Source organism: Lygodium microphyllum, chromosome 19 (assembly GCF_053477565.2).
Source record: "Lygodium microphyllum isolate KBCC chromosome 19, Lygodium_microphyllum_v1.1.10, whole genome shotgun sequence".
Classification (NCBI taxonomy): Eukaryota; Viridiplantae; Streptophyta; class Polypodiopsida; order Schizaeales; family Lygodiaceae; genus Lygodium; species Lygodium microphyllum.
In genome coordinates this window covers 36,286,428-36,342,324 of record NC_141153.1, presented here as the reverse complement: position 1 = coordinate 36,342,324, position 55,897 = coordinate 36,286,428, and the positions used below count along the sequence as shown (strand labels likewise).

Genomic DNA, 55,897 nt, shown 5'->3' with positions numbered 1-55,897 from the left:
CTAAAGGTGTTGTCCTAAAAGTGTCCCAACGCTTAAACGAGGTGACCAACAAGAACATAACCTTAACCAAATCCTTAAAAATGCCATTGGTATTGAACTCATTGAGATGGTTGGTGGACATAGAAGCCCTCTCCTCCATGGAGAGATCAATGATGTTTTTCAACCAATAAACCTATAGAGGAGCACTTCGTTTCTCATACAAGTCACTAAGCTTCTTCCATACATAAAATGCACCACCTATTATGGCTTTTATATTAAAGTAAATGAGAGTTTTAACATGATAATTTTTTTCCCATACATTTGCATCCATACCCTCAAGCTTAATACCATTGCATTTTATTGGCTTTACATATTTTCATAAGTGGATGAAGAAGCCATAATATCTTCAATATGTCCTACACACCAAAATACCCAAAGTACACTCAATCACAAATCAAAAGAGATGAACCATGTCATATATATCTTCAATATGTCCTACACACCAAAATACCCAAAGTATACTCAACCACAAGTCAAAAAGAGATGAGTAGATACAATCTGAGTGCTTGGCAAAGCTAATAAAATAATAATATGGCTAAAGCAATATCAAACCCACTCACAATTGATGCAAAAGGCAATATTTCTGCACTCCTAAATGCATATGAACTTTTTGCAAATTTTTCCAAGTTTTTTGACTATTTTTCAAGCAACAAATAGCCATGCGAGACCAAATGCACGTTTATATATCCAATGCACCCAATAGAGTCGCTATAATATAAGCATGATGTAGCATAAATATCCTCTAAGAATGATGGAACCACACTGCTTGTGTACACATAAAAGCCTTTGAACTAGTTTGGGTCACCTGCATCAAAGTTGAGTTAGACTAGGCCTTAGGACTTAAAGGCTTCAAAGAGCCTTATCTTTAAAAAAGGCTCCATCATAGAGGCACAATGAAGGATTGTAAATAGGTGCTTAATTCAATTAGAAAGCTCAGATTTTAGTTGGGAGGAAATAAAGACTAAATCTTGAGTTTTATTGGGAGGAGACCAATGCTAAAATAGGGAAAGGGGACTTGGCTAAGTTTGAGTCTGTTTTGAATTAACCAAGTCCCAACAAGTGTATGTAGAAATTATTTATTTAGTACAAAATTTGATTAGCTTCTAAGGAGAATTATGAAATAAAGAAGAATGGCATCACCTCAAGGGGTGTGCCTCAAAAAATGTAAGTGTACCACATGCAATCAAAAGAAGGATTGTCCTATTTTATAAAGTTTACAAGATTTTTTGGAGAATGTAGGGCCTAAGGATGAACTAAGAGGCTAGTGATCAATATCAAAGTATTGACACTTTAGGATATTTGAAACATCACAAAGAGGTGCTTATATCACAAAGTTTAGAGTTTAGTTGGAAGGGAATCAAGGCTAAAAAAATAGGAAAAGAGGGCTTGGCTAAGTTTAACTCTCTTTTGAATTAGTCAAATCCCAACAAGTGTTTGTGAAAATTAGTAATTTAATACAATACATCAATTATCTTCTAAGGAGAGTTATGAAATGAAGAAGAATGCCATCACCTCAAGGGGTGTGCCTCAAAAATATATGTGTACCATGTGCAAACAACAAGAGAGTTATCCTATTTCATAAAGTTTACAGGTTTACAATTATAAATTGAGCTTTTTGATTGCGATTTGAAAAAAACATGTAAGTTTCTTAAGAAAAAGGGTTCATTTTATTGCATTATAACATGGAAGGAAATGACAATTTTTAATACACTTTGAATGCACACACTTAAGAAGGCATGGAGATTAATACCTCCTAATAAGCTCAATGTCATGTTGTGGAGGGTGTTACCAAATAAACTTCCCACCCACGATAGGGAGTGCAAGGTCAAGAGGGTGTCTAGTGTATATTTGTTGTGCAAGTCCTATGATGAGAATGTTTAAGCATCTGCTCTAAAAATGTAGTGAGGTTAAGGGTTTGTGAAAAACCATATGCAAAGAATATTGAAAGCTAACTTGCATTGTTTAGTGAGTTGGAAGTAGATGGGTCTTAAGGACAGAGATAATCTAAATGAATAGTCTAACACTAATTAGGTTTTTGCTAAAGCACATCATTTCTTAAGAAGATGGGCATAAATGGCCCTTCTTACAAAAACTTAGTAAAGTGTTCAAGAGATATTTTTGACTTTTTTGTTGCATAAGACTCATACATCTTTATATGGGTGATGTACATATCCATATGTGATATATTACTAAACTTATGTGCACAAAGTGCTCTTTTAATTGTGAAAAAGCCCTTGAACAACTTTTTGGAAATGAACATGATTCAAAAACTTGAAAGCTATTTCAAAGCACATTCTCTGTAATAATAGTAAAAAGCCATTTTAGGCTCCTCAAATGTACTTTTATCCTTCTAATTGTTTTTGAGATAAAAATACAAGTGAATATTTATTTACTATTGAAAAACATGTGCCAAACTCCAAAGTGCTTTCAAAACCTTTGGTACATAACAATAGGATTCAAATGCACTTTTCAACTGCTTGTACAAAGTAAAAATAGTTGTTTGTTTATCAAAATCTCATTTTCTAACCAAAAAGTTCATTGCTTTTTATCACATAATAACAATAGAAAACATTAGCGTACTCCTCAAAAGCAATGACTCAAATGCAAAGTATACTTTCTAAATTGCATTTGGAAGATACCAACAAAAACAACTCTTATGTCCTCCTCGAAATGCACTTTATCAATCTCAAACGTTCTTTTGTGACTAGTCCAACAAGTAACAACAGTTAAAAGCCACTTGTGCGCTCTCCCAAATAACTTTTACAGATGTTGGATGTAACTCACCAAAATCTAATGAGATACTCTGAGTACCATTTTGATATGAAAAGCATTTCTAACCACTTTAGCCAAAAATAATTATGAAAACTTCCAAGGACACTTTGCAATCTATTTTACAACATTCATCAACAATTGATGAATTCAAAGAAGACTAGCTAATTGAACATGGCAAGAAGCTCAAATGTGTCTAACGAGATCTCATTAACATGTCTTATTGCTCTTATTTGCCTCAAGGGGAGCAAAAAACTAACCAAAAACATCATGAACCACATATTAGCAAAGAAAAGTTCTAGCTTTAAGGGTGTTTGTCACAAGCTAATATATTGTAAGGGGTGTGTTGTTATAGAGGTTGCTCCAAGCTTACAAACACTCTAAGCCTTAAATAGGAATGTGTCATTCTTGCGTTTGTTCTTTGTGGGAAATTTAAAGGATATAAGTTAACTAGAGATCTACCAAATAAAGGTATGCCTGGTGAATGAGTGAGCACTTGAATAGTTTGTAATAGCAAATGCAATTCACCTCTTTTATTTATGCATGGACTTCATTAGGGACTGGGAATGGAAGTTGAGTTGATTGATCTCTATGGACATCTCTTCACAAAACTTTAGCTCATTTACATTGATCCCACAACACTTTTCATCTTTGTTAATACATGTCTCCCTGTTCTCATTTCATAAGAAACTTAAGATTTTTTATGATGGAGATAAAGTGGAAAATAGGTAGGATAGTTGATCGTGTACCTGATCCATTGAAACATGAATCAAATAGTCAATTTCATGGTCATTTTATTCTCCTTATATTTCTATTTGCATCCATATTCAAAACTAATCTTGACTCTGTGTGAGGCATATGTGAACCTAGTTGTGGTATGCTTTCTTTTTGCAACTCCATCTATTTTATGGGTTTGTTAACTCTTTCCTTGATTTTTTGTCTAAGCTACCTAACATAATGGGAGAAAGAGATCCCAAACAAGTGTTTTGGAGCATTAGTACCACTTTAGCCTCCACTTAAACATGGATATTTGCAATGGGTGGGTGATGTTAGATCGCCAAATGTGGCTTCTCCAAACCTATAGTGCTCATATTTGACAAGCTCCCATACTCATGAATAAACCAATATATGTGCGCTTAGAATATATATTGCACATATAATGAAACATAGATTTTTGCCAACTCACTAAATAGAAAGTTCTAAGATTAAAATGTGGCATATACATAACCATACAAAAGGTAGATGCCACTCTCCCTCCAAAACAATATAAATTTTGTTGAAAACAATGAGAACCTTTTGACTCTAAAGGATTCATGATGGGAGTAAAAGTCCATTTATTGATAGTCTTGTATATTAACTATGCTTTGCAATTGTTGTATTAAATGATATGACTTTAACATTGTCTTCTATATTTACACTCCCATGCAACTTTTCTAAAGACGAGTATCTTACTTAGGACATCTTGTGTGTTCCCTAGGAGTATATATTTTTCAAACTTGGTTTTGCTAGCATAAGTGGCCATTTGATTGTGTATTCCAAATATCTTATTATTTGCACCTAATTCATCATTAAATTTGCATAAACAACATGAACTTTGAAGAACTTACCAAGAAACCACATCTCAACATGTGGGGTACATGAGATAGAAGGGGATTGTTATTCGTAATAAGGAGGCCAATAATTTTGAACCTAATCTCTAGAATGAGCCTTGGTATAGTCTATCATATGATTTGAATCTCAAATTGCTCCTTTTTAATTTTCCTATGATTTTCACAATGGACAATGTTTAGTGGAAGGTCCTTTCTCTCAATGCGCCTAATATTTATGTATCTTCATGTCACCAAAAAATTTGCCACTCCACACCGAACTTACCAGCATCGATAGCAAATGAGAACTTTTAACTCAATGTTTGTTGTGGCATCACATTTCCAATGTCACAATAGGAAAGGATCCAAAACTAAACCTCATATTTCACCTTTGTAACTTGAATGCAAGACACTATTTGTATTTGTCAAGTTTGCACTACATAGACTTGGCTAACTTTGTTGCACTTGGGATTAATTTTTATCACTCTAATCGTTAATAGAATTGAGTTGACATTGTCCATTTTTTAGCTCCTATGTTCACTCTCATCCATCTACATGAAAATCATTATGCAAATACATATGCAACGTTGTTGTAGTGTATTACAAAAGTCTAGGTATACTTTGAATGACAATTCAACTATCATTTATACCTTGTGGTTGAATGTTGTGAAGTTGGACCATTTGCTCTTACACAAAGAGTAGGTTAAGACTTGGTAGTTTCCTTCTTTAGTTTGAACTTTCTTCATCCCTTGCTATTTGAAAATATGCTCTCTCATATAATGGACAAAATCTCTTAGTTCTCAAACACTAGTTTTAAGCAATAAGACATGAGTCTATCTCATGAAGTAAAAACCTCTCCAAGTGTCCATAAAGGAAGCATTTTTGTGAGCTACATGTGATCAATTTCCATGCATTGTTTCCACTGTTATTGCTTGAATTAGGTAGAAATATAGTTTATTGCTTAATTAAGTGAAATTTTAAAAATATTGCTTTAATTAACAATTACAATATTTCAATTGTGAATTCCATGTTTAAGAATAGAATTGGCAAGTTTCAAGGCTATAAACTTGATTTTGCTTCTCTAGCCAACATTAGCCTATGACTAATATGAGACACACAACCTATTTATTTCTATCACATCAATCAATGGCTTCAAAGAGTTTTACAAGAATAAGAATTTTAATTACCCCTAGAAACCAATTTGCAATACTATTGTTGTAAAAGCCAATTTCGATCAAGGACATATCTAAGAATATGGATGGCTTAACTAGCCTAGCATAGGGTTAATGACTAAGTTTGCTTCTTATGCAAAACTTATTATCTGGTCCAAGTACAAGTATATTAAATCATCAAGTGCATGAAATTTAGATTTGGGCATGCTTTATGCCTTCCCAAAGGGAGATGACGGAGTCTAGGACATATCCTTCTTGCAAGGGTTTTGGCAAAAATGTTGTAAGAAGAGATAAGCTAGGGTAGTCTAAGAGCATTCGTCTCCGTATGTATTCCACCTACACCTTGCATGACCCATCCCTAAAGACCTCAAGTCAACATCTCTATCACTCAATTTAGAGGAACTCGTCTTTTTAGCTCAAGAAATTGAAGGCATGTTTTTTAATGCAAGCTATAAAAAATGTACAAAACAAGGAATAAAACCTTCATGAAGTAAAGGAGGAATTGAGAATGTTGATCGTCAAAATGGTTGAGCTCTAGAATAGGGCTTTGTCCAAATTGCTCAATGTGACATGTTGACCTCTAGATTTCAATCATATACCCACAATAACTAATCTAATGGATAGATTTAATTGTGCAAGGGATGTTTACAACTTCATTGACTATTATGATGGTATTGGGCTATTGCTAATGAGCAACATGGCAATGCATGAGGGTTGCTCCTAATAGTAATGTAATACAATAGATATTGACATTAGACTTGACACCAAGGTTGACCTCAATGTATTGAAGCTACTTTTCATGAAAAGATTTGTCCCATTACTAAAAATCTAGTTTTGTGGTTGAGCTTGTGAGAACAAAGCAAAGTTTAGGGGGATAATCCATGACTAGGTCACACACATGAGCAACATCTCAATGATGAGACACCTTGTTCATATATTTCATTTGAATATTTGTGTTAGGCATCAAGTATACTACCATTTTGCTTTTCATTACTAATCTAGTATAACAATACTAGAATCGCATCATCTATCTTCAAGGAGGCTATATGCCTAGAGAATTATCTACTTTGGAAGAAGTAAAAGGGCTAACAAGAAGACAAGAGCTCAACCTTATAAAAAAATGAATGGGGCAATGAAGATAGTTCAACTTCATTTGCAATTTTTAAAAAAGGAATCCCAAGAGATCATTGGAGCTCTTGTGACCTAAATGACAAAGTTAAATCAATGAGAAAGGTTGCCCACAATTTAATGGAAGGTGCTTCTTATCTTGAATGCAAAAGGAACCATACAAAACATGCCTTGAGGATGTAAGAAAGCCTAGAGTGGCGAGGCAATGACCTTCATCATTAGATACATCATTTTGTAATTGTTGAATTGTAACATAGTACAATTTGTAAGAATCTAAAGTAGCTTGATTTGCAAGGATGTAGGTATTTTATTTTACAATAGTAATCATCTATTTAGACTTAAATGCACAATTTATTCTATCAGTAGTATGGTTTGCAATTTGCATCATAAGGGTAGTGCCCATGACATGTGCAAACTATGCACAAGTTAAAGTGTGCTCATAATGAACTTCATTGTCCACGCAATGAATCCACGTGATCCTTTATGAATTTTTGCTATTTGCAACAAAAAGGCTAGCTATTTCATAGGTTCTAGACATAAAAATGTTTCACCTATAGTTAGATTTTGCAACTAACCAATTTCTTCAATTTACAATCTTGGTTGCATGCAATGCCCCCCCAAAAGAGCATCATTTCATCAAGTAGAATCCTCCTTGAAGCACATGTATAGAGCTACACCTATGATTGTGTACATGGAGTAAGAGCCTTAAAAACAAGCATTTGAGTGGAGTGACACCAACTAGAAGGCGTTTGCTTCATATTTTCTAGTTGATGAGTTGACAACCCTCTTGGGCGTCCTAGGAACATGTGGCTACTTATAGGATTATACCCAATACTTGGACAAATAGATCAACTATGAAATGAGCTATTTGTAGTGTATGTTATTCACATATACTTCATAGACCAAGGCCACTTGAATATCCACAAATACTACTATGTGTAAATAACATTTTCTCCATTATTAATATTAGCACTAGAAGTAGTTAGGAAAGGAATTTATAGTGGCCTCCTACACTAACAAGTTAATATCAAACCAAGTACCTGGCCAAACAATCCAACATGATGGTGTGACTTGACACAAAATATTCGACCCTACATTGAAGGAAAATGAGAATTTATCTATGTTTCCCAAGTATCTTAGAGGCCTTGTATCCACATTAACCACTTGCCAAAATCCCATTTTGACCCTACTTTGTCTTGCTAGTCAACTCATACAAAAACCAGGACTATATTGATTGCTAGATGTCGAAATCCATGGCTTGCAAGCTTCACGTAGAGATCTAGGCAAAGATCCTCCATCCATTTTGTTATTTCTCCCCCCATTAACTCTTTACAAAATGCAAATACCCTCCATTGTAACCATGCAACTATTCAAATCTTACAAGGACAAGTTTTCTATGAGCATCATCAATTTCCGATAACATGAGTGCCCACAAGTACACTAACCAACCTTCACGAACACATGCAAACAAATCTAGTCACTTTGGAAATTTTTTATTTATTGGCTCACAAATGTATGACATCTCTTAAGATAGCTAATCTCATTGCCAATGCCACCCTACATAGCAAAAGCCCTAAGATTTGTTTTTAAGATTGATGATTTTACAACACATCTTGAGACCTCAAGCTCTAAGTGACCTCCTACACCAAGAAGCAACTTTGAATCTATGAGCACACACTTCGATAGTCTAATGTGTCATTTCAAGCTACATATCCATGCCTCTTCCATCACCCAACTAATGTAAGATGCCATGCAAACTAGTACCCACACATGCTGCAAAGCATCCATCCAAGCATCACAACTTGCACTATGGACCAATCTATATTGAATGGGATCAACTTTATATGCCTCTAAATTCCCACAATTTGCCACTATACTTTGAATGGCATTAACATTGCAACCTCTCAATCCTCATAAGAGTGAGGAGACATAGTAGAAAACCAACCCTTGGCTCTTGCAATAGAAACGAATGTTTCTTCCAATGGAAGCACATATAAGCCTCCAAGCACTATCCCATTTCAAGGGAGGTTTTTGATATTGTCTTCGTGAAATGTTGTATTGTCTTCAATGAATCAAACTATTGTATCTAAGTGTTTCTATGCTTTTAACATAATTTAACAATTTTTGGGACTTTAATTTATTGGGCTTTAGTACTTGTATTGAGTATATTACATATTGCCTTAATCATGGCACATAATGAGTACAAAGCCTTTTATAGCAACCTGTAATAAGAAATATAATGATATTAGTTAAACATAAGCTTTGAATCTTTAGATGATTAATATCAATAATAAGCATAGGTGCTTGCTAGACATACATCATATGATGCACATGCTATATTCTAGAGAAATACAATGCATGTCTTCCTTCCCTTAGTAGTTCACACTCCCTTGAATCCTTAGATGTACAATATCTCACCTCTTTGTATTTATGGTCCCCCACACCACCCCCACCTCTCTCTTCGCCCCCCTCCCCCCCCCCCCCCCCCCAAGAACAAAAAAAAGAAAGAAAAAAAGAAAAAACACAATCATTGAATTGTAGTCAAATTTTTGTGTCAATTGTGGGTTAACCTAAACAGGCAAAGTCACACACCTAGTCTCAGATAAGTGATAAGAAAGTATAAGAAAAAATGATGACCTAGAGTCCACTTTTTTATTAGTTTTATTCCCATGGTTGATCACCTAGTGGTGCACAGATCAGATGTTGTATGTGCATGTAGTGAACGTTGAAAAGTCCCCAAGAATAAAGAACTCTACAAAAGCTTCATAAAAAGTAAAAGAGGATTTGCATGACGACATGAGACACAGAATCAATTGGAATCTAATTATTAGCAACTAATTTATTCCAATCAGCTTGAAAACTGGGGGTCATGGTCATATGTATCCTTCATAGGAGTAAGGGAATCAAAAGATAGAATGGAAATATTATGGATACTTGTATTACAACTAACAATTCTTTATCATAGGTGGAATACTTCAACTTAGAAGGTTTAAGTTTGCAACTAGAATAGGCTATGGGATGTAAATCTTGCATGAGGACAGCTCCTATTCCTGATCCACTAGCATCAGGGACTACTAGGAAGAATGGTCAATTAAAATCAAGTAATTGCAAGACAGTGCATGTGTTAATTTCAACAAATCAAAAGACTTTTATTGGTTGACAGACCAATGATACACAACACCTTTCTTTAACAATTTCATCAAAGGCAATGTAAGCAATGAAAAAAATTTCACAAAATTTCTATAAAAACTGGCAAGACCTAAGAAAGAATGTAACTCATGCATATTCTTAGGGATTGACCAATTCAAAATTGCCTCTATCTTTTTAGGATCAACACGAATGCCATCAGAAGAAATAATGTGACCTAAGTATTCAATTTGGGTTTGGAAAATTTCACTCTTGTCAGGGTTAGCATACAATTGATTCTCTTTCAATAATTTGAAAACCAAAGATAGATGTTCACAATGCTCATTCTCATTCTTACTAAAAAACAATATATCATTAAAGAAAACAAACACACAATTTTGATATTTTAAAAATATTTGATTTATTATACAACTGAATGTAGTTGGTGCATTGGTCAAACCGAAAGGCATAACAAGAAATTCATAATGATCAAACTGAGTTCTAAATGCAGTCTTAAAAATGTTTGGTGTATCCAATTGTACTTGATGATATCCAAAATTGAGGTCTATCTTGCTAAAAATAGTGGCTCCTTGTAGTTTATCCATGAGGTCGTCTACCTTAGGAATCGGATATCTATTCTTAACAATGATCTTGTTTAGGGTACAATAGTCAATGCATATCCTATAGGTATTATTTTTTTTCTTAACTAATAGGGTAAGTGCGCCAAAAGGAGAACTACTGGGTCTAATGAGTCCTTAGTTCATCAACAATTATTCAACTTATGCTTGGATTTCTTTTTGTTCAATCTAATTGTATCTATAAGGTGCTTTACATGGTGGTTGAGAACTTGGGATTAAGTCTATTTTATGGTCTTCGGAATGTGTAGGTGGTAAACCAAGTGGTAAGTCGGTAGCAAAACAATCTTTAAATTGTGAAAGAAATTGTGTATGCCTAGGATACATCTGATTTTTCTTAGCTTCAATTTCATTTATCCATACTAAATATGATTTGCTACCTTTTCTCAATGCACTTTTAGCATGTGTGTGAGTAATCATATAAAAATTATCAAAGGTGTGTGATCCATGTAATGTGATTTGTTTTCTGTTAAGATGAATTTTCATGGAAAATGTGGAATAATCTATGTCAGGATTATATTTGTGATGCCAAGGCGTTCCTAAAATAATATCACTAGCTTACAAAGGCACAATCAAGAAATTTCTATGCTCAACATAATCACCAATTTTAGTTTCTAAATCAAGCACTTCTTGTGTACCATTGTATCTAGTGCCTAAGAATGAAGCCTTTATGCGATAACGAGTTAGAACAATAGGTAAACTCAATTCATTTACCAACTTTGTAGAAATAAAATCATGCATGCTTCCATCATCATACAAAACAATCTTTTATTGAGCATGCACAAAATATTTCATTGTTAATAATGAATTAGGATTTGGCATACCTAGTAAAGTATCTAAAGCATCACTGATCTTCAATAAAGCCTGGCATATCTTCATGGTTCTCACCATCAGTTGCTCCCAAGTGATTGATTTGAATAGCTTTCTTCTTGGATTGACAGTTCATTGCTAAGTGTCCAAGTTAATGACACTTGTAGCAAACCATAGGTTTTGCTTTGGAGACATTATTAATAAGGGTTGGAAATTTGGGTATGTTGGGATTTGGTTGGAGAGAAGGCTTAGGGTTTGAATTTGTGTTGGATGGTAAAGTAGGAGGTCAATTCTAGGGTCTACGGAAAGAAGAAGGAACAAAGCGATTTTGATTGAATCTTCGAAAGTTAGAATTAAATTGCTTTGTACCAAAGTTACCATTAATTGAAAATTGTTGCAGTCACTTTTCTCATCCACGAATTTCATCCTCAGCATCATGCACTAAAGAAATCACATCTTCCAAAGTCTTTGCTTGAACACATTCATTTTTGCATAGAAGTGACCAAGCAAACCAGTCATATACTTGCACTTATGGGTCGCCTCATGAACATCTTCAAGCATTCGAAGCTAAAGTAAGGCACTCCAAAAACGCTCAGTGTATTGCGGGATGAATTCACAATCTCATTGTTGTAGAAGATCCCATTGTTTGATAGTTTTTTCATGGAATTGAGGTGGAAGAAAATTCTACAAAAATTTCTTTTGAAAGGCTTCCCAAGTAGATGGACAATCAACACTCTTGCGGACAACAGTCCACCATAATGATGCTCTGTCTACTTGATGGTTAGTGACGCATTTAATTTTATCTTTTTCAACATATTGCTCTTCATGAAAATAGTATTCAAACTGACTGATGAAAGCAAGAACAATATTGTCGTCATGTTGCCAATTAATAGTATAGAATTCGAAATTTATTTTACTTATCTTAGCCTCTTTCTTGAGAGATTGTGCATCGAGTGTCGCATCAATCATACGTCAAATAACATCTTCAAGTTGCGCTCCATCTTGATTGATAGTGGATTGTTGAAGTGTAGCCAATTGTGCTTGCAAATTTTGACATGCCCTTCGCTCTTCTTGAAGTTGCATCATGATTAGATCCAATTTTTGCTCCATAGTTGGCTCTGGAAAATCAGCTTCGCCCATTAAATCATCCGTGTGATGATTAAACATCTTGCAAAAATCTCAAACAACCTTACACACTTGAAATCTCCTTAGAAGGATGAGAGTAGCTCAAATTTGGGTTTACAAGGCTTGCTTTTTTTGAAAAAAATGGCTTTTACGATCTTGCTTTTTCTCGAGTACGACAATTGGTAACGATCTTCTTCCAAGCAAAATAGTCTTCCGTATAGATTGCGTGTGATAGTCCACTTGCTGTGAATAAGCTTTGCCAAGTTGCAAGTGGGACCAGAGGCTTGTTGGAGTTTCGAAATGGATTTAGAAGTAACATAGTGCGAACACCCACTATGGAGGAGATTGTAGATTGAATTTTTAGCCTTTAGTAAAGCTTAAGAAATTTAAGCTTTTTTTAAAAGCTTAAAGAATTTTTGGAATTCATTGAGAATGGCAGCACGTTCTAATCGAAATCAAGGCATTGAGTACATCCTCATGCCGCCAATTGTTGAATTATGGAAGATTAAGTCTTTCTTAAGCTTTTTAAGCTTATGAACTCCAAAGTTAGTTAACTTCTTCTTTGCTTCTCTATTACACAAAATGACTTACAAAGGAGCTTCAAAGGTGGTCCTCTGTCTCCTAGGAGAGGTCCTTCGCGATTTGAGAGTACAGTAGGGGGTTCTTCACCGCTAGAAACATGTCGGTATTGTCCGTTTGTCACGAGACAGCCCATAGAGCCCATTAATTCAAGGAGCTTTGCCTTCACGTGAGATGGTAAGCAATTGGAAGCCCTTAATCTTAGCTTCGCTCTGATACCACTAGTGTGCAGATCGATGCGCAAATCAGATGCTGTATGTGCCCGTAGTGAACGCCGGAAGGTCCCCAAGAACAAAGAACTCTACAAAAGCTTCATAAAAAAAGCAAAAGAGGATTTGCCCGACGTGAGACAAAAAGACCAATTGCATGCAATCTCCCCCCATGCCTTATGTGAGCGCTTCACAAGGGATGTATTTATAGATTTATTTATCTCTAAGCTAAAAAATAGCCCTATTAAACCGAGCACCTATGCGCATACAAGTTAATAAATGTTTGTCGAGCGCTTTAATGAATAAGCACGTTTAAATAAATATTGGCGCCACGCCTTTAGCTTTCCAACACCACCACTACCTACTCTACGCATCAACTGAAGTATTCACAATTGTTAGAAAATAATAAGATAAAACCCACAAAAGCGAATACCTAGCAATCTTCAACTACAAAATAATTAAATAGGTTGGAACTATGTCCTAACCTTAATTTAATTTAAGTGTGTACTCTAAACTCATAAATGTCCATTAATTTTATATGTATTTTGCGGAATTACCTATTGTGGAATCACCCACATGCACATTAAATTAATCTAACACCCGAAAAGGGCAGGCATCCCCGTCAAATTCTCGCACAAGGAATCCACCTTGTGTACAAGGCCCGATAAATAAATATAGTTTTACAAAACCACCGAAAAACCTCACGGAATCCACTGTGAATTAAAAACCTCACAGAATCCACCGTGGAATATGCCTCCTGGCATCACCTAGTCCCCACATTCACTCTCTTTTCATTAAGTTATATTATCATTTTGCACATGAAACTATTATTTTCATTGTATAATACTTGCTTATTTCAAGAGATGGCCAACCTGTCTCATCATTCTTTATCCTTAAACATGGATTGATAATGTCACCTTCATTAGTTAAACTTTAAGAGAACTTTCTCCTAAGCCAATACATTATTAGATGATGGTACGGTGCCTACTCAATTTTCTCTAACTCAATATCCAAATTGCTACCTAGTATGACATGCTTCAATCACATTTATTCGTGTGATTCTTTTTATCACTATCATCACTTGGTTGCACATTCAAATGACAAAAATTTTCTCTTAAATTAACCAAAATAGGTTGAAGAGCAAAAAGAGAGAAAATGCTCTACCTTTGAACTTCATGTAGCTGGACCTAGGGTCCTCAAGTATGTGACATAGTTGAGAGCCTCTCACTAGCTTGGTGTTGGAACCAACACCTTTAACGCCTCTTTTGCACAACACATATGATACATTGAGTATTGGACATAATTAGGGGGTTCACACTACCCTATTATTAAGCCTATCACTTTGACACATTGCCTCCATGAACTCGTTCCCTTTTCTTTGACCTCAAACTAGCCCTTCAATAGTAAGATAGATGGTGCATGACAAGAAGCAAATGGGAGGGAGAACGAGGAGCATGATACCACCAAGAAGAGTGATGGAACACTACAAGGTGAGTATTCATTGAGTTCTTTTGGTATCTAGAGAAATCATATATCATCAAAGGTGTGCAATAGAGTCTGAGCTTAGTTTGAGGTAAAAAATTAGGCACTTGAATGTGCTTTGCTTTTGGGAGCATTAAGATAAACGATCTCACAAGAATTCTGCATCCCATGCTCTAGTTTTTGGCTTAGCTTGCTTGAGAGGAGTAAGTAGAGAGGCTATATGTCTGGCTATATGTCAAAGTTGAGCGAGATTGCACTTTAGAGTGCAATGCTTCTATTCTAAGAGTACTTTACATGCCACATTGTAAGAAGTGCATCACCTACATGCTATTGAATGCTTTACTTTATAACTTTGAACTTCACACTCAATTTGCCTTTAAATCCTCCTCTTTTTTTATTCTTATATTGTAATAGCTTTAAACTAAATAACAAGTCTTATTTGGTGGTGTGGATAGGTAGGCATTGTACCCCAACTCTTGTTTTGCCATTCTTCTTGCAATTTCCAACAGAGTAGCCTCTTTGGAGACTCTCTGAATGTCACATTCTAGTCTAATATCTCTCTTGATTTTCATCAAATAGTAAGTGGAAGAGTGCATATATATAATCATCTAGTTTAGTAGGTGGGCTAAAATCAATACCTTGAGCCTAGTTACAATTATGGGACTTTCTTGCTGCAAATAAAGGTAAGTGATATTCATATCATGAAATTGAATAGCTCCCAAAAACATGAAGAACACATTAAGTTAAAACCACATAACAATGTGAAAGGCTTAGTATTGTTGTAACAAATTATTAAAAAAATGGAAGTGAAAACTAAAAGCTAGGCATTCTTTCTTCTCAACCCTCATATCTTGAAAGCATTGAAAAGTTCGATCGATGTCATTGCATGCATCTTCCAAGGATATCCATTTAATATTGGTATTGATATAGGTATGTTTGCTAAAGGTAAATAGTTTTCCTCTTGTATACCTTTCCCCCTTTGTTAAGAGATTCAAATGTTCAAAATATGCTTTGAGCTGGCGATTCATTTAGTCATTAAACATCTCTAAAGAGTATTTGGTGGTTTCATCATGGCTAAGTGGTAGCAATACATCGTTGACTTGTTTGCAAAAGCTCAAAGTGTGACAGCATAAGTCAAGGCTCAAGAAATATTTTTTGTTGAACCGTGTGTACATCCCTGTGATTTCACATTGAGGAGGATTTTGGATATTCGGCTTAGCTCTGGTGTTCATGCACTTGGAATTTTAAAACCAAAAGTGTGTCCATTTGGGAATATATTTTTCCTTCACGCATGATTTTGAATAGGTTTTTGTGAAGGTGGAATTGTCTCTGAGATGAAATGAACTCATCTTTTTCTAAACACTAGCAAAAGTACCAAGATAGATTTGCATTAACGATGTCATTAGGAGGACAAATGAAGGTTTAGGTATGCCAAGGAACATGTGCACTAATGCATGTGATGCACCATGGTATATGTATCCAAGACATGAGGTGCACCATGATACATGAAATGCATTCTTAGCTTGCAATACCACTTGGATACTATGATAAGGAGTGATACCTTAAACATTTGGTGTGACACACATGCTAGCTTTTCTTTGTGACAATGACAATGAGAATCATAGTAAATAGAGTCTTGGGTTGCTATGAAGGTGTTATTCTTACAACATTAATGCATAGAATAGATAGAAACAAACTTGTCACAAGATCTTTGAACTCATGAATGGTTCATGTGTTTTAGACATCCCAAAAACCATCATAGAGTTGGAATTATGACATACAATGTTGGAGTTTTAATATGAGTGGATGGATTTGACCACATAGGTTTTGTTTCAGTCTTGTTGACGTTTGAGTTATGAGAAGCTAAAAGGCATAACTTTGAGTAAGGTGGTGTGTGATGTGGCCTAGGTGTAGCCATTTAGATGAGGTGAGGTCTCACCAGAGGACTTGACACACATAGGAGAGGTGATAGGAAGTCACTTGAGGGCGATCCTTTGAAATGTGTCAATGGCATGTCAACCTATGATATTAGGCAATCCTTGATGTTGTGAGTGACAAAAAAGTGTTGGTTCTTGTATGATGTTAAAATAGAAAAAAATATAAATTAAATTCAAATCAATATCTTTGATGTATGTTGACCGATGGTGGAGCATGAATATGTGCCAACAATGAGCAATGATACCTATGCCCCTCTTTCAAGTGTGACTTGTGATCATAAATATGAAGGTATAAATTGTGTTAACAATGTTTTCAAAGTAAAAACCTCAAATTTAGAATAGGCTTAAAACGATCAATTTCAAGGTTCAAGAAAGTTTGCAAAGATCATCAATACATGAAGTCACTCCTCATATATATTGTTGGCACTTGCGGTAGTTAAGATAGTGCATTTCATCCATGCAAGGATGACTCTAGACTTGAATTACAAAGTGAAGGAGTTTTGGCATACTAGTTTAGCAAAGGGGATGTACCAAAATAACACATCCCTTTTTTTGTATTTATAGGCTTACAAGTCGTTTCCATGTTCCTTTAGTCTTGGTTTTTACCATTGCATCAATTCAATAATCAATCATTGCAAGTTATGAATTTAAGTTGGTCAATTTTACTTAGCATGCTTCACGATTTTGCATGTAGTTGACCTCATCAATCAATGACTCTAAATGTTCTTTAGTTATCGATTTCTACAGGGTATAATGATCGTTGTCTATTGGTCGATTTTACTTAGGATGCTTCACGACTAAGCTTGTAGTTGACCTCATCAATGACTCTAAATGTTCTTTAGTTATGTCCTGTTGGGTGGGTACAATGCTAGTGACAAGGATGGGATGGATAGATATCCTTTTGACACGACATCCTTATGTGAAGCTTGAAAAGGGGGACTGGGCAGGAAGGGTACATATAAAGCTGATTGCTAGATCAAAGCGTTTGGGTTTAGGTGGGTTATGGAAAAGGCAAGCAAAGCCTAAAGGTAAAAGGAAAACTAAATGGGGCAATGAGGCCCAAGTAGGGTAGCTAAAGAAAGGCGAGAGGACTGATTAAGGTATTTCGATAGAGGGAAGGAATAAAAGTCAAGGTGTCAACAATAGTATGTATATGCATGCTTTCGGTCATTTCTACAGACGCGTCCAAATGGGTGTTTGGGCGACCGTAGAGCGGGGGACTAGTAAAAGGTGGACACGTACTCAGGTTCGGTGGTTTAGCCCTGGGCGTACACGTAGGCAGGCTCGGTGGTTTCGCCCTGGGCGTACACGTGGACTCCTGCTCGGCTTTTTGCTTAGGACACAGACCGGCACGGTAGACTAGGGCAGGTAGGACTCTTGCAACACAGCTAAGCCTACTCCTGCGCATCTCCAGCACCAGTCCAGCACCATCATCACCATAACCATCATCATCATCATCCTCATCATTCACTTCCCCCTTCCTCACCTTCATCGTCCTCTCGGCTTCCCCGTTCCTTCTCCTTCCCCGCTTTTACTGTCTTTGTCTGTGCTTCCAATGTGATAACAGTTCACCAGCAGAGACGTCGCAGCAACGACAAGGAAGAAGAGCCGAGAAGCCAGCACGTGTCGAAGATAGCAGGAAAACAGAAAAGGGAGAAATCAGAAGAAGCAGCAGGTGAAGGACCACTGAAGCTGCTGCTTTTGATGTGCTCCACGTGTCTGAGAGAGGGAATAAGAACGGCAGAGAGTGAAGGTGCAGAAGGACGAGAGAAACTTGCCGGGCTCTTGCTTTGGACGCTCTCCGAATTTAAAGAGAGGACGAAGAAGGCGACTACAGAGAACGGAAGGACGGTGCAAAAGCTGTGCTTCTGAAGCTCTCGGCCCTTTGTCATCCCTTTCAACTTGGAACAGTTTGAGGTAAGCTCACGGTTTGCCCTATCAAGCACGGAGCTATATAGATGGAATCCCCTTTTCAATGTTATGGCGGGGAGTTATAAGCCACACATATCAGCGAGGATGTCTTAATTTTGTTAAAATCATCAGGTGCTTTTCGCTGGTTTATGTCTTCGTATTGTGACATTACCTGCTTCTTCTGTGTCACGTTGTCTTCTAGATATGGTTCACTGGCAGCTTGCGTGTCATCTCGGCCGGTTCCTAATACATTTGTGTGGTATCTCTCGTTATGCTTTTCAGCTGTGCGTCTCATATATACTGCTTGAATTCTGTGTGTGAGATTTCTGCAGCTTGCATGTACCCCGACTTCCTCTCCTTGTTATATGAGTTATGCATGTAATGTGAACCAGTGTGTATCGTAGGTCTACAGTTGGACAGCCATTATTTATGCTACTTAGCTAGCACTTTGATACCTACTTCTTTGATGGTTTACCTTGTCCAAAAGTTTACTTGTTTGCGTACTATTTTGATTGAGACCTCATTTTGTAAGTATTAGCCTTGTCATGTGCAGCTTTTTGTTCTGTATCTACATTTTTCACTTCACAAAATTCAACGTGCATTCCTACCAGGTCTTGAGAATTCCGTTCAACTTTTTGCTTGGTCTGAACAAGGAAAAGGCACGTTTTCTGGTAAGTATGTTTTTGTCATTTGCAGCTTTTTGATCTGCATGTACCTTTTTCTCTATACAAAGTCCAATGTGCTTTTCTTCCCAGGTCTTGAGAATTCCGTGCAACTTTTTGCTTGGTCTGGGCAAGACAAGTTGGAGAACAATGCCAGTTGATTTAATACAAGATGCCTTTGGTATGGATAAGATAATACTTAGAGAGCCACAAGGTGCATCGGCAGAGGTAAATATACATTGAGTGTTGGTTATGTAAATGTGTACAATTGTCAACACTGAAAGTTGAAATGCAAGTGTGCTTAAGCTTGAAAAACCATGGTTTTGATGCTCAGAGATAGATTTTTTTTTGTCTTAGTGATTGGATTTTCACTTCTCTTGAAATCTCTTAGTATGAATGCTATGTTAGACTTTACAAGATCCTAAGGGTATCTGTTCATTAGTCAATGTCAAAAATGGTTAGCGTTTAGTCATGTGGTTTGGACGCTTTATCTTAAGTTATGTCAGTTGAAATGCTTGCATCGAGACCTCACCGAGTTGATGTCAGAGTGTGTGCATTGAGACCTTACTAAGTTGATATCAGAGTATGTGCATTGAGACCTCATCACGTTGAATGTATTTGAAAATTCACAAGATGTGAATTGCTAAATTAGGATTGGCTTTCTATTTTCTGCTTATGTTGGTCTTCATGGGGTGCAGTTCACATGTAAAAAGTGCCTGCATACTGGGTGATTGGGAAATATATGCATTGCAATCATAGCTCTGCTTTCACAGAGATTGTGTTTTGAAGTAATTATTTCAAGGACTTTGAATGTCAAAATGCTTTCTTGTGAGTTTGATAGTATCGATCCTTTTATTTTAGTACTTTAGACAAAAAGACTTTACAGATTTGAATGTCCTCAGACTATTCCTCTGGAGTTGTTTTTCATTTTCTTGGATTCAAATTTCAACTAACATGAATTCAGGAAATTGTTTCTTATTTTCATTTGGATCCTCTACAGGTTGTTTCTGTTGCAATCTCTTTCTCTCTCTTTACAGGGCATGCATATTTCTGTTTTATTGTTTGCAATCTAATCTTCTCAAAATGTAGCACTACTTTTAAGTGAATTGACATCAGATTGTTTTGTGTTCGACTGAAAATTTTCTGCAGTACCGTACACAATTAGATTGTCAATTTAAAAATGTGTTGTTTGACCTTTTGGAGTTGTGCGCTTTGTTCTAAGATGCTCATTGAAATTTAACCTGTGTGAGACTCTCAGTTCCATATGCTGACACACCATATATTTACTAGTACATCGTTGGATCATGCCGTTCAATACAAAATCAGTTAGAAAAATGTGACCGTAGGTTTACTGAACATCTGGCAGATGCTATTTTGTTATGCAAGCATGGGGTTGTGATACTATTTGATGGTGCTATATGCATCTTTAATCTTAAATTTTGCAGAATCTGTACTTCTAGGAACTTTATTTGCAAGATCTGTGGTTGGAGATACAATCACCTGTATTTGTAGGAAGCTGTATGCTCAAAATTCAGTTTTAACAATCGAACAACTTGCATATTTATGTGTGTGAAGCTTATAGCAGTTTGAAAGAGTTTTGGGGTTCTGTTACATGACCACAATTTTCACACTCTTTTCCTACTGTAATACCAGATCCATCTCTCTTCAGGCTACTGTATGGCATGTCTTTCATTGGGTAATGTTTTAACTGTTTTTGGCAGATACATTTGTATGGTGGACATGTGACTTCATGGAAAAACAACCGAGGAGAGGAACTCCTCTTTATGAGTAGCAAGGTACTGTCAAACTCTCCAGTTATGATCTTGGAACATTGTCTTGAGAGTGGACTCAATAGTTGTGACTTTTCCAGGCCATTTTTAAGCCACCTAAAGCTATCAGAGGGGGAATTCCGATATGCTTTCCTCAGGTTGGTTGAATTGTCAATTTTAGTGCTTGGCTTCTGCTTCTGTAAGAGCATTGAGAAAGTAACAGTGTCCAGTGTGGTACATTTGCAGTTCAGCAATCTTGGCACTTTAGATCAGCATGGTCTAGCGAGGAATAGGCTTTGGAGAATTGATCCCAATCCGCCACCACCTCCAGTCAATGGCATCAAAACTTATGTAGATTTGATATTAAAACCATCGGAAGATGACTTAAGGATTTGGAATCATGTGTAAGTTGCATACTTTATTCCTGTAAATCTTGTTTGACATCATTGAACTTCCACAGGTCTAGCATCCACAGTTTTGAAGCTTTGTAATGAAGTACAAAGTTATTGTTTTGTTACTCATGAAGGGTCTTTTTAACAGGTTTGAGCTCAGACTGCGAGTAGCCTTGGGAGTTTCTAACCTCACCCTCACTACGAGAATCAGAAACACAGACAACAAGCCATTTTCCTTTACTTTTGCTCTGCATACCTATTTTTCAGTGTCAGACATAAGGTATTTACTTTTTCACTCCTAATGCCAATAATGTAATCTGTCGTGGTGGTATGCATACAGTCAGTCGTATATCTTAGATTGGATTTCCCTTTGACGCATTAAGCACATGTATTAATCTTTAATGATCTACATGTATATCATACAAGTAGCAATGTATGCATGCATGTGTATGTTGTAAATCTTCGGGAAAGCGGGTGAGACCTGGCTCTAAGGGAATGGATGTCTCACCTAGAGACATACTTGAGTGCATTAATGGAATGGAAATGTGTGCATGTGTGTGTGCGCTTGCACGTGTTTTTCAGTAGTGGATGTCTCACCTTGAGAAATGCTTGAGTGTATCATAGTCGTTTATTTGATTAAAGTATTTCCATAGGAAAGCATGTACTTGTGTTATCTAGTAGTGGATGTCTCATCTTGAGATATACTTAGAGTGCATTAATTCGTGTTATTTATATGATTAGAGTATGCTTCCACAAGGAAGCAAGTACTTGTCTTCTCTAGTAGTGGATGTTCCACCTTGAGACATATTTGATCAATATAGTTCCATGAGAAAGATGTTTGTATAGTAGTACATAGGGTCTTTTTTATGGGAAGGGGAGGTAGAGAAGACAATGGTGATTGCAAACGGTATGCAACTTAGTAAGGTGAACTAAGTAACGAGTCAACCTTGTGGCTCACAATAGGGTCTTGTGGTTGTGAAGGCAAATGAGATAACAATAGAGGTACATGCAAGACAAAGTGGATACTTCTAAAACATATTCAACCCTAGGGTAACATTCAGGTTGTGCACAAGTAGGTGTGGGAAAGCAAGCTAGGTAGTCTAGGGGGCCTTGATAATGATTTAAGTAATGTTGGATCAGCATAAATAGGCTTGGAAAAGCAAGTTGAGGAGTTTTGGAGGCCTCAACCATAATGCAAGTAATGAAGTATTACAAATTGAGTTTGAAAAGGAGATTGAGAATCTTTAGCTCTTGGTGCACCTTTACTTTGATACCATGTAAAGAAGGCACAAGGAAATCCTATGATTGCTTTGATACCAGATGCAAATAAATGGTAAGGTTTATAGTGTAGACTACAAGTGGTATGGCTGTTGGAAAATAACGATAATGAATGAAGTCGGAAATGCAGAATGAATGAATGGTGAATCAAATCTAATGATGGTACAATGGAGGCCCTTTGCCCTGACTTTGGGAATAGGGCCAAGGGATGAGTCATGGATTATGCATTGGCAGATTGACCCAAGATCATTGATCTGACTGATCAAGTGCCAGCACTTGTGAAGGAATTTGTATTGTGGAGGGGGTGAAGCATAATCCTCCAGTAAGGAGATGTTGAGGAAATTGGATGAAGGTGGACAGCAGCAAAGGTGGCAAAATGCAATCCTCTATAGCTGTTGGTGATGATGAGGATGATCTCCAAGAGCAGCAGGAGAAAAAATGAAATTGTCTCCTGATGGAAGGACTTGTAGCAAAATTGCAAATATCAGTTGGCTGGAAATGTCTCGAGGGGCAGCAGCAGCAAAAGTGGGAGCCGTGTGCTGATGGAAGGACTTGTAGCAGCAAAAATGCAATTGTCTGCTGGCTGTATATGGCTTTCGAAAGTCTGCATGGGCAACAGTAGCAATAATTAGAACTGTTTGCTGATTGAAAGAAACTCTAGGAGGTAGACAACTGCTCCATAAGGTAACTCGCAGGCTGCAACAGGAGCAGCAGTAGAAGATGCAGCAGTCACTGAAGATTGGTGCCTTTGGATGCACGTGCAGGTGGGTAACAGGTCACCAATGACAGCAGTGAATCTGAGAGACAGAAGCTTCTAGGATGCACTAAATAGGGTAGAGCAGCAGCACTGGTTTCATGCATATAGAGCTGGGAAAAAAATAGGTGGGAGCGAGAGAGAAAGTAGGGATGCTTGCAACAACACACCTTTCATAGGAGATTTTGGTGGGTTTTTCTTGCTGTGCAAAATCCTTTTAATAATAAACAAAGCTATGGAGCTGAATTGAGGAGCAATAATTAAGCATTAGTGCATGTAGATTAATATTTAATGCTAGTCTTAATTTTGTTGGCTCAATAGTCGAGCCATTGGATTTCTTGATTATGTTTGACTAGTATAATTAGTCACTCTTTTTATTTTGGAGAAAAGAGCTCTCTCTTGCTATCTAGAAGCATAGATCATGTATATTGTATAGTATGTTTATAGCCCACCATTTAATGGAAAGTGGGAGGAGCAAAGGAAGGGCAGCATTGTTGAGCCATTGGATTTCTTGATTATGCTTGACTAGTATAATTAGTCACTCTCTTTATTTTGGAGAAAAGAGTTCTCTCTCTTGCTATCTAGAAGCATAAATCACGTATATTGTACAACAGCTTCTTAGCCCACCATTTAATGGAAAGAGGGAGAAGCAAAGGAAGGGTAGCATTTTGATAGAAGACCAAGACAAGGCCAAGTTTGAGAGAGCGAGTATTGTGGAGCTAATTGATGGGCGGCATTGATTGTGAGCAGGTGATTGCCCCAGTTTTAGCCTTAATATGATTATGGTCAAGGCATGGAGTTGTCATTGTTCAAGAAAATGATAAGGGAGCCTAGGATCTTGGGAGTAGAGGCGCCTTTCATTTGTAGGCCTCTATAGGATGTGGGTGGATGACAAGTTTTTTTGGCACTACATGCATTGTATTTAGACGAGTCACAACTCACCACACTGTGCTGTAGCCTGCCTCTTTCAAACGATGCACCACTTTTTGAAGATTTTTATGAGGCTTTTAGCCAAATTGTGGAGCCATATTGAAGACATTGTTAGAGTCATTCCTTGGATTGGCAGGTTGCCACGTGGCAGCAATTGGACTTCATTAGTCGGCTGCAAACTGGGCATTATTTTCAACCTATAAATAGGTTGTGTTTCCAGCAATCTTGGCAATTTGTCTCACAGATTTCAGCCTGCAGACTACAGAGATTGCTCTTGGGGCTGACGGAGATTGAGATCCTCGAGGTGGAGACATACGCAGATATTCTCTCTGCCCCGTGTATAATTCTGCATCCTTATACGGCGCTCTTTGTTGCAGGTTTTTTGCGTTTCATTGTCTCTTTCTCTCTATCTTCACTCTTTGTCATGGTCATTTGCTTCCGCATTGCTTCACTCTGACATGGTATTAGAGCATTGAAGGATTGAACCTATTTGAAGAGGAGTTTTCAGCACAACACAAGGCTGCATTTTCAGCATTCAAGTGCGAGTAGGTGGGCTCCGCATCAAAACAAGGCTGAGATGAGCGTGGGTGTGTGAGAAAGGAGAAGATTTGTCGAAGCTGTTGCTGTTTTTGCTATTAGAGAAGGAAAAAGGCTGTGTTTTTGGCCTTTAAGTACAGATTTTACCTTTTCATTGCCTCTGGTGGGTGAAAAAGCTTCACTTTGACATATGGTATTAGAGTATTGAAGGACTGAACCTATCTGAAGAGGAGTTTTTAGCGCGACACAAGACTGTTTTCAGCGTTCAAGTGGGAGCAGGTGGGCTATGCATCAGAACAAGGCTGAGGCGAGCATGGGCGTGTGAGAAAGGAGAAGCTTTGCTGAAGCTATTGCTGTTTTTGCTGTTAGAGAAGGAAGAAGATTGTGTTTTTGGCCTTCAAGTGCAAATTTTACCTTTTCATTGCCTCAAGGCCAAGTGCAGATTTTACCTTTTCATTGCCTCCGGCAGGTGAAAAAGGAATGGAACGAGTGAATCTCAGCCCTAGCAGACTGTATTTTCATAGTTAGAGAGGGTTGCTTTTTGTGTTTTGTGCAGGCATTGTTGGTGAAGATGAATTCTGAGGTTGAGACAAAGTTTCAGGTGATCATGGATTGGAAATTGCCCATCCTACCTACTCTTCCTCCAAATCAAAAGCTCGAAGGTGAGAACTACCGCATCTAGCAGGTCATGATGCTTGCCATATTGGAGTCCTATGATTTGCCGGAGCTTGTTACGGAGGCTATCAATTGTCCTTCGCGAGACGAGTCCGGACTCTCTTCTAGTGAGAAGGTAGAGTTGGTAAAGGCTCAGGCACATTGGGACAAACTCAATGCTTGCATTCGCTCGTTTTTATTTCTCTCATGTACTACAGTTGTTCTCTCTCATATAGAGCATTTGATAGTGGCTAGGGAGATATGGTTGGAGTTGGATCAGATGTACAATCGAATGATTGTCATGAAGTGAGTTTCTTTGGAAGTGCAAATGAGGACTATGAGTGTCAACAAGTCATCATCCATGTGGGAGCATATCAACAAGCTAAGGCAGCTTCAGATGCATGTTCAAAACGCAGGGAAGGTGATCACTTCTGAAGACATGGCGATAACTCTTCTTTCAAAGTTACTGCTTTGTTTTAGTGGTTTTTATTTTGTCTTGATTGCTTTAGGGCAGTCTAAGGCTCTTCGGTGGGAAGAGTTAGTTCCTATGGTCTTTGACCAAGAGGAGCAGTTAAAAGGAACCAATGCTTCGAAATTTGAAGCTTTGGTTGGTCAATCCTCTCAAAAGAAGGGGAGCGACCAAAAGAAGGAAGACAAATCTAAGAAGGACAAAGACAAAAAGTCTACTTGTCACATTTGTGGCAAAACAAGTCACTGGAAGAAGGATTGCCGTGACAAGGAGAAGAAGGAGAAATCTTCAAAGGATGCTGAAGCGGTGGTTGCTCCCTCATCAGCTGCTTTAAAAGAATGGTTAAAATTTATTAATTAACTCAGAGTTTGGGGCTGTTTAATTAAAGCTAATTGTAATTCAGCTCAACATGGCACAGTTGTGATGAAGGTGTGGTATTGTGAGTCTTAATAACATTAATCTAGCTGAATCCTTAGTACTGTTTTGGTGTAGTGAGGTACGAGTGGAAGGATTGGAAACACTAGACTACTTTGACAATCTGCAAAACAGGCAAAGGTTTACTGAGCAAGGGGATGCAATCACATTTGATGGAGAGGTAAATGTATATCCTGGCCTGTGCACGTATTATCTGTCCACTGAAATGTACTAAATGTTTTCTTGATTTGCCCATGCTACCTCTTATGATTGTTTACTTTAACTGTGTTTATAGGTGGATCGGATTTATCTAAGCACACCCACGAAAATTGCCATTATAGACCATGAGAAGAAAAGAACATTCGTGTTGAGAAAAGAAGGGCTTCCAGATGCAGGTACTTGATTTAATGGCTTCAGAATTTGTGAGCATGGACATGTGTGCATGGATGCATGTGTCTGGACTTAACTAGTAACATTAGTTTCACCAGAAAAGCCGAAAGAGAGAGAGAGAGAGAGGGGGGGGGGGGAGCGCAGACCCAAATGAAATTTCCACTGTTCGTTTCTGTCTGCACTTGCATGGTGGTGTTTGTACATATAGATAGTCAAGATGCACATATATACGGATGACACTTCAAGGCCTGCATGCTATGTGATATATGTGTGTCTGTACATACATGTGCATGCACTGTCTATGATGCATGTGTATACATGATTGTGTATTGTATTATGCATATGCTCACCATTCGTGTGTGTATGGGTTCTTTAACACCTCATATTTATTTCAGTGGTCTGGAATCCCTGGGATAAGAAATCCAGAATGATACCCGATCTTGGTGATGAGGATTATAAAGGTATGGTTTGTGTTGAGGCAGCAGCAGTTGAAAAACCTATCACCCTGAAGCCGGGAGAAGAATGGAAGGGTCGGCAAGAAATATCAGCTGTTTCTTCTAGTTACTGTTCAGGACAGCTGGACCCATACAAGGTTCTTCATGGATAATCCCTAGCCTCGAGTGAGTAAATTAAGTGCTTGATGTGGCTTCTTTGATGAGCTGTCCGGTTGGCGTCCTGCTCAAGGATTTGCAGTTTGGCATTATACCATTGTAGCATAACCCCTACTCTTACTTTCCATTACTCCAGCATTGTTCCTGTGAGTGGCATTGTTTTTTGTGCCCATTCAACAGGGAAAATGATTTGGGAGCTTCCTGTCAATTGAGACAGCGGGATGGATTTACACAGTCAAATGGGCATCTCAGACTGCAGTAATGGGCTGCAAAGTACATATATTAGTTGTGCTGTGCAGCTGTGCTTGGAAGTGGGAGGCGGTTACAAATGGAAGTTCACTCGGGGTGAACTCTTCAGATCATTGTGCAAGCGCGAGGTATGGAATGTTGTGAACAGTATTTCACCCAGAGCAAGCTTTTGAAAGCTGATCTGAAATCAATGCATTGGTATGATCCTCTTCTCGAATATGCTTGGCTATTGGCATATATATATGTCTCTTTCACATAGCCAGTGCAGTCGTAAAATAAGGTAGTTGCCAAGTTGATTAGCACCAAAAATGGCGTAATGTGGGTGAAGACTGCAAGAGTGTAGGTTGGTTAAAGTGGTCGGCAAAATTTATGCATAATTTAGTGGGCCCTCCTTACGTAGTGATAAGTGAACTACATAGCCCGAGTTGTATATCCCGCAGGGATGATAACATATTGGCCAAGGTTTAACTCACTTTCCATTCTTCTCTCCTTGGAATGTAGGGCTAGACCTTTTGGTCGACATGCATTTATTTTAGCAATTGAGCCACACACACACACACACACTCTCTCTGTCTCTCTCTCTCGGTCAACATGCATTTATTTATGCATTTATTTTAGCAATTGAGTCAGTCACACACACACACACTCACTCACTCTCTCTCTCTCGGTCGACATGCATTTATTTTAGCAATTGAGCCACACACACACACACACACTCTCTCTGTCTCTCTCTCTCGGTCAACATGCATTTATTTATGCATTTATTTTAGCAATTGAGTCAGTCACACACACACACACACTCACTCACTCTCTCTCTCTCGGTCGACATGCATTTATTTTAGCAATTGAGTCAGTCACACACACACACACTCACTCTCTCTCTCTCTCTCTCACACACACACACACACACACACACACACACACACTCTCTCTCTCTCTCTCTCTCTCTCTCACCTTTACACACGTTGCTCTCTTTGTGTTAATGTGTATATGTAGGTTTGCTTTGAACCATTGGTTAAGTGTGGTTATTATTATGCAGGAGCATTATGTAGCAATCAGTGAATTGCATAGCTAAGTGGCATATTCCGTAGGGATGTGTTAATAAGTGGTGTATCTTGTAGGGATGTTAACACATTTAACCAATATTAAATTCACCTTACTATTCTCTCTCCTTGAGATGTAGGGCTAGACCTTTTGGTTGATACATTTACTTTAGAAATTGAGCCGCACCCCCCCCCCCCCCCCCCCTCTCAAAACACACACACACACACACACACTCTCTCTCTCTCATATACATATAGCTCTATATGTTAATGTATATGCTTGTTTACTTTGGATCCTTAGTTAAATGTGCTCGTGATTATGCAAATGGAAATTATTGATGATTTATTCATTATGTGAAAGGGGAGTCCTAGACTAAGGTCTGCCCACATAGGTTGGTCTAATCAAGGGTCATGGGTCACATAGTCATGGTTGGCCAACCTTGTAACTGACTCAGAGAGATTGAGTTGAATGTTGAGAAAGCCCAATAGACGAATGATGTACTATTTAAAGAGCATAGTAATGGGAAGATGGCAAAGTTGATTCTTGTCATTTGTCTTGCTTAAGTCAATGAGAATTTTACAAGTCTTTGATTGATTTGTTTCTTTCTTTTTGTCGTTATCTCGCTCAATTGAGTTCTTTGCTTTGTTGCTCTGATATTCAAAATGTTCAATATTTTAAAAAACTTTTGCAAAGAAATATTCAAGGGTGGCCTTGATGCTATTATTAAAACATGTTTGGTCATGTAGTAAAATATTGTAGAAAATCAAAGCGAGAATTAATGAGCTTCAAGCCTTACAAATTGAACTAAATATACTTGCAAAGCTTAGAGTGGCGTTGGGAAATGATTAGGCAAATGGATAATTGAGGCATACCACTTTAACTTACAAGCCTCCTTAGCTTCGACAAGATGGCTTATTTGCACAATAATGGAAGCAAATCAACAACACTAATTGATACATGAGTGCTTACTCATCTATAGAGAGAGAGTGTGAAACCATTGAATTTGGCAATTAAAAAAGCACTTTAAATTACAAACTTAAATGGTGATGAGTGGCATCTTTATGACTGTAATGTAGTAGCAACAACATAAGTGACATAAGTGGAACTATTTATTTTTATGAATGTTATACAAATCCAAGAATTTTTTTTCTTTACATTTGAATGTGATTGGCTTGATAACATACAAGTGTTGATTTTTGATATAAGGTCATCCTTCTAGGAGGTAAATCAATACAATTTGAGATGTCGATAAATGCTATGCCTATTCATTGCTACCAAATAGTCATTTGCAAAAAAGGGTAAAAAATATAATTAACTACTTAAGAAATACTCATAAGTAACTCTCCATCGAATCTCCTACTATTGTTTCCATTGAACATGGCATTAATACATTACACCATGCACCTTTAAAAATGGCACAACTTAGACATTTACCAAAATTTATGAGATAATTGTACAAGCAAATTAACAAATGCTAGGACGTGGGATAATTTAGTTGTCAAAAAGCCCATGGATAGTTGAACGTCACTTGGTAAAAAAGAAAAAGTGAATATCAATTTTGTGTTGATTATTATAGATTAATAAATAAAATAACACAACATGATGTTTACCCAAAGCCAAGAATAGATACTATAATAGATAAACTAGGTCAATATTTAAAAAAAAAACCTTCATTGGATTTAGCATGGAGGCATTGGCAAATCCCCATAAAAAAAGATCATATAAAGCCATCATTACATACATCTAAGAGATTGTACAAATTTAAGGTGATGGCTTTTGGATTGTCCAACATTTCAAGTTTTCAATACTTAGTTGACAAGAAGTTTGCTTAACTTATTGTCAAAAATGTGCTTATTGCTAATTTAGATAATATTTCGATTCATACTAAGATGAAGGGTGTCCATTTGCAAGTAATGCATGAAGTTTTATCCTCCATATAAGAACGATATAGTTTAAAATTACAATTAAAAAAATGTAGATGGTGTGAAATCCAAGTTAAATTTCTAGGATTCATCATATCTAAGGAAGGAATAAAAATTGACCTAAGAAAGATAATTGCAATAAAAGCAATTCTTGAACCTAAAAATGTAATTACAATGATTTTTAGGTATGATGAATTTCTCAAATAATTTTTTACCAAAATTAGCAAAAGTCACTAGTCCATTACATAACTTATTAAAAAAGAAAGAAAATTTTGTACGGACAAATGCATATATAAAAACTTTTGAACAAGATTGAATTTTTAAAGTAATTATCTTGAATTAGCTCGACTTTAGTAGTTTATTTCTTTTGAAAACAAATGCATCAAATGTGGGTTTAGGAGCGATATCATTACAAAAAGGCAACTTTAATAATTGGAGACCAATTTGTTTTATCGGTTGTTCTCTAACTAAAATAGAAACCAAATTTTCAACAATAGAAAGGGAACTTCTATCTATTGTTTGGTCACCCATATGTTCATGAATTGATACCAACTATAGAAACATATCATCAACCATTAGTAGTATTAATTAAAAAATCACACCCACTAGGACATGACTTTGTTGGATCCTTGCAATTCAAGAAGATAATTTTGAAGTTAAATGCTTTAAAGGATTAGAAAAAGATATTGAATATGCATTGTCCACAACAATTGAAGAACTCATCACAAATAATCAACTAATTGCAAGGCTATAACAACAATAGCTTGAAATATAATAACTAATTCATGACACTTGTGTTAACACAATTCAAAAGAATTATTACATTGAAAATAATATAGTACACTATATAGATAATTTGAAAGAACCAAAGATAGTTCTTCCTAAAGGATTACGAAATCAATATATTAAATGTTTTCAAAAACATCCTTTATTTGGTCATTTAGGTTTTCATAAATGTTCGGAATTTATAAGGAAAAGGTTCTACGGGAAAAAATTCTGACAATGTATAGCATAATATTTTAAAAACGGTATAAAATGCCAAACTACTACAAAAAACCAATAGACAAACCGTTAGGTTTACTCCAATGTATAAAGGTAACAAGACCATTTGAACTAGTAGCATGAGACATCATTGGTCCACTTCCTGAAACATACAAATGAAATTAATATATTATAGTACTCACTGAATACCTAACATGATGGTTTGAACCTAAACCATTACCTTATACTACATCTAACTCAATTGCTAAATTTCTTATAGAAGATGTGATAATCCAACATTCTTGCCTAACAACAATATTATTTGACTAAGGGACAAATTTTAAATTAGAAGTAATTAAGATAGTATGTCAATGTTTAGGAGTAAAAAAATCAGACATTACATCCCCATATTATCCTCAAACAAATGGTCTAAGGGAACTATAAAATAAAATAGTTCAATAAATGATTTCCATGTGTGTGGACCCCTTTTAACAAAAATGAAATGATATTCTCCCTTATGTAACACATGCATATTAATGCTCCATCCAAGCCTTAACAAAAGTAAGCTCGTTCTCAAAGCATTGTATGGTAGAGATCAAATATTTCCTCAAGATTTACCATTATTAGAAATTCCAAATAAATATAAAGATGCAACAAATTGGTATTTAGAATTAAAACAAAAACAACCACCAATAAGGTTAGCAATTTATAATAATTTAAAAATAGCACAATCAAGACAAAAAATATATTATGATGAGAATAGACTAGATAAACAATTTGAGTTGGGATATAAAGTACTAATGTACTATCCAAATAGAAAGAAAATTTAAAACAATACAAGTGGGTGAGTCCATATGTGATAACAAATAAGTTAAGGAGCATTCCTTATGAAGCAAAAAGATTAGGAGGAAATACAAAAACAATAGCACACCTATCAAGAATAAGTTAAGGAGAATTACTTATGAAGCAAAAATATTAGGAGACAATACAAAAACAACACACTTATCAATAATAAAAACTTTCCTCCCCCTTGGGACAAAACAACCCAAGACTTGGGACAAAACAACCCAAGATATCAAGTACTACTCAAATAGCAAAAGTTTTGCTTCACTATTTGACAATGTTTAGTGCCTAGGCTATGCATACACCTGCTCATCTGCAAGATTGCAAATGAAATGTTAAAACTCATAATTTATAAATAAATCAAGCATCTAATAACCTATTGATAGAGAAAGATATCAAATCAAATAAATCAAGCATCTAATAACCTATTGATAGAGAAAGATATCAAATCAAATAGCATATTGACCAAGAGAGATATCTAAGCAATCTCTGGCATCTTGAAGGCTCAAATTCAAACTTTTCTTTATACCAATAGCAATAGGCTTGTTAATACTCAAGACCAAATCTTTGCAATAATCTCTCAATATACTTTGTTTGGTGTAATGCAATATCTCCATCACCATGCTTGAATTAAATGCCCAAAAAATGATACAATATGCCAAAATTTGACACATCAAAATTTTAAAGCAATTCAACCTTAGAATTAGCAAGATGTATCTCATTACGACTATTAATTAAGCTATCAATATTAATCACAATGATGAGAGGCATATCATCTTCATGTTTAACATATGCGATGCTCTCAATTGCACCATTTTGAAAATCATGTGCAATCAAGAATGCATGTATTTTTCATCAACCCTGAGGTGCTTGCTTCTAACCATGCAATAGATTCTTCAATCTATATACTTTCTTTTTAAGGCCCTTCCTGAATAGAACCATGATGCTAAAAAACATATACTTCCTCATGCAAATCAACATTTAGAAATACTGTTTTAATGTCCAAATAAGATACATTCTAGCTATTATGAGATGCTAATGTACAAATCCTATTGGTTGTTGTTAGATAAGAAGTGGTAGCAAAGATTTCATCAAAGTCAATCCCCTTCTTCTGTGCATAATGCTTTACGACAATCTAGCCTTACAGTGAATCACCACTATCAACTAGCTTTTATAGTGATTAACATTATGATTTGGCTTATGTTTCAACTTGTGAACCCAATTCATATCAATGGCATTTTTGTGTCACAAAAGAACCAAATATTTTTAATTTAAGTGTACCATAGTCATATTATGTACTAGTCATCCAATTTTAAAAACTTTGTGCCTCTTCAAAAGAAAGAAACTCGTCCTCATCACACAGATTGGAAACAACTTATAACCATTTAATGTATAAGAGACACTACAAGAGCTAGAACAAGCACAACTAGATAAAGGTGTATCTAACTTCCTATTTCATAACATTTGGAACATCTATTTTGGCATAGTTTTGGATTGCTCAATCTCTTCCCTCTCATCAAGATGTATATAATTCACATTTGCAATGAAAATAGGCTAATTTGTCAATTCATGAAAAACTTATGTAGGCTAAAAAGTTACTTTATTCGATGCTACAGTTGATTGCCAACCACTACAAAGAGGTAACAAATTGCCATATACCTTGTGAAAATAAATCTATCTCTTTGGCATATGAACATAAAGGTTGCATAGTATCTTTCATTAAGACAACATTGTGACTAACAAAAACATGCATAGTTTGTGGATGATATAACTTATAACCTTTGCTTTCACTACTATAACCAACAAAGATACGTTTCATACCCTTGTCATCCAACTTTTTGTGATGTTGCATTGAAATTAATGCATACCATAGACCATGTAAGTGACCAACATATGGCTTTTTGCCATGGCAAGCCTCATATAAAGTGATAGATTATAACACCTTAATGGGACATCTATTTACTATATAAGTTGCACACAAGACTGCCTCGAGCGAGAGAGTTGTGGCAAAGTTAGAATTTTGATAATATGTTATGCATCTCCATGAGATTTTTGTTCTCTCTCTTAGCTACATCATTTTGTTGTGGTATATATAGCATTATACATTGGTGGTTTATTGCACCTTCAACTGGAAATGTATTAAAATTCCTAAAAATATACTTCCCCCTCAATCAAAATGAAGAGTGTCCACTTCATATCCTAATAGATTTCCAAACATACATATGAACTATTTGAAGCTTTAAAAAATTAGACTTAGCTTTCAAAGGATATACCCATGCATGCTTGTAGTAATCATCAATAAAAGTTGTAAAAGCAAAGATGATTGGTAAAAGGTAATGTTTGTATTGCACCACAAACATGTGCACAAGCTACAGTTTGCAACAAATCATCTTTTGGAAAGGAAGCACACTTTATTTGACCTAATATACAACCCTTGAAAATGTGTTTTTTAGATGCCTCAAGAGTGAGCAATGAAGTAACAATATTGGATATTAGTAGGCATAGCAAACTAGTAAAATCGAGATGATCAAAACATGAATGCCAAAGCTCTACATCTAAAATGGCATGAAATCTACAATAGTGCACTTTATATTTTTTACACATTTATCATAAATATTGAGCTTGTGTAATTAGCACATAGTGAACCAGATGTAACAATTGTATAACGATATGAGACATTATAACCTATACATCTATCATTCACAAATTTGGCAATCAAGTCAATCTTGGCAAGTGCAAATATTGATATCAAATTGTTTTTTATCTTTGGTCTATACAAAGATCTGAAAGTGCAAAAGTATTGCCATTAGCAACAGTCATCAACACAGTTTTGTCAAGTCCATAGATTGTGCATATGCCATCCACAAATTCGATAATCAAGCTAATAATGGCAAGTGTAGAGACTTATATCAACTTCTATATCTATGATATGTATAAACATATGTAAGCCTGAAAGTACTATCATTAGTAGCTATCAAGATAGTTTTGTCACCTCCATTAATAAAACAAGACGAGTTATTGGCACATGTGACAATACTACCCTTAAGGGTAAACTTAAGAGAAGTGAACAAACTGCATTGAGAAGCAATATGTTTAGTGGTACCACTGGCAAAATACCATGTATCTAAATCCACAATAGAGTTACAAGAATCATGTAAAGAATGGTCATGGTCCACTCCTTGTACCAATCCATAGGAGTCATCTTTACTAGACATTGCCCATTCTTGACATTTCCATTGAAAGCTCTAGCTGGTATGTTGTCATAACTGCATTGCATACTAAATGCCCCCTTTGTATCTTGCACAACATTTGCAAATTCTAAATTTAAAAAGAGGCATTTGCAAGAGCCATACTAGCCTCTTTGTTCACGACCTCTTTTGCATCCAATTTAGGATGGTCCTTAGTGACACGACTACTTACCCTACAATACCTACAATAGGTTTTACTACTATTTTTATACTCATCCTTGTTAGCTTTCTTTATCTAAATAACATTTAGATATCTTTGCTTGCTAGCTTTTAAAAAATAGATTTTCCTATACTTTTCTCGATGGACACAAAAACTTGATCTAGAATATGCACATATCGGATGTGCTTTATCAAGATTGTTCTTCTTGTCTTTAAAAAAAAAAAGAAACAACTCATCATATGATAAAGCATTTGGATTGCCTTTCATCATCAAATGGAAAGTAGATGCAAATCTTTGACAAGAATTGAAAAGTCTATTGAGAACAATTTGTACAAGTGAATCGTCTAGCAAAATTACATATGTAGTAATGAATTAGTCCTTGAGATCTTTGATCTTTTTAAAAAAGTGTCCATAATTATCTTCATCCATAAGTTCACTCCCTAATTACTTTATGCAAACAACACAACCCTTATTTTTTCCTTGAATACAAACGTGCAAGTGTATCGCAAGCATCTTTGGCTATTTTACATAAGTGAATGTGTAAGATCATGGTATGTTTAACAAATAATGCAATCAAGCTGCAAGCCTTTGCATCTCTACCATCCCAATGAACCTATTCATGAATTGGTGGTGTGGGTGCTTTAACATTCACTAGAGTGAAATTAGAGGCTACATCATCAACAATGTATGTTTTGCAACACTTAACAAAAAGACATACTTTAATTATGCATACAATGTTCCAAATCCCTTTTCCAACTAGTATTCGATGCATCATATAAGCACACATTGGAATACTCAACAAGCAACATGCACAACACATCATTGTTGCCAGTTCTGGCCATGGATTACACTCCATACAAAAGTTGCCTATATAGGGGAAATATATATAGAAAACCCACATACATTATATGACCAATAGAAAGTCGATTGTAAGAATCCTCCACAAAAATGAACGTTGTGAAAATTTTTGCATAAGAGGATGAAATAACATATGATATATTAGTAACAATGCAAATGGAGACTAAAACGAATCCAAATCAAAATTTGAATGACACTAAGCCCTATAGGTATTCTTGTAGTGTTTGATAACTTATGAATGCTCGTCAAATCTCATCCCAATTGGAGGAAATCAAACAAAGGGTATTGATAGTTTTGCCAAAGTAGTCCACTCGCTTTAGTACTTATTGTTGGGTTTAAGAGTTGCAACAATGCATACATGCACAACTTGGAGAAAAAACTTGACAAACCAAAATACAAAGTGTATCTAGTTGCATCAAACTAGAAGATTACAATACGTAAGTATTCCTAGAGTGAAAAAAGCACATATGCAAAAAAGGGATACACACATCGCTATTGGCATATGGTAATATAAATGTTTTTCACACATTTTTAATTGTCATTGTGAAATTCTAAAAGACTAAGGAAGAGAAATCACACAATTTGACTTTGCCATCTTCCCATTACTATGCACTTTAAATAATACATCATTGTTCTATTGGGCTTTCTTGGCATTCGGCTCAACATCTGTAAGTTAGTTACAAGGTTGGGCACCTATGGCAAGTGGCCCATGGCCCTTGATTGGACTGACCTACATGGGTGGAACTTAGATTGGGACTCCCCTTTCACACCTCCCCCCCCTAGCCCACATGGTGTGGCCTTTGGCTTCATTTGTTTTGATGTCTTTCTTGATAGCTTTGTCTTTCATGCATTGTTGTCTTCTTATCTCTTTGTTGTGACACTTTCTTTCTCTGTATTGTGCAACACGTTTAAGTTAATTTACATGCTTTTTCAAAATTTAGTTTGGTTGGTTGTTATGACAATTGTGCATTTGCAAGTTGACAATTATCAAGTACAAAAATGCCCCAAATGTTCTATTTGTGTGCCATGTGATGCATATGGTTTAACTATTAAAGAAAATATGCAGCTCACTCGAAAGAGAAATATATGATGGGGGACCATTACAAGACACTCTATAGGCTGCTTTACCCTATGAGCAATTTCTCTAAGCCAACCTTGTGTGCAAGGCAATTGAAGTTAGAAACTCATCTTAGGTGATATAAGAGAAGGCAACATCCTTATGGAGCCTAATATAGCAAGTTGTCTAGGATGAGAGATGGGATGGATTGGAATTCGGTAGGAGTGGTCAAGTTGCAATTCAAGGCACAATCTGTAAATAGTTTAACTTCAATAAGGAAGTTATAATTTCAATCAATGCACAAAATGACGAAGATGGAGATGGTCCAAAGTAAGAAAATGAACCAATTATCTAAGAATTTTCTAAGTTTATTAACTTTTTTGCATGCAAACTACTAAACCATGCCCAACTTGCATACCATGTATAAGAGAGGAGATTAACCATAGAATATGAGCATATGATTTTGATGAAATATGTGGATAGCTTTTGTAGTTTTTGGGTCTTTTTTTTTTTCTAATTTTTGCATATTCCTAAGCCTGCAAATCTTCTCTTTCACTCTACTCTCCTTTCATCAAATTTGGCCTTTCTACTCTAGGTGCATGGGTTTCTTGAAGTTAAAATTTCCTCAAAGGAGGATACATAAATTTTCAATCCCTTGAAGCAATCATAGTTTCCCTATTCTGCTATCAAATGAGGACATAGGGAAAGTTATCCACATTTCATAATCTATCGCTCTTGATAATCGAATTAAAATATTCATACAAGGCTCAACAATGGGACATTGAGAAATATGCTCTTGTTAATATAAGAGCTCCAAATGGGCATAACTAACAATGTGTCTCTTGTATGTATTTCTCTACTTCCCTCTCTTGCCTCTCATGATTGTCTACCTCTCAATCCTATAAAAGTACAAAATCAAAATATTGAGAAGAAAGAGTTGGAAGATCTGTTCATGATGATCTCTTTCCTCACTATAGTCTATCCCTATAGTAAGAAGCCTTAGTACTCATTTGATCCATGATATACAATATGATTATTCTTCTCAAATCCATCTCTAGCACACCCTCAAAAGTGGGTAGAGGAGATGAAAGAGAAAGCTAGAAGGAAAAAGGGAGAAAATCTCTCATGCCCTCACTCTCTCTTGCTCTCTCTTAGAATCTCTCCCTTTCTCTCTGAGCTATGGTAGTGGAAGATGGAGAAGATGATAAGAAATAAGAAGCTCCCACTTGATTATAGGCATGAGAATAAGCTCTCTATTCACTTTATTGCATTTTAAACACGTGTACTTACATGAGTGGGTAGCCATAATCCTATTCTCTTAAGTCCCATCCATTACAATGCAAGTACTCGGCCATCATAACTTACATATGAGATTTTTAAGTAAAATGTATGGCTACGTAGGTTTTATATATTATGTTTTGACTAAGCATGTGAATTTTTCAGTTTACATGTAAGAGAATCTAATTTCCATGTAGTGTGTTGGGGTAAAGGCCAATGTGGCCGACTGCCCATCTTATTTACTAACCCTTACTATATATGCACACACTCATTCTTTATTATTCGATAAAAAAGACAAGAAGATGTTGATCATATGAGAGCTATTGGAGCCTAGAAAATAGTGTGTGCACGCGCCTGTGTGCAATCTCCATTCTCCTTGCTGTTGAGAAATAGACAAATGATGTATGCTGCAGGATGAGGTGATGTATCCCATAAGCACAGTGAGGAGAGTGGAGAAGTTGGAAAGCTATAAAGACATGTACTTGGTTCACTTTTCAAGTAATGCTATTGTCCTTTCAATCGAGTGTCAGTGTCATTGTCCTTACACACAAGAATGTCTTTATGAGTCCAAGTCTCAATCTTGGAACCTAATTCACTTGTGTGACAATTGGTCTTGTCTAGTCTATGTCATCATGAGCTTGTACTTTGAGTTCCAATCTCCATAGTTGCCATGCTCTAGATCCGTGTTTTTCAACATGGTATCAGAGCTCAGTTGAGCATGGTTTAGCTCTCGTCTCCCAATCCCTCTTCAACTCTAGTAAGCTCAGTTCTAGTCCATGACTTCATCACTCAACTCTACCTTCACTTGAGCTTCCATGTCAGCCATAGCCGACAGCACCTTGTCATCTTGAAGCTCTTGTATCTCACTCCACATACCAAATCTCTCTGCGCTTCCTTCTGGAGAGGTGTTTCCCACCTCACAAAGCTTCCCAGTATCATATCAATCCATGAGATTTGGCTATCTAGACCTCAGAATTGTCACTATTGTCAGTTGCCATAACCCCAGTTTGTGGAATGCAGGACATACCTCACTTTGAGCTCTCATATCTCTCAAATCAGGCAATATTTTAGTGTGCTTTCTTCTGGAGGATTGTTCTTCTACTCAAGGGCTTCTTCCTATCACATCTAAGCTTGACATTGGCCACTCACAAGCCTGGCATTGTTGAAATTCAATGACGCTGCCATAATTGTGCCTATTGACGATTCATTGATTTACGCACATATTGCCGTACCCGATCCTGACGATTTTCATGGGGTATTGTAGAGCATGGAGTAAGCTACATTTTCATTTAAAAAAAATTCAAAATGATCAACTCTAGCTCTAGATATCTGAAAAAAACTAGGCCTGGGTCAAAACCCTAATCCAGGAAGCCATTGCCATCAAGGTCCAAGCTCACTTTTTCTTCAATTTCTCATTCTCTTCAACTTAGGGGACACACTACCACTCTTATCTGAGTTTGAACTCAGTTCCCAGCAAGATTAACACTTCAAATCAACAAGCAAGAAGAAGATCAAGCACCGACATTCAATACTAAGCTCAAGAATAGTATCTATTGATACGCAACTAGTGTCAGTTGACACTGACCTCCTTGTGACACTTCACAAATCCCCCTTGCTGGTATTCTCTCAGTTAATTGGAGCTGCTCAACATGGTAGAGCTTGAGAAAATAGCAAAGTTCAATGGAGAAGGCTTGCATACCTGGAAGGAGAAGACCATGTACCACCTCATGCGGAAGGATTTGTGGGACCTATTTGAAGATGAGGAGGAAGATACAGATGACAATAAGAAAGATGCAGAAATCGGGATACTTGCAGTAGCTCCACCAAGAACCAAAGAATGGAAGAAGATGAACAACAAAGCTCTAGGCATCATTGCATGGGGACTATCTGATGATGTCATGCATCATATCTCTGGCATCAGAGATGCTACAAAGGCTTGGGAAGAGCTTGACAAGATCTTTGGTACTCAAGCAAAGAATTCAAAGGTAAAATTGCTCATGCAATTTTATAAGTTGGATATAAAGGATAGTGCTTCCATGTCCATACACATTAATAATTTTAAGAGTTCAAAAACACAGCTTGCAACTCTTAAAAAAGAATATTGATGAAGATGAAGCAATAGTCGTACTGCTTGCAAGTGTAAACAAGGATCCATATGAGAACCTTGTGTCCACTCTAAGTAATGTTCAGAGTATCTCACTCAAAGATATTGAGCACTCACTACTTGATGAAGAAAGCAAATTTACAAGCAAAGATGTAAAAGAGACTAGCTCAAGGGAAAACCTCTTATACACTAGAGGAGATACTGGACCCAAAGGAAGAGGTCGAGGATTCAACACCGACAATTGAAGTCGGATGACATGCCATTATTGTGGTAAGATTGGCCATGTAGCCAGTGAATGTTTCCACAAGAAAAGAGCCCAACAAGTGCAAAGTGATCATCACCAGAACCAGTTCATGAATGAAGAGAAAGAAGAAGAAGATGCTTCTGCTACCATCAACAACTCTGACAGATTGTTTTGAAGAATTTTTATTGTATGTTTTTCCCATAGTGGATCTTTCTGGATTTGACTTTGTAAAATCCCTACCAAAAATGTATAATTTAAAGCCTTAACTTGATTAGGCTGCCATAGAGCTAGTCTCCTTGTCCATCTTTGTATGCGGCGGGGGGGGGGGGGCAAAAGCCAGCAAGGGTAGAGATTCATCATTTGAGGGGGGGGGGTGTGTTGAGAAATAGACAAATGATGTATGCTGTAGGATGAGGTGATGTATCCCATAAGCACAGTGAGGAGAGTGGAGAGGTTGGAAAGCTATAAAGACATGTACTTGGTTCACTTTTCAAGTAATGCTATTGTCCTTTCAATCAAGTGTAAGTGTCATTGTCCTTACACACAAGAATGTCTTTATGAGTCCAAGTCTTAATCTTGGAACCTAATTCACTTGTGTGACAATTGGTCTTGTCTAGTCTATGTCTTCATGAGCTTGTACTTTGAGTTCCAACCTCCATAGTTGCCATGCTCTAGATCCATGTTTTTCAACACTTGCAGCTCCAACAATTGGTATCAAAGTGAGAGGGGCTCTCTAGCTAGTGCTACCAACATTGATCTTCATGGTCTTTGTTTTAGATGAGATTTGATTTGAGGTTGTTTTAAGCTCTTTTCTTTACCTATAAGTATTGCATTGCCTATTTTGTCTTTTTTGGCCAATTTGCACATGTTATTTTGAAAGTGCAAAATAGGTCAATGCTTAAGTGTCCATTCTAATGATGCTACATATAGGTTATTGAGGATAGGTAACCTGGAAGACTATTAAAACAAGCAATTTCAAGTTGTAGGTTGTTTGACACCAGTTGCAGATTACAAATTACAAAGCTCTAGAGTTTGCTCTTAGCTGCTATTATATGTAGCAAGTGTTATTAGAGTAGATATTTTGATGCATACGATGTCACAATTCTCAAGCTACATATATTGACATAAGGTCCATACATATTTTACTCGTAAATGAACAATAAGAATGTTCCTTGATGTATTGCAATGGTTTCACAGAGATTAGTCTTTTGATGCACTTTTGAATAGTTGGATATTGTTATATTTGTATATATGTGTGAACAAACATATTGTAATACCATGTCATAGCTATATGTAGTGATTTTTGCAGCATTTGGACAATGATATATGCATTAAAGCTAAGGAGTGTGGTACATTTTTTATATTCTCTTTAACTTTGGTTATACTAAGTATGTGTTGTAGAAAGTCTACCAATTTTGTGGTGTAGTTTGTTGATTTCATAGTTGTTGTTAGTTGCTATTTTTTACAAATGGCTTCATCATCTACAGTGGACAAGAAATTGTATAACATTAAGAAGTTTGATGGTACTAGCTTTAGTTTGTGCAAGAAGCAAATCCAAGTCATCCTTATTCAAAAAAAGTAATTAAGGCCCATAAGAGGCATGTATGCAAGACCAAAAGGCATGTTTGAAGATGATTGGTCAGAGCTTGATGCATTACTAAATCCATTATCAAGTTGCACTTTGGTAGAATTTGTGTATTTTACAATTGTGAATGAGACCACTACACATGACTTATGGAAGAACTTATGTGACATTTATGAGAAATAAACTACCTTTAACAAGGTGTATCTCATGAGAAAATTGTTTGAGTTGTAGATAAAGGGCTCTACTATTTCCTCCCACCTTAGTGAATTCAACATTATATTCACTTAGATGCAAGTTCAAAAGTTGAAGTTTGAAGATGAGGTTAATGTAACCTTTTGTTGCACTATGCATCATGGGACACCTTTAGAATAGCCATCAATAATTTAGTTCTAGATGGTGTATTGAAGTTTATTGACTAACGAGATACATAGGAAATCCATGGACCAATGCAAAAATAGTCATTCATTGGCAACTCATGAAGAAAAAGGTAGAAAATTATACCAAGGCAAGAGCCGATAGCATGGATGGTCACCCAATAGATCCAAGGCCAAGAAAGACATTGAATGCTTCCTTTGTGACAAAGCAAATTATGTTAAGAAATGATCACTATAAATGGAAGTGAGAGTTAGAGATAATAAGGAGGAGGATAAGGAAGATGATAGGAAAGAAGGTAAATGAAAGATAAAGATGGAAGAAATCAATGTAGTGTCACTGTGTATAATGATGATGGTAAAATGCTATATTTATGTTTACTCTCCCTGCACATATGTATGACAACTATAGGCATGGATTAGTCAAACTTGGTAATAGCTATGTATGTGATGTAGTTGGTGCAGGTGATTTATAGTTTACTTTTTAGAATGGATAGTCTTCAAAATGTATGCCATGTACATGAGCTTACTAAGAGCTTGATATCTACAAGTCTGTTGGATGAATTGGGTTACTCTACTTCTTTGAGAGTTAGTCATGCAAAGTCCACAAGGGGCAATTTGTTATTGCTAAAGGATTCAAATGTGGTACTTTGTATCCCCTTCATTTATATTTTATAAAAAAGCATGTAATTGCAGTAAACTGAGCATTCAAATGTATCTTTGTGGCATCACATGTTGGGATATATGTCTAGAAAATAAATGGAAACACTATATTATTTGGGCTATGTACCTTCTCTTGATTTTTAAAATATTTTTATTTGTGAGCATTGCATTAAAAAAAAGGTATGCACATTCAACCCATAAGAAAAAGTTAAACAAAAAAAGAAGCGAGTCTCTTAACCTAGTGTATAGAGCTATATGTGGATCTATGCCCATAAACTCTATATGGGGGAGCATCTTATTTTAACACATTTGTTAACAATGCAACTTGAAAAGTGTGGACTTTGTTTTGTTTTCAAAAGATATTTGGACTTGTAGAAAATCAATTTGGCAAGAGACTTAAGTGTCTTTGAATTGATAATGATGGAGAATATGTCTGTCATGAGTTTCAAAATTTTTATAAAGCATGAGATAAAAAGGAGCCCACTACACTTGGTTATCCTACCCAAAATGGTGTTGCAAAGCATACAAATAGAATGATAAATGAAAGGAGGCTAAGTATGCTATCTAATGGTGATTTTAGTCAAGAATTTTGGATTGAGGCAATGGAAACTGTTGTACATTTGATAAATAGGTAACCTAATACTACTTTAGATGGTGGTATTCCAAAAAAGGTATAATCGTGGGCAAGAGTATTTGGTTGCGAAGCTTATGTGCATGTACCAAAGGAAAATCATAGCAAGCTAGAGCCAATATCTATTAAATGCATCTTTTGAAGCTATGGATAGAGTGGCAAGATGGGCTATTGCCTTTGAGATCCAAAATGTAGAAAGATTGTCCATAGTAATAATGTGATCTTCAATGAGAAGAAGATGCACAAGCAACCTCTTAAGGAAACACAAATAAGGTTACTTTATAAGCTTCAGTGTCACCTATTATTTTGCCACGTAGGGAAAGTACTAGTGCCTCATGCAAAAAGAGTGGAGGATGAAATTTCCACTCCAAGTTAGCCCATTGTGCAACACAAATTTACTTGGATCTCTCATCCCCCTAAGAGATTGCAGCTTGGGTTGACTATATGACATTGACAAATTATGGGGAGCCATCTTGTTACAAAGAGGCCATGACTCATAATGATAAGATTAAGTGGTAGCTAGCTATGTAGTTTGAAATGGATTCCATTATGAAGAATCAAGCTTGGGAGTTGGTTTCTTTGCCCAAGGGCAAAAATGCTATGTCATCTAAGTGGATTTATAAGTTAAAGGTTATAGGTGATGCTAAACCAAAGTACAAGGCAAGGGTAGTAGCCAAAGGTTTTAAGCAAGTTTCCTTGGTGGCTAAAGACGACATGGACATTGTACAATTGGATGCTAAGACAACATTTCTACATTGGTGACCTTGAAGATGAGATGTACATGTAGGTGGAACATGGAAAATAAAATCTTGTCTGTAACAATGGCATGTCTTACAGAAATGGTACAATATATTTGAGACATTTACATTGTCTCACAACTACAAGAAAAGTGAGAGAGACCATTGCTTATACACTAGAAAGGCTAAATATGGTAGCTTGATAGTGTTGATCCTTTATGTGGATGATATGTTGATAACAAGATAAAACAAGTATGAGATTGATGCCTTGAAGAAAAGGTTGATGGCAATATTTGAAATTAAGGACTTGGGACATACAAATCACATTCCTGGCATGCACATTATTAAGGATAAGACAAAGAGATTGCTCCATCTTTCCCAAAATGATTATATTAGCAAATTGTTGTAGGTTTTCAATATGGAGGGGTAAATGTAATTATTACTCCATTGCCTCCATTTGTGAAATTTAGTGTTGATGATTGTCCCAAATCTAATGAGAAGAGGACTGAAATGGGCAAGGTTCCATTATTCATCATATGTGTTCAATCTCATGTATGCTATAATTGCCACTCACTTGGACATTGACTTTGCAGTGGGAGTAGTGAGTAGGTACATATCCAATCTGGCAAGAAGCATTGGGAAGCAATGAGAGGTACCTTGAGGAACTTGAATGGTATAAGAGATATGTGGATATGCTTTGGGAGAAGTAGTAGTGGTGTACTTGGATACACAAATGCAGACTATGTAGAGAATATTGACAACAAAAAGTCAAACGTAAGATATTTTTAAACTTGGTATGGTACTGCAATCTCATGGATGTCTTGCTTTCAAAAATGCATGGTATTAACCATCATTGAAGTTGAGTAAATTGCAGCCATAGAGGCATGCAAAGAAGCCATATGGCTTACTTATCTACCAAGAGACTTGGGGCCTTTGTAAGACATGCCACTGTTGTATACTGATAGTCACAGTGCCATCATGTTAGCAAAGAATCTTGTGTTTCATACAAAACCAAGCACATAGAAGTGAGGTATCACTTCATTAGTCAAGTGCTTGACGATAAGCAGGTAGGGCTCATCAAAGTTCATATAAATGATAACCTTTCACTTTCTCAGCAAGAGTCCCTTCCAAAAAGTTTACACATTGCAACAAGTTGATGGCATTTGGTAAAGGTAACCCACATATATTATACCTCACACATTCTCTCATTCTTTTATCCCCCTTAAAGGCACATTGGTCTTTAAGTGGAAGCTTGTTGGGATAAAGGCCAATGTGGCAAGGTGCCCATTTTACTCACTAATCCTAACTATATATACACACTCATTCTTTCTTCTTTTATGGATAAGACAATAAGGTGTTGCTCACAAGAGAGATATTGGAGGCACCACAAACATAGCATCCTCTCTCTCTCTCTCTCTCTCTCTCTCTCTCTCTCTCTCTCTCTCTCTCTCTCTCTCTCTCTCTCTCTCTCTCTCTCTCTCTCTCTCTCTCTCTCTCTCTCTCTCTCTCTCTCTCTCTCTCTCTCTCTCTCTGCAATCTCCATTCTCCTTATAGCTCCAACATGGTGAGCCTAATGCTCTCATTTTATTCAATTCTCTAAGGTCTTTTATTTATCTTCAAAATTTGCAAAACTAAATTTTAACTATAACATTCTATTTTTGGCAATTTGCGAGCCTTTAAAAACTCTATTCTTCATGTAATTTCCTAGCTCTATCTAGTCTTTAGTGGCTTTTTATAACTATGCTAGCTTGTCATTTTTTACGTTACTGATTTTAGCAATTGCTAACTTAAAGAAATTACTGCCTTTGAAATCTTATATCTTTTGCCTTGCCACCAACCTTTTCATCATCCTTTGACCTTAGTCTTTATGAATTGAACAACAATTTTGATCAAAGTGGTGTGCATATGGGAAACTATAATAGTTGTTCTTTTTAAGCAAGCATTGATACAAAAGTTTATTTTTAGTTGTTTCCTTTCCATTTGCATTTCCCTTCATGAAGGCAAGTGAATCATCAACTATAGCCAAAATCTAAAGAGTGTGGACAAATATTAAAGGTTAGTATGAAGGTCATTAGTTGGTCTTTTTTTAATTGCTCAAGTGGAGATTGTGTTCATGCATTGGTGTATCCAAGTATGGGGCTGCTTAAGCAGAAGGGAATCTTGTTTTTTGAGAAGTAGGGGATTAGCAATGTTCCAAGAAGCATAGAGTTATCTTGGTAAATAAGCATCAGGGCTACTTATAAATTGAATTACGAGACTAGCTTATGCTTGTTGAGAGAGAGAGAGAGAGAGAGAGAGAGAGAGAGAGAGAGAGAGAGAGAGAGAGAGAGAGAGAGAGAGAGAGAGAGAGAGAGAGAAGAGAAGGAATCATCTCGTCAAGTTTCTTGCTCTAGATGGATGTTGATTAGCCTCCACCAAATGACCAAGACAAGAAGACATATTCAATTGACTCAAACATAGCATCAACATGCTCTCATCGTATGCAAATTCTGACCGCCATAGAAAATGGCATATTTCTGCTCAATGGAATACAACTTATGAAGCCTTATTATTACAAGGCTTAAACTCTTAGTTAGAATGGGCCTATTCACACTGGTGGTTGTGGTTGCCCAAAATTGGTTCAAATGGAACCCTTTTCACATTGGCAATGAGAACTATATCAAATAACTAGTTCAAAAGATTTGATTTTACATTTTAAATTGGAGAGTATGATTTTCTTAGAGATTCACGCTCCAAGAAATCTAAACTAGTTATTTTAAAGTTGGATTCATATTTATGGCTAGAACTAAATAATTGGAAGCTGGTTTCATGTTGATCAAGATAAGAACTAGCTAAATGTAGGTTAGTTTCACATTGCATGCAACTAAACTAATTCAAATTGAATGCAAGTTGTTTCCACACTGTATTTGAAGTGGTTCAAAGTGAACTCTTGGGCAAAATAGTTGTGTTCATACTATCGTGAGTTAAACTAGTCATTTCTTCAACTTCTTTTGTTGAGAATTGTTTTCACAATGTGCAAGGATTTGAATTGGTTATTTCAAGGAATAGCTTGGCAAGTCTATCCTTGGCCATATATTTAAGCTTCACACCTTTGCATTTAATGAGCTTAACATGATTCTTTTGCACCAAAATATTTTAAATCTACTCCTTCTAGCAATAAGAGTAGTGCCATTCAACTTCTAAATGTTGAAAATGGCATTTTCAAAAGAATATGAAGCCATCACAACCGCAATGAATGCAAACCAAGAATAACTGCACTAACTATTGACCAACAATGTCACATATCAACTACTCACCAATTTTACGAAATTTTCAGCAATTCATTTCAAGTTGAATAGCCTCTAAAAATATACATAGAAATAGATATGAAGCCTAAAGATATGGTCAAGGATGACTAGGATGAGTTTTATGAGCTTGCACTTTTACCATCATATTGACACTCTCAAGTTAGTGTATTGCAATCTAAAGGACATGAATGGCGGTGCTTATTGTGTATAACAAAACTTTATCTCTATGACAAGAAAAGTGCTACATCTCAACTCTATTGGCTAAAAAATCTTATTGATCTTTGCATGGAAGAGGGTACATCTATGCCTAGTTAGTTGAATGAGTTCAACACCATTTTCAATCAAATTTCAACTCCAAAGATTACTCTCGAGGACTCCATCAAAACCAGGTTCTTGCTTATTACTTTATGTAAGAGTGAGTATAAGCATGTAGTGGTTTAACTAGTGTAACTCTTGAGAGTGGTTTTCTTACTAAGGACGTCAACAAAAAGATTGATGCAAGTACTAAAATTTCCAATGTACTTATGGTGGTAAGAGGGAGGTCAATTGTGAGGGGAAAATCTTGCAAAAGAGGAAAGTTTAGAAGCAAGCATCATCGACAAAAGGATGTAGAGTGTTTTTATGGAAAATAGGAAGGGTTATCTAAAGAAAATAAAGAAAAGGCAAGTAGAAGATTGATGATGGTGGCAAAAAGGAAAAGAAATCTAAGGCAAAGATAGAGGAGGTGACTGCTATTTGTAATAATAGTCATGATTGTAATGTTTCGTATGTCTCTACACCTGGTAATACTTTTCTAGTTGTAATGTTTCGTATGTCTCTACACCTGGTAATACTTTTCTAGTTGCTATTGATGATGGTATATCATAGGATTAGATAATTGACTTATGAGAATCTTTTCATTTTACTCCATGTCGGTGGTAGTTTGTATTCTATGATGGAGATATGAAAGGTTGTAATCAATTGAGCAATGACTATGAATCATATTATTGAAGTGGGAGATGTACATCTCTCTCTATAAATGGTTCTTCCTTGGTACCAGATCTAAAAAAGAGCTTGAGTAGCACTCAACTATTGGATAGTTGTGGATACCATGTTTGTAGTCATTCATGAAAGATTTGGAAAGGGTTTCTTATTGTTGAACGATAGTCCAAGCCTAGTATTTTGTATTCTTTGTATGTATCATGTGGTAGCTATGGGGGAAAAGCCCTATGTATGTCTTTGGCATTGCTAATTGGGTCACATGTTTGTGATAGAATGAAATGTTTTCTCGTTTTGTAATATGTTTTTCCTCCTAAATTTTCACACGTGTGAGCATTTTATATGTGGTAAACAAACTAGGCTATCACATAACAAAACTCTTCGTAAGAAGATGTTTGAATCATTGGAGGTGGTTCACAATAGTGTACCTAGATTAATGCCTACCATATCATTGGGAGGAGCATTATACTTTATCAAATTTATTGATAATACTACATGAAAAGTAACTGTGTATCTTATTTGAAAAAAGGACGATACCTTTTATGCATTTCAAAAGTTCCTAATGTACGTTGAGAATTAGTCAAATAAGAAACTCAAATGCTTGCATACTAGTAATGGTGGAGAGTATAACTTTCACGTCTTTCAAAAGTTTTGTGAAATGCATGGTATCAAGAGGGAGTTGACTACTCCTAATAACTCAACTCAAAATGCAATTCTTGAAAAGATGCATAGAATCATACATGAAATGATTCAAAGCATTCTATCTAATGCAAGACTTCCATCAAAATTTTGGGTTGAATCTATCAAACAAACAACTCATTTGATCAATAGATCACCAAGCAGGCATGATTGGATGGAAAAGTCCTTTAAGGTCTAAGGTCAAGAGAGAGACCCTCTTATAAGCATTTCCATGTGTTTGGCTATGAGACCTACATGCATATCTTTTCGGACAAGAGCAAGCTTGATCCTAAGTTACAGAAGTGTGTTTTTCTTGGATATGGAGATTCAGAAGTGATGGGATACCATTTATAGAATATAGAGGCTAGAGAGATAGTACGAAGTCATGATGTGATATTGAATGAATAAAAGATGCATTAAAAACTTGTGAAGTCCATTGAATTATGAAAATTTGTATTTCATAAGGATGGATGGCCATCATATGAGCTGCATGCATGACTTGTCTCACACAATGTAGAGCTAGGACATTCAATAAATGTTGAGGTAGAAGTGCTATAATGATGTGTACAACATCACATTCAAACAGATAACTTGGGCACATGTTGAGATGTTCTATGATAGTCTCTAAACCTCCATAGAGATACACTCCATCTCTTTATTATGTCATAATAGAATATTATTGAGAACCTTCATGTTATGAAGATGTGATGTCCAATCATGATAGTCATAAGTGGAAAAGGCTATGCAGTCGAAGATGGATTCTTTGATAAAGAATGTAATTTAGAAATTTGTTCAATTTCCTCAAGGAAAGCATGCATTACCATGTAAGTGGGTCTATAAGCTAAAAATATCCCCATTAGATACATTGTCTAAGGCAAGGTTGATTGCCAAAGGCTTTCAGTAAGAGAAGGGGATAATCTTTGATGAGATATTTTTACCATTAGTTTAGATGACCACTCTCTATAGCATACTTGCATTGGTTGTCAAGGAGGATACTGAGCTTGTCTAGATGGATGTAAAGGCAATTTTCTTGCATGGGGAATTGCATGAGGTCATCTACATGCAAAAGCATAAGAAGGGATTTGTTGTGTAGGGCAAAGAACAATTGGTATGTAAGTAAGGGAGTGGTACTATAAGTTTGATACTTTAATGAGGCCTCAAGGATATATAGGAGTGAGATAGATCATCTCTACATGAAGAAAGCTATGGATGGTAGCCTTAGGACCTTAATTGTTTATGTGGATGATATGCTTATTACCAATACAATAAATCTGTATTTCATAGGGATACATTGAAGAAAAGATCCCATGAAATGGATGGCACAAAGGATTTGAGAGATGCAGGCCATACTCTTGTTATAAGGATTATGCATGATGTATGAAGCATTTGACATGAAGGATTTGGGAGATGTATGCCATATTCTTAGCATTAGGATTATGCAAAAAAAACACAAAAAAGTTATCTATCTATCTCAAAGTGAGTATATTAGGAAAGTACTTGAGAATTTCAATGTGGAGATGGGTAAGGCTAGAAGTGTTTTGTTGCCATCCATATGTGAAACTCAATCAAGAGGATAGCCCTACGTCAAAGATGAGTAGAGGGATGAAATGGCAAATATACCTTATACATTTATGGGTGATGGCTTGATGTATGCTATGTTAGCTACAGAAAATCATTATGAGATACTTGAGTGGTACAAGAGATATATGCACTTCTTTGGAAGGAGAGATACATTTGTCCTTGGGTATGCAAATGTAGATTTTGCAAGGAATATAGACTCAAGTATGATTTCTTTTCACATTCACAAGAGGTGCAATTTCATGGATCTCTTAATTATAGCCATGTATGGCCTTGTCTACCATGGAGACTGATATATGTTGTTATCATTTAGGCATGCAAGGAAGATAAATAGCTTACTCATCTAGTTGTAGATTGGGGCATTGCAAGAGAGGTATCCATTTTGCATAGAGATAATCACAGTACTATCCAAATCCAATCTTTCATGCAAATATAAAGCATATCAAGATGAAGTATCACTTTATTAAGGAAAGTGCTTGGGCATAAGCAAATTTAGCTTATCAAGATTCACAAAGACAATAGCCTTGTAGATTTTCTTACAAAGAGCTTACTCTTTAGGCACTTTACACACTGTAGAGTGTTCATGAGCATCAAATGGTATCCTCATTGGTTATCCTTCCTTAAATGCACATCATCCTTTAAGTGGGAGGTTCTTGTGTAAAGGTCAAACAATACTTTTATTTGATGTATTCCAAAAACACTACATCTATCATCTACCTTAAATCTAGATAGGTTTGAGAATGTAGAGAAACAAGAGGAAGAAGCAGAGAAAGCATTGTCCTCCATGTCAAGAAATAAGATAGAAGTTATATCCAAAATTGGGTTGGTTTATCCTAGCCTATAGCATTGAAAGGACACAATAGGTTAAAGTTCACACGTTGTGACTCTTTACTATGACCATAAATTCTAAGATGATCTCTTGATATCTCCCTTTTTTATGTGCATGTAAGCATGTTATATCATTTTTAGTCACCTCAAGCATATCCATAGATATTTGAGTGATTGCATTATACAATGGGCAAATGGATATGTTTGGGTTAACCAAAAAAATCATTTCAATAGCATGCTTATAAGTAAAATGGCTTTTCCACTATGGATGATGATTTGATGGCTTGCTTTTAATAATTTAATATAAAAATGTGATTAAGAATTTGCTAAATTAAGTCCAATTTTGAAAAGTACCTACCTAGCATTCATCCAACATAAGCTTGATTTTAGGAGATGATGAGTAATTTGGTCATGGGTAATTTGGCCATGCTATGAGTGTCAACAAGTAGACATTTATAGATATATGATGTTTTGACTTGTAAAAGAGGAAATAGAAACTCCTTATGTCTCTTTCTAAGGAGTCTCTTTCTTCTTCAACTGTCTCAAGTTTAAGTAGACAAGGGAAACCATTGTTGTTATTGAGGATGAGAGGGATGTCTTGCACACAAATGAGAACATCATTGCAAGGACATTCAAGAGTCACCTCTCATCTATCATTGGATCTTTCATATGATTATGAAGAAAGACTTAGTAAATTCTTGGAAGGGACAATGATCCCTATCTCCCTAGAGTTGATGCCTTACCCCTAGACAAGCCATTCACATTGGAGGAAGTGCAATATGTTGTATCTTGCATGAAGCTTAGGAAGGCTTTTGGACTCTGGACAAGCTGCCAACTAAAATGTTTTAGAAAATTTGGGCCTCTTGTGGTGGGTAGGATGTGGTGGACATGATGAACTATGTTAGAAGATGTGGTTGCATCCTTAGAGAGGCTATAACCAAGGCATGGCTTGTTCCCAAATCTCCATCAAGAACTAATGCTACTAATAATTGGCACCCCTTAACAATGCTTAATTTTACATACAAGGTGATATCTAAAACTCTTGCACTCAAGATGAAGACCTTGATGGGCAGAGTTTTCCATGCAAGGTAGTATGGATTTGTCAATGGTAGAAAGATACATGATCCTATTTTGAATCTACTACTCTCAATTGATTTGGCATTAGCACATAACTTGGGTTGTCTTAGTCAACATTGACTTAGACAAAGCATATGATAGGGTGAAATGTCTTTTTGTCATATGTGTCCTTGAGACATTCAAATTCAGCCCATTCTTTATTGGCATGATCAACTCACTCTTCGTGAATGCTACAGTTGTTGTGTTAGCACTAATGGCAACCTAACAAGATCCTTCCCCCTCAAGAGATCTATCAGGCAAGGTTTCCAAATTGCCTCTCTCTTGTTTGCATTAATCACTGATGCCCTACTCCATATGATTGTCAAAAGGTTTTAGAAGGGGGCCATCAAAGGGATGCCCTTACCCGACGGCTCAATTTCTCCCTCACAGTTCTTTGCGTATGATAATGCCTCTTTGGTGGCTCTGTTGAAAAGGAGTTTGTTGACACTCTTATTGAGACATTCAATGAGTTTGCCCTGCTCTCCTTGTCGATCATCAACGGAAGCAAAACCAAATTCCTTTCTCTCAACTTGGAAGGTTCATAGGAATGTATGTTAGACTATAACTTTAATGTGGTAAAGCCTAGAGAACTAATAAGATATCTAGGGGCCCTAATTGGAATAGGCATCATAACAATGTAGAGATTCAACTGGTACTAGGAAATAATCCAAGAGAATATTATTTAATGGTTTAGTGTTCCCCTCTCCCTTGCTAGGAAACTCATGATTGTCAAGAATGTTCTCTCATCCATGACAATGTATGTGGCCTCTCTCTTCTTGTTCAATAAGGCATCTTGGGGCTAAATTGAGAAGTTATTTAGACAATTTCTCTACAAGGGATCATAGCTATTTTGGCCTTCTGCTTATTAGATTCTGGACAATCGATCTGGCTAACCTTCACATGAGAATGTAAAGGAAAACCAATAGGGTTAATATCTTGTATATGAGATTGCTCAAGGATCTTCTAGATGTACTCCTTATGCATCAAGTAAAAAAACCCTTAGAGTGATCGCACATGACATGTATCCCAAGAATATGTGAGGTATGCCCCATGTGCTGCTCTTCTTATGCTAACTTTTCAAGGCATCTAGCTCATCATGAGTGCTTGGAAAAAGAGTGACAATATTGGCATGGCCTAGATTGGCTAGGATACCATCTTGATAATGAAGGATGAGGGAGACCCCTTACAAACAAAGCTAACATGCTTGCTTTTAAGGTGATGATTAGAATGGATAAGGGACAACCTTAGTCCTTTATCCTTGTTGCATGGGTCACTTAGTCCAAGGAGCATGGTCAAGGATGGTCTAGAGCTTCATGCATGACATAATTTGTTATTACTAGGACCTAATCAAGCTACCCCAATCTCAGATAGTTCAAGAGCACTGGCAACACATTATCTCACAAGCCTCCTAGTCTATGGAGTTTAGTAGGAATGATATTTTTTCATTGAGATCTTTGATTTGGTACAATCCCTTCGCCTTTGATCATTTGGTTGCCCTTGTTCTAGTTAGTGGACCATTGGCTAAGTCTATGGCTATGACAGGTTTAAAATTGTGGTTTCAGATGTGGCTCCCTAAAGAGAAGTGCTAGCTTCCTCTAGAGTCATACAAGGAAAAGTTTGGATTGATAGTCAGAGAGTATCAATGGCTTCTTAGGTTGCTCTTCTAAGCAAGATTGGTCCCCCATCGCCTATTGTTTGTACCACCCCCATGTGATGGCATTGACAAACCCAACTAGCAAGCAGCTCATAAGGTGTCAAGTTAGAAAAGATCACACACACCCCTCCTTGGCAATTGCTCTCACTTTGAGTGAGAAATGGAAGAAGAAAGCCCTCATGCCTCCCTCCCCACCTAGTAATGCAAGGCTAGGAAAGTGTGGAAAATCACTCCTTCTTATTGCTTGAAGTTTTTTACATGGAGTGAGGAGATGCTTGCACACAAGGGTCTTTGGTGGTATTAGTGATTGGAGTTCGAGGAGCTACTACTCCAAGGCTATGGCAAATCATCATTAATAACATAAGTCTTATCAGCAGAAGCAAGAGCTAAGGAGGTTCAAGTAAGAGAGATCAAGATGGTATATGGAAACTCCAA

At 36.4% G+C, this 55,897-nt stretch overlaps 2 protein-coding genes across 4 annotated transcripts; both read left to right on the top strand.

Annotated features, from left to right (window-relative positions):
• Positions 1–17,997: 17,997 nt before the first annotated feature.
• On the top strand, positions 17,998–29,183 carry LOC148019745 (putative glucose-6-phosphate 1-epimerase). 2 transcript variants are annotated; one of them, XM_087699889.1, is made up of 10 exons: positions 17,998–18,514; positions 19,120–19,179; positions 19,264–19,398; positions 20,892–20,966; positions 21,053–21,097; positions 21,186–21,343; positions 21,480–21,611; positions 26,446–26,548; positions 26,663–26,762; positions 27,153–29,183. In XM_087699889.1, exons 3-10 carry the CDS (start codon positions 19,321–19,323, stop codon positions 27,362–27,364), a joined length of 903 nt encoding a protein of 300 aa, XP_087556015.1. In that variant the 5' UTR covers positions 17,998–18,514; positions 19,120–19,179; positions 19,264–19,320; the 3' UTR covers positions 27,365–29,183. The 2 variants fall into 2 exon arrangements, with proteins under 2 accessions (XP_087556015.1, XP_087556014.1); XM_087699888.1 differs by having other exon boundaries at positions 18,002–18,514; positions 21,041–21,097; positions 27,153–29,182.
• On the top strand, positions 21,622–26,438 carry LOC148019746 (uncharacterized). 2 transcript variants are annotated; one of them, XM_087699890.1, is made up of 3 exons: positions 21,622–25,620; positions 25,733–25,905; positions 25,994–26,438. In XM_087699890.1, exons 2-3 carry the CDS (start codon positions 25,746–25,748, stop codon positions 26,311–26,313), a joined length of 480 nt encoding a protein of 159 aa, XP_087556016.1. In that variant the 5' UTR covers positions 21,622–25,620; positions 25,733–25,745; the 3' UTR covers positions 26,314–26,438. The 2 variants fall into 2 exon arrangements, with proteins under 2 accessions (XP_087556016.1, XP_087556018.1); XM_087699892.1 differs by having other exon boundaries at positions 21,622–25,905; positions 25,999–26,438.
• Positions 29,184–55,897: the final 26,714 nt, after the last annotated feature.

Excerpts from the sequence above, each read along its gene's own strand:
- LOC148019745 (XM_087699888.1), top strand. The coding sequence starts at position 19,321 with ATGCCAGTTGATTTAATACAAGATGCCTTTGGTATGGATAAGATAATA. Across the intron at positions 19,399-20,891 it reads CACAAGGTGCATCGGCAGAG|ATACATTTGTATGGTGGACA; the intron begins GTAAATATACAT and ends TGTTTTTGGCAG. Across the intron at positions 21,612-26,445 it reads TTTTCAGTGTCAGACATAAG|TGAGGTACGAGTGGAAGGAT; the intron begins GTATTTACTTTT and ends GTTTTGGTGTAG.
- LOC148019746 (XM_087699890.1), top strand. The coding sequence starts at position 25,746 with ATGGTTGGAGTTGGATCAGATGTACAATCGAATGATTGTCATGAAGTG. Across the intron at positions 25,906-25,993 it reads ATGTTCAAAACGCAGGGAAG|GGCAGTCTAAGGCTCTTCGG; the intron begins GTGATCACTTCT and ends TGATTGCTTTAG.